A 53,710-nucleotide genomic window follows, 5' to 3' on the forward strand; every position below is an offset into this window, starting at 1 on the left:
TGATGGAACAGGGACCCAGGGACGGGAGCCACTCAGGAGCCACACCAGGCAACACGGGATCACAAGAGACGGAAGTGGGGGCACCGGGCTCAACGCTGCCTCCAGACGTGGCTCTGGGTAGACCTGGCAACCTCTCCGAGCCCCGAGGTCCTCCACTGCCTGCCAAAGGCTCCCGGAGGACCCAACACGATCGGGGGCACGAAGCACGTCTGCAGCGAGGCGTCAGGCTGCGCCGTGACCAGCCTGCAGCCCACGGTGCCGTGTCTTCGCCCAGCGTTTCAGCACGGGCTCGACGTGGGGACACGTGAAGGTCACGGGGCAGGTGGCCGACGTCCTGCCAGCCCCACGGCGGGGCTGTGCCTTCCCACCCGCTCTCCGCAGGCCCAGACTCCAGGAGAGAAGGGAAAATGAAAGCAGGAATTCTAAGCCATTAGGGAAAGGGTTCGGCAGAGAACTGTCAGCATTTCCCTCCCGCCGGCTCTTTCCAGGGGGAAAGGCCGCGCTATCTCCGCCGCTCTGATCTCTCTCGTTTCAGGAGGCTGTGAGTAAGGAAAGAGAAACACCTGAGAGAAAGAGCAGTGATGTTCCAAATCCATCCCACAGCCCGGTCGGAATCTGCAAGAGCCACGATTCAGACTCAGAAGCACCACCGGAAAGGGTCCTCTCTCCTCCCTCCCCAGCCAGGCTCCCCACGGCAGGCAGTGGTCAGGGGGGCAGTCCCTGGTCCCCAGACCCAGAGAACAAACGGGTCCACACTGCACGGCTGATGGTCTCCAAGCTGAGGGTCAAGTCTGCAAAGCCCTGATGGGCCCCCGAGGCTGCCCGACTGCTGCCCCCTGCCGTCTCCCATGGGGCCCGTCGCCGCCTGGCTCCCAAGGCTTATCTGCTGCTTAACGCGGTTTTTATTTATGAGAATTTGGGGACCACCACCCGGAGAGAAAGGGGTGATGAGGAAGAATCCTTCAGAATTACAGCACCCACCCCTCCTACTGTGCTACAGACATTTGGGACTGGGGACACAGGGTTGCCTCCTAAAGCCACCCACAAACGTCCGGGTGACACAAACCCGCTGCCGAAAGAGGAAAGGCACATGTCTTTGAGCAAGGGAGTCCGAAGGCATTTACAGAAGTGTCCGCCGGCTTCGTCCACAGCGTCTCCCAACGCTCCGCGAAACCGGTTACGCAAGGCACGCGGAGAAACACTTCTTCACGGCGTCCCTAGGAGGAACGGCACAGAGGTCGATGGGAGACCGGCACCCCGGGCTCCTGCAGCCGGCAAGGTGCTCGTGGGGGTTTCCTGGCACCCAGACACGGCAGAGCACCCAGACCGCACGGTCGGACCGGCTGGGCAGGTCACTGTCTTGTTTGGGTGTCAAATGTCTCGTCCTACAAAGGGATGTCCCCACTCGCCCTCCAGAGCTGGGGTGGGACTGTGAGCACCGTGAACAGGCTCAGTACTAAATGACAGTATGCTCAACGGGAGACAGGGAGAAAGCAGAGACCACCAGAATCTGAGCGACGCGTCAGGACGGTGCACTTCCCAGTGGCCAGCATCAGGACTCCCGGTGCATTAAGTGAGACAACCCCTGGGGAGCCCTTCCCGCTAAGCGAGCAGGTGCATGCCCAGGGACGCCTGCCCAGAGCTCCCTAGCACAGGGACCTCGCTGCGTGCCCCTGGGAAGTCAGCGGGGGGCGGGCTCCATACACTCCGCTCCCCCCAGCCTGGGGACCAGGGCTCACCCAGCTCCGCGCCGGTCCCAGCTGCTCTAGGGCCCCGGCGCAGGGCGCCACAGGGAGGGAGCGTCCTCCCAGGAGCACACTCCGTGCTAACATCGAGATAATTCTAGAACAGCGTTTCCTAAGCTATGCTCTGTCTCGGGGTCCCAGGAGGTGCTCCGTGGGAGAAAGGTTTCATGGCCGAAGGAGAGCCCTCCTGAAGCTCACTCCACGCATAACGTATCAGGGGCCCTGGACAGCTAGAGCCCTTCCCAAAGCCGGCCGCTGCCCAGGGCCACCCTGCGAGCTAGGGAGTCCGGGCCCCGCTGCCGTTCCCTTCACAGGCTCCTCCCTCACGTTCCCGGTCAGCGAGATGCTGCAGGACAGGCGTGAGCTCGGACCTGCACCCGGCCCGCGCCATGAGTGGCACCGCCTCGGAGGAGGTCTCCGCGGACCTGCCAGGCACAGGATGGCGGTGTGCACACATTACACACCCCAGCAGGATGCTCAGGCCCGGGTCAGTGCCCCCCACTGGTTATAGACGGGGGCAGCCTTGGCTCACTAACCTATAGATACGTGTAGAACATCTATTTGTCTCAAAGGGTCTTAGTGAACATAAATAACACGCAATCCTGAAAGCACCCCTACTAGCAGGCCCTTGGCAACCGCCCCCCCCAAACAACAGGTATTAAGTCCTAACAGTCAGTCTTACCTTGCGAAAGGTATGTAGGAAAGGCTGTACCTGAAACACACAGAAGAGCAAATTAAATGAAGGGAGCAGATGATTCTTTCTATCACAGCAAACATCTTTTTTTTGTCTTTATCGAATTTTTTTAAGAGAGAGAGGAAGGGGAGATAGAAACATGGATGTGAGGGAGAAACATCAATCAGCTGCCCCCTGCTGGAGATCGAACCCGCAACCCGGGCACGTGCCCTGACCGGGAATCGAACTCAGACCTCTCAGTCCACGGGACGACAGTCAGTCCACTGAGACACCCCGCCCTCTTTGACATTGGACCAGTCGGAAAGGGCCACGAACCCACAGCTCCGTCCATGGTTTCAAGTCACCGTGTAGCCGGTAACCCTCTCACTACACCTGGCCCCCGGGTCACAGTCCCCTGGCCTGGCCAACGGGCCCCCAGCGTCCATGCTGATCCTGCCACCCACAGCCCCGCGGATCCCAGCCACCGCTCTCGTCCCCGGCTGACCACTCGCTCCTTGTCCTTCCGTCACTGGGGCATCCCACCCCAAATGTATTTTTCTTACTCCTCTCCTTTCTCTTTAATGTCTTTTTAACTCACATCCTCTTTTTACCAGCCCCTGTAGGACGTCATCCTCCTGGCCCTCACCCAAGGCCAGTGGTTCAGGAACATCAGTAACATCTCAGAATCGACCGCGGGCCCAGAGAAAATGAGGCGGAAGGCAGACGGCCTCCCAAGGCCGCTCACGCCCTCTGCTGGCAGTGGGTGGGGACACAGGCCTGCTCTGGGCGCAGCCCCCCTGCAGGCTGAGAATTCCTCCCCAGAGCAGGGTCCGCGCCCCCAGCCCTGCCGCAGTGGGGGAGGGTGCCACCTCCACTGCATGGGTCAGAGCGTGCGGGCAGGGCCTGGTAAGACGGTCACTCACCACGTCAGGGCCAGAGACTGCAGAACGCAGAAGATGAGGGCGAGGCCCTTGTTATGCCACTGAAAGAAAGCGACGCAGTCCGTGAACGCGGGCGACGGGCACGCACCCCGACACGATGACGGAAAGTGCAAATACAAACTTACCCAAAAGGCAGAGCACAGGGTGAGCGCAAAGCACAGCTAGGAGAGAAAGGAAACCGGTTAGCGCTGCGTGCGTGACGGCGTGGGAGAACCCGCGCAGGCACCGCGTCCTTGGCCCACCCACACCAGCACCTGCCCAGCGGCCAAAGGCGTCCTTCACGCCGACACGCCCCGCCCACCTGGGCACCCACGTCTGGCAGAAGAGTTAAAGTCGAAATGACATTAAACTGGCCAGTAGGATTTCCAGTAGATGGAAAAGAGAAGGATCTTCTTCTGCTTTCAAATTTTCCCAAAAAGCTCTGCCCAGCAAGCAAAGATCACGTCTCCGGGCCCCCACGCACCCATGCGTCCTTCTGTCTGAACACGCTAACGTGGGTTTCACGCGCCTCTGCCTCTGCACCCGCGAACACGTTCAGAGCGGAAAGAGCCAGCCAGGACGGTTAACATGAGACGCCGCTCTCACGGGGATCTGGGAGCCTGTCACCTAATACTTTCCCTGGGCCCTTTCTTAGAAAGTTCTTTCTACAACACTCCGGGCCACCTCCCTCCGCGACACGCCAAGGACAGGTGCTGGAGCGTCCGTCGTGCCGGAGGTCTCCACCTGCCGTCACAGTAACGTCACACGAAGTGCGTCCTTGTGTCCGGCACTGTGCCCAGTGCTGAAAGCACACGATGGACAGATGCGCACAGGGCCTTCGAGAGCGTGCCTGTCTGCACACTCAGAGGCACACAACCAAACTACACGTGAGAGCACGCTGTCCGAGCGCCACCTGTCCCCATCCTGATCCTCGTAACAGACGGAATGTGGCCGGGAAGAGATTTCGGCTTGTTGTTTGTTTTTGTTGCTGAAGGTTGGGATGGATTTGATGGGCACAGAGGACGGACAGGCATTCTGCGCTCACAGGACCGAGGCACTATCGTCACAGCAGGGAACAGGGCGACGGGCCATGAGGAAGACCGATGATAACGAACGTGATCCTGGTCACAGGACGATGAGAGAAAAGGAGCCCGCCCTATGAGACTGGAGCCCTCTAGAGGACGAACCCGGTGTTTCCAGGCTTTTCCTCCTGTTACGGCCTGTGTGGCTTCACCCATCACCAAGAGGGGGTCAGGGCTCACTTCCTACCCTATCACTTTGGCTAGTTTGACAAGCAGCGCCCTATGGAGGTGCTTTCTGGAACTGGCAGAACCTTAATACCAACAGAAACACCAGGTTGGGGGGAATTATCTGATGGAGCATGCTCCCTTCTGCCACAGTGGTTACGGGCATCGGGTACTAAGTCAAGGCGAAAGGGAAAAGGTTTGAGAAGAAGAAAATGCCACAGAGCAGAGATAAAACTCCCACCCAGAAGCCCAGCTGAGAAAGGCAGACCTTACCAGCACCATGATGGTTGCCACCAAACGCGTGGGCTCCACCATCCTCTGCAGCTGCTTCATCGGCCCCATGAGGAAGACAGTGCTGTGGGCAGACACGCACGAGCCATCAGACCAGGACAGCCACCCGGGCACTCTGCCTCCCCCCCAGGACGCCTGTGGCAATGATGGCGGTGATACGGCCGACGCTGGACCGGCTCTCACTCTGCACCAGGTGCTGTGCTCCGGGGCCTTGCGCACTGTCCTCATTCAGTCCCCAAGGAACACGTATCACACGTATGTTACAGATGAAACTGCAGCCCAGACGGGTGGGTTCCTGCCCAAGGCCACCGACTGGTCCAGGGCGGAGCCAGGCTGCAGGTACGTGTGGGTCTGGCTCTGGACCACACTCATCACCAGTGGGTGGGAAGGCCCCTCTCTGAAAGGTGCCACCTCGCTTCCTTCAGAACCTACCCATGGAAACCAACCAACCAAAAGGACTCAGGGAATTTAAAACAGAAAATCCACACCTTAGGGGCTTAGGCAGTTCATGTTACAAAGCATCTCACTTTCCTCCCTCCTCTCCAGTGCACACAGTCGATGACGGGAATATCGCCTCTGAACCGCCGGGTGGTTGCTGGGCGCCAGCCATCACACACGACTCCGGCTCACCCCTCAACAGCTCGGAGTCGGCTGTTATTACACGTATTGTAGAGATGAGGAAATGAAGCCCAGAAAGGTCGGCTGACTTAGCCAAGACCACAGAGCTGGGAGTTTAAGGAGCGGGCCTTCAAATCCACACCTCGAGGCTCCAAAGCTCCGAGACACCCCTGGGTGCCTTCCGTGTGGATGGCACCTGAGAGGTGACAGGTGAGAGAGAGCAGAGCCGCAGGCCAACCACACCAGGGCGGGGCCAGCCTTCCACCACTTCCTGACTCCTCACCGAAGCATCACCCGAGGGGCAGCCTGTCATGACCAGGGTTTAGTACAAGCCAACCGGCAGATAACATCAGCTGCTGAGTGTTCAAGAAAAACAACAACGTTCCAAGTATGTCCACCTCTCCCAGGGCCCTTTCGTTTCAACTGGAATTCAAGGCTGTGTCCTCGGGTCAAACATTCGACCTGAGTCAACATCGAACAAGAAGGAGTAGCCAAGGCTGGTCTCAGAAATTAAATGCAGCAAACATAACGAGCACATAAGATTCAAGGTGAAGCCAGACTCCTAGACCCGCCCTGGAAAGTTTCAGTCCGCCCCCTTGTTGACCTCCCTGGGCGACGCTGCACAGCTGGTACCAGTGGGATTTCTGTAAGTTCTTTTGGACTAAACAACAAGCCCATCTATTTGTCGTGCTCAGTCTAGACTCCCCATTATAGCCTACACTTTCTACCCAAAGCAGAGCCCCCAAAAGTTAGCCCGTGGGAGCCTCGGAGGCACCCACGGACCCGGGCGGGGGGGGGGGGGAGGACAGCAGCCTGGCTGTCATCAGCTTCACCAAACGGAACCTGAGGAGGTGGCCAGCGCCGGGCACTCAATCATTTGTTAACACTTCCAGCCAGACACAGAGCTGCTCTGGGGACAGTTAGGAACGAGTAAGTTAGGACAGATGCGTAGCCAAGTGGCTCACGGCCTTGGAACAAGGCAGCTCACAAAACGCTGTGCGCGGCGTCACACCATCATGTAAATACACGTGGGGCAGGCAGAGCCCGCGTGAAGCAGGAGGTCATTGATTCCGCAGGGGAGCAGGTGACCAGCAGGCGACTCAGAGAAGAGGTCACTTCTGAGCCAGGTCTGGCAGGTATCCACCAGACGGGGGTGCACGTGGGGCAGCTTTCCACGCGGAAAATGCGGCCTGAGCACCAAGATGTTTGGAAGAGGCAGGAGGCACGGCCTGGCTGGGTACACGGGGTGGGGGTGGGGAGCGTGACCAGTGGATCTCGAGGGCCTCGGACTCTCCCAGCAGAGGGAGCGGGAGCCACCGAGGAGCTCGGCAGGGCCGTAAGTGAGTGGCCAGTGGGGTGATGAAGGGACAGAGGACGGGCGGTGGACCCCTGCAGCAGTTCAGGAGAGTGACATGACCCAGCTCCGAGCAGCTCGCATGCCACCTGCTCCACGGAATCCCTCCCTGGCCCCAAGTCGGGTCAGACCAGGTCAGCTGCCCCTGGAGCCTCTCTCTCCACATCCCACTGTTACCGGTTTACGTCTGTCTGCCTGGCCAACCGGTGAGCCCCACTGTGGCAGGAACCAACCACACTGGTCTGAGTGCCTGGAGCCCAGCAAGGTATGATCAAGGCTCCTCATGTAAGGGACACGGAGGAAGGAGCCAGCAACACTGTCCACACTAAGCCTCAGTGAGCAACGATGGGCTCTGGGGACGGGGAGGAAAGATGACGGAGGTCAGGGCCGGCGGGCAGGAGTGGGGCCAGTGCCCCCTGGCTGGAGGCAGAGCCGGAGTTTTCAGCACACGGCGCAGTTGAAGCGTCCGAGTGAATGAGCTTGACCCGGGGTCCGGGCGCCCGCAGCACGAGGCTGGGCTGATGCTCTGCCCTCACAGCTGGTCTGACGTGGTCACACCCTGCACAGTAACAGCTCCTCCTGCGGGGAAACCGTGGCCTCGGCCTCCGGCAGCAGTGAGCCGGGACCATGCAGAGGGCTGTGCTGTGACCCTGACCCGCATCCTCCAATTACTCGGTGCCAGGCTCCCTCCCGGGCAAAATCGCAACAGTAACAAATTCCTGCTTCCTCCCGGGTATTTCACAGATACACTGGGCAGGGACAGGACATGGATGGGATGTATTTTGACTCCCTCTTTTCTCCCCAAATCCTTAGAACACTGAGGCACCCTTCTGCACCCCACCCTTCAGGCACAATCCACATCCAATTTCCCACCGAGTAACTGCTACAGTGAGATTAAAAACTGTTACCTCCCAATCGATGCGATGTTACCAAAGGTGTAAAACACTGCAAAGAGGTACAGGCCCTTTCTCGGCACCCAGAGCAGAAGAGTACCCTGGAAGACAAAGCAAAGGGCGTCTGCCGGAAGCACCCCTCCCAGGGCCACACAACCAGGGACACACAGAGAACCCAGTTCCCCACCCTCCTTACCTCCCGCTCCACCCACTCTCCTTACCCTGCATCTCGGTGAGGAGCACAGAGAACAGGAGGTAGGGAGGAGGGGAGGGGAGGGCAGGGCAAAGCCTGGGGGGCGGACCTTACCAGCAGCGAGAAGAGAATCCCGGTAACAAAGCACGCAACGAAGCCTTTGATCCTGGTACTCCAGCTTAACGAAGAGGCGTCGGCCACCTGCGATTGTAAGGACCAGGTTACACACGTCACCCAAGACCCACCGGGTTCCGAAGCAGAGAGTGAATGTGTCCTGAGGGAGGCAGGGGTGCGGACTCCTCCATGCGCGTAGCTACAAGAGCCCTCCCGGGTCACAGACCCCAGCTCCTTCTCCATCCGTGCGTCTCCTGTCCTGCAGCCAGTCAGAGGCTGGACACCTTCAAAAGTGGAGACTGCACAACCCATGTCACAAACTGGAAGGCAAGACAGCCGCCCCGGCAGGACCAGGCCCACACAGGAGAGGCATGAGGTCTGCCAGGCGGAGGCCCAGGAGATGGGAAAAGCCAGGGGATGGCACCCAGGCGGCTGTGTCCCCTGGGCATCGACTCCTACACCCACCAGCAGCCACAGCTGCTCCTGCCGCACCTCTGAGCCCTCGGGGGCCAAGACTCACCCTTCCCGGGACGCATCGAGTCCTTCTGTTGTTCTCAGGGCTAGTATCAGCCAAGTCACCAGATCCGAGGCAGAGCCTGGTTAATTCATTACCACCCTACCCATCCTGACTCTGCCACCAAGATTAATCCCCTCCCCAAAGCAAAGTTCAGAAGAGGCCAAGATTTCCAGAAAACCACTAAAACAGGAGCGGGTGAGTAGCTCCCAAGGGTTCTCTCCCCGCGTCAAAGACGACAGCCACATCGGTACCAGAGACCTTCCCAGTCTGTCCACCTGAGGAGTGGCCACGGCAGCTCCAAGCTGGGCACAGGCAGCTGCTGCGGAGCCCAAAGGCCTCGCCTGCCCAGCTAAGGCAGGGCGGCCAGGCCCGGGGTCTCTCCACCCAGGACCATGCGTGTGACCAGCACAGTGTCCACCCGGCAACGTGTTCCCGCAGGCTGGTGGAGGAAGACAGGTGGCAGCAGAGGCTGCCAGGGTCACTGGCCTGGCCACTCCCTCAGCCTTGAGTGTGCCCAACACGGGACCCTTTGCCAGCCTGTCTCCAAACTTCCTGTCAAAGTGAAGCTGAGAGAGGCCAGTGGCTCCCCAGGTGCGCCAGGCACTGTTCCAGGATGGCTGCATCTCCACCCGGGACAAAGGCAGTGAAGGCGGGTTACCATAAGGGGTTCTCCTCCTCCCCATGGAGTCACACGTACAGAAAGGGGGCTCAGGACACTGCAATAGCCCCACCGACACACACACACACACACAGGCCTGCGAGAACATGTGGCAACATACGACCCGGCACAAAAAGGCATGCTCAGAGCTGGTGACATGCAGTGGGAGCAGGGTGTTAGGACCAGAGACATGGGCCACCTGCTGCCACGACAGGAAAACCTCTCCTCCCAAATGAGCCAGGCGATGCTCTGCTGTCCGGCTGCACCGGCGCCCCGACAACCAGGTCAGACCCCCTCTGACAAACTGTTCAACCTCCCAGTAAGAACAGAGGACAATCAGACGCCGCGACGCCTCCTACTCGTGCGAGAACCAGAGAACCTACCCTGCCGAGGTGGAAAGAAACACCAGGCTGCGTGCAGGGGGAGAAGCAGGGTGCAGGACCGGATGAGCTGTCACCTGAGTGCTGTTTGGCACCAGCAGGGATATTTTAAAAGACTCCAGCCCCTGCAAATATCAAAATCCCTGGCAACAGGGCGCAGCCTGCTCTGTGCCTTCAGAAGGGAGGTGACATGTTGGCTCCACAGGACTCAGAAGCTGAATTCCACCCACACGTCACCCTGTTTCTCGACACGGGGAGATGCCTTTCCACTGCCGTCCTCCACGCTCTGCGGTGGCCAGTTCTTGGGCACAGACAGGAAGAGGCCGCCATCCCACTTCCTCTCACTGGACTCAGGGGAAACGAAACACTCCTTTCTGCCAGTTTACGAAAACAAACTCGGAGGCCGTGAACTGTCGCCCTGAGTTCACAGCTGTGGGAAGCTGCCACCTCCCGTTCAGGAAGTCAGGGTCGCTGCAACAGGACCTGGGAATAGTCGGTCTGCTCACACGCCGTCTGACGGGCAGACGTGCACAAAGGCCCCTTTGACTCGGGTGTGGACAGAAGAGGAGCTCTTGACAAAAGGAAGGACAGCTAAGAGCTGTCCGGGAAGCAGGGCAGGCGACGAGAAGCGGGTGAGAAAGGACACGGCCTCATTCCTGTGCTGTCCGGCCGGGGCCCCCTCAAACCTCCCGTGTATGTCCCTGCCATCCTCTGCAGGGACATAAAACCTATACTTTCAGGAAGAAGTGCACCGACACCAGCGGCGGACGGTGTAGTTATGAAGACGGAGCATCTGAAAGTTCATCGTGAGCGCCTGTGATGAGTCTTCACAATGATCACCTAGTCTCCTACGCTGCACACAGAACGAGTCATCTTTGTACAGGCTGCGTCAGAAGGAGCAGTTTGTAAAAGCATCTCTCCTAACGCCTGCCGACAGGGTGTGCTGGGACGGCAGGGACTGAGGCCGCCTGTCCCCACTTCAGACAGAACCCACGGCAGAATCGGCGGCTCCGCCAGCCCTAAAGCCCCGGGAAACGTGAGACACTCCAGCCAGGACGACACTGTAAAGGAGGCCTGACCGGACCGGTAAAAACAAAGCTGAAAATAACCCTGAACATGGATTCAGCCGGTTCTGAACTGTTTCCCAGGGGGCTGGACTCGGGACGTGCCATTTGCTGGTGACATAAACAGGAATCTCCACTCACACAAAGGAAACTGACAGCGGCATTTCAGAACAAGAGCGGCGCAGCCCCCCTTTTTAATCCGGGTTTGACACGTGCCTGAGTTTCCGTGGCTTTCAAGCCCTTGGCTGCGTCCAACACAGGAGTCACCACTTCAGGGGACAAGCCCAGCCTTCAGCTTGCACGCTGCCCTGCCTCCTCCACTCTCCAGGGTCCGTCCACTGCTTCCTGATTATTTCCTAAATACATAACGTTGGCACCGCCCCACGGTCAACACTCCTCCCCTCAGGAGTCTTCCGGAAGAGAAGATGCTTCGGCCTAGATGCCGGCCACTCAAAAAAGCTTCCTGCAGCCCTGGCCAGTTTGGCTCAGCGGTTAGAGCGTCGGTCTGCAGTCCAGAGAGACCCGGGTTCGGTTCCCGCTAAGGGCACGTACCTCGGTTGCAGTTTGTCCCCGGCCCTGGTTGGTCATGCGGGTGGCAGCCACTCGATGTGTCCCTTCACGTCGATGTTTCTCTCTCTCTTTCCCTTCCTCTCTCTCTCCCTCCCACTCTATCTGTACAAAAAAATGGAAAATATCCTCAGGTGAGGATAAAAAAAAAAAAAAAAGCTTGCTGCCAGCCCACGGGCACGGAGCTCCGCACAGGGGGCACCGCCAGCCCCCTGCGTTTTCTTCAGCCCCACCTGAGGTCGGAGGTTGGGGATGGGAGCCAGAAATCCGCAACAGAGAACTCGCAAAACTACTCCTGAGCCTTGACCGATTAGTGAAGGCAACAAATTGAAAAGAACTCACAGAGCTGTTGTGAAATGACCAAAAAAAAAGTTAAATCTCAATTCCTACAACACTGGACGCCTCTGTCACTTCAAGGCGAAGTCTGCCCTTCCGAGGTTTGGCAGAGGCCTGGAGGTACCAGCATTATAACACACAGTAGCATCAGCATCAGCAGGCGGAGGAGCGTGGGAGGAAAGCAGGGAGACACTGGCTAACCAGGGAGGAAAAACAGGTTCCGCGATTAAAGATGGGGAAACTGAGGCCCGTGAAATACACGCCAAGAAGTAAAGACATGTTCTTTTGTCGCCCAGAAGCAAAAACCAAAACCGAAGAGGCACCCAGGGGAGGAAATAGCCGCTCTGCGGGCTCTCGAACCCAGTGCCCGTGCCCAGCTCCCAGCTCCACCAGGACCTCGGCCAGAACACAGGCGGCCGGCCCCGGGGTCCGCGGAGCGCGCGCAGACAGCGTGGGCACAGCGATGCGGTCCCCGCCCTCGGGAGGCCAAGGCTTCGCGGGGCGGTGTACACGACACGCAGATGTGCACACAGCTGGGTGGGAGTGTCACGGCCACACCCCGGGCGCGAGTAGGCAGAGCCCCGACGACCCGGGAGGCGCCCAGCCTGGCCCGGCCCCAACGCCCCTGCCTGGGTCTCCGAGGCCCGAGGCCCGGGCCGACCCACCCCGGAGGCCGCGTCCCTTCCCCGGTTTCGCTCCAGCGCCGCCCTCCCTGCGCGGGGAGGGGGCGCAGGACCCGAGTAAACAGGCGCGACAGCGGGGGCGCAGCGCCGGGCCGCCCTGGGGCGCGGGGGGACGCGGGTCGGGAGAGGGCGGCGGGCTGGGAGGGGGCCGGGCGCAGAGCTGCTCTCCAGGAAACCCCGGAGGCCGGCTCCCTCGCAGCGCCAGCAGCCGCGCCCCGCGCCCCGCGAGCCTGCCCGGGCGGGCGGGGCGCACTCACCTCGGCCAGGCCGCCCCGGTCCTCGGTGTCCTGCCCGCTCAGCACCTTCTTCAGCTTGTCCATCCCGCCGGTCCGCGCCGCCGCAGCCCCCGGCCGCCGCCTGTTGCGCCGCTGGCCGAGGCTCTTCCGGGTGCGCGCCCCGCCCCGGGCCCGCCCGCTCAGGTGCCCGCCCACCTGGCCGCCGCCCGCGCAGGCGCCCCGAGCCCGCCCCACCTGCGCCCCGCCCGCCTCCACGAGCGCGAGCGGGTCGAGGGCGCGGGCACGGGGGAAGCGAGGGAGTTGAGGGCCCCCGGCCTCCCGCCTCGCTGGCCCCGCGCCGAGCGCCCACGTGCGGCCGCGCACGCGGGTGGGTGCGGGCTTGTGCGCGCGGTGCTCAGGCCGCACAGTCTGCTCCAAGGCCCGTGGGGCCACCTGCGGCGAGTTGTCTCCGACGAGTTGGTGGAAACGTTGAAAGAAAAACGCAAATCCCAAGGGAAATGCACCCGGAGTGTGATTTGGGCAGAATCCCGAGGGCCAGGTAGCACCGGGTGAGGGCAGGGGAAGGAGTGTTGGTGGTGGCCCCTTTCGCGGACCTCAGACTGGAGCGCAGGCTCCTCCCTGTCCCGAGCCGGGACGGGCCGCTGGGACGTCGCTGCGAAGCTAACTTCCAGATGAAGTCGCTCAGAAAAACAAATGCAGACATTTCCTGGAGCGGCCACTGGTCTCCCCCGCCGCCCTCACACGCGGACAGTCTGAACGGGCAGAATACGATACCACTGCCAACAAAAGGTTGCTGCCGCCGATCCAGTGCCAACAGGAGTCCCGGCTCTCAGGTGGGGTCGGAAAGAGCTGTGCTTCCTAAGAGGAGCAGCCTGGGTGCCCGTCTCCCCACTCTGGGTCCAATGTACTTCGCCTGGCAACCTCAGGTTTCTCATACGCTTTTTAAAAAGCTGTAATTCTGTAGCTTACCCAGACTTTTCTCCTTGTTAAATTAGGAATGTAATGAGGCTTTCTATATTCTCCTGAGAAGCAGAACATCTACTAAAAGTGATTTTGTTCTTCCCTAAAATGTGTCATTTCCATCATACACTTATTAAAATTTATCATTATTTTTACTTTGTGTCTCCCATTAGACTTTAACCCCAGGAAGACATAAAACTCTCTCTCTGCATTACTGCAATCCCTTCCGATCTATACAGGACACACAGTACTCAGAACTAAATGGAATGACACATACAACAGGGATTTACATTTTCAAGAACAGAAAGCATTAACCAGTACACAGAAATCACTGGCTGCCTGCAGTGTCCACAGGGCACTGAGGGCGCGAGGGGAGAGAACCCTAAAGCTGAACTGGGATTAGATTCGGAACATCTGCTAGATTTTCATTTACAATCTCTGGACATTCTGGCCACAATGTGGACCAAATTCAAAACATAAAGCACAAACGAGGAAGGTAGAGCAAATCTTTCTTTAATTAAGCTTCAAGAAAAACTGAAGTAAATGAAAAAGCAAAACAGATCAATAATTCCTTATTGTTTATTCTCATCTTACAAAAAGACACTTGGGACAAATGAATATAGTATGGATATGTCTTTGAGCAATGGGCAAATAAGGTTTTCTTGGAATTCTCCACAGGAATAAACTTATGAATTTTCACAAGTACATCATCCTATGCACCACTCACCTTCTATTACAAGAGGTCAATTCTTTTAATTTCCCACAGTTTTTAACAATGAAGCAAAATAAGCAATCTAAGACTGACTCAAGGACTAAGACATCTGAAACGAGTTTAAATATATATATATGATGTTGCCCATAAACTTCGACTAATGAATATTCTTACAAGTTTTTCATTTCTTATCATTTGTATGAACAAAGAGTCCGTTCTGTTCAGATCTGCATGGCAAATAAAACAGAAAGCTGAGTGTGTGATATACAGTGAACATGCCATATGTTTTTGTAAAGTCAACAAAATCTTGATTTCCTATATATTACAGATGATGCAACAGACAGCAAACAAATACCAAAAGCATTTGAGACCCAAGTTAGCTAATACAGTTAGCTAAACAATACACACAACAGTGTACCGGAGTTCAAGCAATGAATTAAGATCCAACTGCACTGTTCACTAAAATCTATCCTCAGGCTAATATCTGAGGAGCTTTGCTAATACTGTATTTATATATTCTTATTTAATGATCTATCCATCAAGTGGAAATATGTACAATAGTTATTTCAAACCAGGAAAAAAGGGGGTGATATTTTCCCCCTGCCCTATAAAAATTTAGTTTTAAAAACCCATTTCAAGGAATTCCTTGCTTGGCGCTTTATAACCACTTTCCACTCTATGAAGATCACTTAGAAAGGCAGAAATAATAGAAAATGTTTAAAGGGTCATCATCAAAATAAGCAATTGAATTTTAAATTTACTTCTGAGTACTTTCTGGATGGCCCAGGTCTTGTACTAATTACATTTTACTGGATCCCTGTAAGGTTAACAACATGAATCTTTAAGTCGAAAAACTGGCTTTGACATTTCAAAACAAGCCCCTCCTCCTCCACAGCCACCTCTCAAATATCTTAAGCAGAAAATTAATCTGGTTGTTCAGGGGCTGGTGTAATCCATGCTAAAACAATCCACATGAACTCCAGACTCTTTAGGGCCAATACAGCGCCCGCGCTCAGCGAACAGGCTCGCTCTGGGCCACGCGGGACGGACGTGAAATGTCAGTCCTTGAGGAGCACAGAAGAGACGGCACCGAGGTGGGGAGCCGGCGCGGCATCTGGCCATCAATGCAAACCGGGCTCATGTCTCCACCGGCACAATAGCTTAAGTTCTCAAAACAACTCTGTTATTTGGTTCTATGTCTAGCGCTTTCTTTACACTTCAAAAGCCAGTTTAAACTCAGGGGGAGATATATATTTATGTAATTTGGGGGGAAGATTATTAAAATATAAAGTCAGTTTCCTGAGAGGCAAGTCTCGACCCCAGCGCGTGAAGATGCTCGCAGGGCCCAGGCTGGGCGGCCAGTCCGTCAGGCGCACGACCAGCAAGCCCACGAGTCAGGTTTAACCCAGGGGCTTCAACTGGCCTCCTCACGGGAGAAGACAGTGCTTCTCAGTGGATACAGACCATGCCCACTGCTCGTGAGACACACACGCTGCTGTGACGGCCATGCTACGACATTCAGACATCCAAACGGAACTCCAGGAAACAGAATCTGGACTATGAACTTGAAGACAGACAGTACATCAGTTGAGTGGAATCTGAAACGATCTTTTTTTCCTATAAGGCTACAGAAAATCTGCATATAGACAAGGCAATTAATTTTCATAATAAAAATACCCCCGTCACATAGCCAGGGTCTCCGTCAGACTCCACGGTGAGCACGCGGTGCGTCACGTCTACTCCACGGGCGCATCTGCTTGCAAGTTGGCGGTGTTCTGGTCCATCCTCTCTGGGAACAGCAGCTTCTCACAGACCGCCTCCTTGATGGGTAGGTGCTGCGATATCTCATTGGGCTCCGTGAAGAGGGAGGGCGGGACTTGCTGGAAACATGTAAATCACATCGGCACAGATTCAGACACTGCACGGCCCCTCAGAAACGCTCCGAAGCCAAGTGCGTGGCACGAGGCACAGGGCAGCACATGCCTGGCGACAGCAGGGCTCTCGCGCTGGCCCCCGCGGTGACTGGGTGGCTGCCACCGCAGTCACAGGCATGCGGTATTCACAGTGCTCCCACAGACGTCCTGAGAACGTAATACCTTTTCTTCTAACTGAAATCTTTTTTAGTCCTCTTTTCATTTACTACCTCTTACCCCAGTCCCCTTTCCTGGGGCCACTGCCCCGAGAGAGCAGTAGCCTGCGCCTAGAGCCCAGCGCATCGGGTGACGTTTCTAACCCGCGTGCACTCTGGGCCCAGACAGAAGCAAGCACGAAGGGTGAGAAAAGAATGAAAGTCTGCAGGAAGGTATGATGCTTTAACACTGCTGACTGCTCACGAGCTAACTCGTGTTTTCGTGCCCAAACGTTGCTGACCGCACACGAGCTGCGCTTACTCAATGCATTCAAAATGTACTGCAGTTACGACAGACAAAATAAAACAAGACACAAATACTTCTACTTGAAGTAGCCAGGGAAGGGATATCCGCTGGTGCACATGAGTGCGGCTCAGGACCTAACACTTCTCCTGGTCCTTCTAACAGAGCTCCTCCCCCGGCTCCACCTTGTGGGCTTCCAGCGCAGCTAAAAGACCACGTTTTAGGAAAAACAGTCACTGGTATGAAAAAATCCAACCAGAAAGTGTAAAGTGTGTGTTTCAAAAGGAAAGGGCAGCGAAACCAGATATATTTGCAAAGCACGCTGCGTACCATCACACGTAGGTGATTGCTATGCAGTGTACCATACCAAAAAAATTACTAAAGTATATATGTATAAAATATAATATGTAGCAGGTATGTACGAAGTTTCATTTAACGTCACTACGTATAATAAAGTTTACTGAATTTAGATTGTTTCACCTTCACACTCAATTACCGAAACAGAGCCGGTGACGAGCTAACTTCTGCGTAAAATTGCCGGTCAGCATTAAGCGACGTGTCATAGAACCGTAATTACAGGAAGCCTTTTATAAGTCCCAGGAGAGCAAAAAACATAAAGACATTATGGCAAAACCAACAACCATGGTGCTGAATGCCCAACAGGGAAAGAGAGTGGGTGGGGAGCAGTCCCAGGGTGGCCAATGGAAAGAAATCCAGCTGGTGCCAGGCAACCAGGTGTGACTCAGGTAGTTCCCACCTGAGGGTCTCAGCTCTCCCGGAACAAAATGCGGACATCAGACTGGATGATGGCTACAGGACCTACCCATGTGAGCTGTCCTTGTAGCTGAGGAAAGCTCACGGTCATGGCGAGTTGGACTCATCCTCTCAAGCCCTTTAGGTGAGTGAATGGGTTTAGGGATGCAGATTTGGGTAGGTGGGTGGGATGCATATTTAAAATGAAACATAAAAAGTCAACATCTAAAAGCTGATATTAAAATACTGTACCATTAAATTAGCAATTCTGCTTTCTCGCGATGTATATTCTCGTAACATATAGGTCTTGTCAGCCTGTTTAAAGATAAAAAAGTTGCAACAAGTTCACTTACATTTATTTTATAATCTTTCTATTAAACAGAACTGCTTACATTTTATTGCAGGTTGAGAGAGTGGCATGAACCCTAATGAGACCATTATTTCTCCAGGGAGGTAACTGCTATTCACCTCCTGCCAAGAACTCTGAGTTGTTCATTCCAATCTCTCTAAACCACAGTAACTTCGGGTACATATATGTAAGCAGACTTAATAATCACCATGTCAGTGAAGCACAAGCAAAGGTTTCACCTTGAAATAAATATGTATGTAAGTGAGCTATGCAGGAGATTTTCACATTACTCGAGTTCAGAACCACAGCTTTTCCTTAAGCTGTACCATCATCTACCTACATAACTGAGGCTACTTCTATGTTCCAGAAAAAAATGGAAACTTTTATTCTCACCCTGGCCAGTGTGGCTCAACAGTTAAGGGTGTTGGCCCGCACACCAAAGAGTCACCGGTTCGATTCCAATCAAGGGCACATACCTGGGTTGCAGGTTCAATCCCCAACCCTGGTTGGGGGCACGTGCAAGAGACAACTAATTGATGTGTCTCTCTCACATCGATGTTTCTCGCCCCCCCCCCCTCCTCCCTCCCATTCTATCTAAAAATATAATGGAAAAAATATCCTTGGGTGAGGATTAAGAAAAAGAAAAAAATTATTCTCTCCCATTTTTACAAAAGTCTTGACAAATTGCTAATTTAAAGTCACTTTTTTTGTATTTTAATTTTTCCCATGTAAGAGGTTTTTTTTTGCCCTGGCCAGGTAGCTCAGTTGTTGGAGAGTTGTCCTGATATGCCAAGGTTGGGTGTTCAATCTCCAGTCAGGGCACATACAAGAATCAGCCAATAAATGCATAAATAAGTGGAACAGCAAATCAATGTTTCTTTCTTGCTCTCTCCCTCCCTCCCTCTCTCAAATCAACAAATTTTTTAAAAAATTTTAAGAGCTTTCATAAGTTGCATTTTAAAACAGCAATTTATTGTAAAATGTTTTTTGAGTCAATTTCAACAAAAGAAAATCGTAAGATTAAATTCCCATGGTTTCGATTTTTTATATCAATAAAGACAGATTAAGTGCTCACTGTAAAAAAAAATGTCCAATAACTAAGTATATAAAGTATAAATCATCAGCATCACAGCTTCTATAGGTAACTATCCTTAACATTTAGACATCTCTACACAAAATCTTTTTTTTTTTTTTTTGCTTTTTAAATTTTTTTTTTCTTTATTGATTTTAAGAGAGAGGAAAGGAGAGGGAGAGAATCAGAAACACCAGTGAGCGAGAACATCAATTGGCCGCCTCCTGCATGCTACCCACTGGGGACTTGGCCCACAACCTGGGCATGTACCCTGACTGGGAATCGAACCGGCGACCTCTTGGTGCACGGGTCGATGCTCAACCACTGAGCCACACCAGCCGGACTCTACAAAAAATCTTATATAATCTTATGTACATCTTCCCAAATCAGTTAAATATGACTTTCTGTCATTAATTTCAATGGCCATATATTTTTCTACTCTATGGATATAAAGGAAACAATTTAATCAATGCCCATTCAATAGGCAGTAAGCTTCCTCCTTCCCTCCCACTTGGATTATAAACAACACTGCCATGGACACCCATATACATTCAACTCTAGGCAACGGCCTTATTCGTATTTGTGGATTATTGTATATTAGAATCTTTTTTAGGGTGATTCCATAAAAACTCAATATGGTTGAGTGAAAACATAAGCATTTTTAAAATTTAGATTTCACTTTTTCTAAAGGAAAAAAGATAGCTTATTTTTAGTATTTTGTTACCACTTTTTAAAAAAAAAAAGGTCCCTCACAGCCACCACATTATTTCAAGGAAAAAAAAAACCCACCCCCAAGTGCAGGCTTTGGGAACTAGCCAATCCAGTCCTATCCTATGGGGCTCAGATCCCGGTTCTGCCACCTCTCAGCTGTAGGATGTGGATGAGACTAAAAGCCATTCAGTTTCCCTCCCTCGGCTGCGCCCGCTACAAGAGACCCTGGCAGCACCGACTCCCTCGGGCCGCTCGGAGAGGTGACCAGCGCTCCACTGCCCTAACTGACACTGGGGTCTCTTCTCCGGTACACTGCTCCACATGGTCACAAACCTGAAGTCACACGTTCACTCAGAGAGGACAGGCCCCTAGGAAGCTACTAGAAGAATGTTTATGGCACAGTGTAAGCCTCCTCCTCCTTTATAAAACACTTCGTTGTTATTGTTTGTAAACCCTGTTTGCCGACAATTCCTTCAGATGGAGCACAGAGCTTTCTCACTTAAGGAGAACTTCCTAAACAATGATGAGCACCGATTTCAGGGGGCCAGAAATTGGTGCTTCCAGTATCAGGACACTATGTCAACAATACATCAATATATAAACAAAGGTAAGAGTTAAGAGGCGGTTTTCCTAAACACAGATGAAGTACATACACAATTTTTTAGATGCACCAGACCCCCCAGTAGGGAGTGTCTTATACAAACTTCCAGCTCCTGGAACCTTAGGGAAAGAATTTGGGTTGTTTCAGTAACTGCAGTCAGCAGTGACCGTGAACATGCCATAGACTAGGAAGCATTATTTAATCTCAAGTTCTCACAGTGACACAGAAACAGCATGAACACGCCCAGTATCAACTAGTACACTCATCGGCCGAGAACAGCTACCTCGTGGTAAAGTCTCGTGTCATTCATTCTGATAAGTACTCCATCTATTCTCAAGAAAAAACGCAACAGCAGGAAAAAGCTGGAAGGCATTACTCTCTGAAAGAAAAAGAAAAAGTACATTAATATTTCAATGGAAATTGAATATTGTTACTGTGCGAAAAGAAAATGTTCACAGCGTCGGAAGGGGGCTGAGCTGGCACTGCACAGAGTCTGAGCCAGAGGCCCTTGGTCCTGGCACAAACTAGGCCCAAACCCTGGGCGTGTCCTAGTATTCAACAGCCTGGTTTCAGTTCCCTGCAACAGAAATATACTTTTTCCTCGGACACAAGATATTTATATTAAAAAGACAACACATACCTAAGTAATGAGAGAATTATAATCTTCACTTTAAATAACGGTAGTACTTACAGTAAATGGCAACACCAGTAATACCAAAATGAAAAACAACCAAGTTCTTTGTTGCTACTTATCTTTTATGCACTTTACATAAAACAAAGACAAGAGACCTTAGTGGAATGCTCCACTTCGGAGCAGCCGAAGCCTGTTCATCAGGTCAGAGACCGACCCCAACATTTCCCCTCTGTGGCACATCTGCAACTTCCTGTCTCCCATGTGTATCCAGGGAAGCCAGTTAGCAGAGAGTGAAAAGGTGGGTTCTGGTGATAAGAAGGGAGGGGTGTGGGGTCTTCAGGTCTTTAAAAACAGTATGTTTGACCTTTTACTGAACAAATACTTACTGCCTACTAAGTGTCAGATTCCTACTACGGCAGGCCTTGGAGTCCTATAAATGCAACGATACAATCCCAGTGTTGAAGAACGTTACCAAACAGGCGAACAGGCAGATGGAGGGGCTGCTGGCCAGGCACAGGTCCAGTGAGCCTCAGAGGAAGTGCCTGCGTCCACCGACAGCGGTCAGAGGAAGGGACCCCTGGGCTGACGTGGCAGGGGCTGGGGGTGGGCACTCAGAAGAACCGGGGCAGGACACAGGAAGCTGTATTCAGGGACCCGCCTGCAACTCCACAGAAGCACAGGGCCCATTCCCCAAGAATAAAGCAGTAACAAGATAACCCAGTAATGACAGTCGCTTCACTGCAGACAGAGTCCCCGACCACAGGCCAAGCTCTTTCCTGCCCTTGACCTGTCCATACCCTGGTCCCTGACCTGGAGTGTCTCCTGGCCAACGTCACCACCCTCCAGCCCTCAACAGAAACGTCACCTCTGCAGGTCCTTTCCTGCCATCGCACGTCATCGCACAGGTGTGCGCCTCATCCGTGCACGTGCCTGCTTGCTCAAAGCCTCCATTGTCTACCGGCGGAGAGCCGCTCGTCCGCAGGGCCCCTCTCGCCGAGGAAAGGAGCCAGCCAGCAGGTGGCCGTCAGCCAGGCCGAAGGAGAGGCTGGGCGCTCTCTTTGCTAGAGAAAGGCTGGGTCCCACAGCACTGGGGTGGGCTGAGCCCCGACAGACCGAGACTCCCAGTGACACGGAGCAGGAAGCACTGATATGAGAACTTGATCTGTCACGACCAGTCGATTTGAAAACACATCACCACCTGACAGAGTGCTGGTTAAAATGTAAGGACAAGGCTGATCTGTAGTCTTCTTCACACTCAGAATGAGTTATCAGCAGTGCCTGACGGCACAAGGAAGCTGGAGCATCTCTGCCCGGCACGGGGAGACCAGGAGCTGGAGGCCCGGCCTCTAGCCCCAGTCCCGCCCCAGTCCGTGACAGTGCAAGACCTTGGTTCCCTCCTCGGGCCTCTGGGAATCTGCGGCAGCGAGTGGTGAGCAGCCCACACCAGCATTTAGCATGAGGGACCAGAGATGGTCACTGTTCCGCAGTGCACAGGACCGTCCTGCACAACAAAGTCCAACCCTGTACCCCACAGAACTTCCACGTACCACACCTGGTATCCCTGCAGGATTTGTTCACTCAATTATTCATAAAGACAATGACCTTATAAATCAAGGAGAAACTGGACTTTTTACTTGGAATTTTACTATTTCACCACTTTGAAAAATACATCACCAGTGGCCATGCTGGACTGTGTTATGTGAGTCACTGACAGTTGGTGGCATTGCTGTTGGCCTCCATCTGTAACTGTCACCCCTACAGGGATTACCATGAAGTACAAGCATCTGTCTGCACTTACACACTGAATGCATCTCGTCTCACTCCAGCTCCATTTCCTTCTATTGTGCAATTAGAACACTATGTTGATTTAGTGGGAAGTGGTACATTATCTATCAATTTCATTTCGTAGTAGTAAAAGGGAGGGGTTACTTCAAGTATTTGGTTAAAAAAATGGAGCGACGCGTCTGATAAGACAGAGAACCAGTCACTTAGACTAGTCACGGCAGCACCCAGAGCTCCTCCCATAGAAGCGGACGTGAAGGCAAAACCCGCCAGGCCCTGCTCTGTGACACCTGACAGTCCTCAGGACTGCGCCTCTAACAAAGCGCCCTGCGTGGCAGGCCCTGCTCTGTGACACCTGACAGTCCTCAGGACTGCGCCTCTAACAAAGCGCCCTGCATGGCAGACCCTGCTCTGTGACACCTGACAGTCCTCAGGACTGCGCCTCTAACAAAGCGCCCTGCGTGGCAGGCCCTGCTCTGTGACACCTGACAGTCCTCAGGACTGCGCCTCTAACAAAGCGCCCTGCGTGGCAGGCCCTGCTGTGACACCTGACAGTCCTCAGGACCACGCCTCTAACAAAGCGCCCTGCGTGGCAGGCCCTGCTCTGTGACACCTGACAGTCCTCAGGACTGCGCCTCTAACAAAGCGCCCTGCGTGGCAGGCCCTGCTGTGACACCTGACAGTCCTCAGGACTGCGCCTCTAACAAAGCGCCCTGCATGGCAGGCCCTGCTGTGACACCTGACAGTCCTCAGGACCACGCCTCTAACAAAGCGCTCTGCGTGGCAGGCCCTGCTGTGACACCTGACAGTCCTCAGGACCACGCCTCTAACAAAGCGCCCTGCATGGCAGGCCCTGCTGTGACACCTGACAGTCCTCAGGACTGCGCCTCTAACAAAGCGCCCTGCGTGGCAGGCCCTGCTGTGACACCTGACAGTCCTCAGGACCACGCCTCTAACAAAGCGCTCTGCGTGGCAGGCCCTGCTGTGACACCTGACAGTCCTCAGGACCACGCCTCTAACAAAGCGCCCTGCGTGGCAGGCGCTGCGGAGTCCTCGGGGCCTCCTCCAGGAGAAGCTTCCTACTGGCAGCCTCCAGATGCCACATTCCTGGATGGTCGCCTGCACTCCTACTTCTCAGGCTAGGCTCTCTTCCACACAGGGAACTTCACTTGTCATACTCATCACCTCTAAGCCAGAAACCATGGCAATTAATTTATTTAGACCAATATCTGTACATGGTTAGAAACCAACCCGAAGACACTATTTGATGAAATCGGTCCAGGCATTCCCACCTCGTGAACTTACAGCAGGTGAGCAGAAAGCATCTCACGACAATGACAACGCTACTCTTCGGTGTGAGACGTATTGTTTACTCTGGGACACACTTATTACATGTATGCCCATACCTTCTCCAACACCTCATCCACACAACACGTGTGCTCCCCACATACCACCCCCCTGCACACATCAGAGACGTGCCCGCCCCCCTGCACACATCAGAGACGTGCCCGCCCCCCTGCACACATCGGAGACGTGCCCGCCCCCCTGCACACATCGGAGACGTGCCCGCCCCCCTGCACACATCGGAGACGTGCCCGCCCCCCTGCACACATCGGAGACGTGCCCGCCCCCCTGCACACATCGGAGACGTGCCCGCCCCCCTGCACACATCGGAGACGTGCCCGCCCCCCTGTACACATCGGAGACGTGCCCGCCCCCCTGCACACATCGGAGACGTGCCCGCCCCCCTGTACACATCAGAGACGTGCCCGCCCCCCTGCACACATCAGAGACGTGCCCGCCCCCCTGTACACATCAGAGACGTGCCCGCCCCCCTGCACACATCAGAGACGTGCCCGCCCCCCTGCACACATCGGAGACGTGCCCGCCCCCCTGCACACATCGGAGACGTGCCCGCCCCCCTGCACACATCAGAGATGTGCCCGCCCACTTGGATACAGTGCACATGCAGATATGCACACTCATAATGAACATTCAACACCGTCAGTTCTGCAGGAGGTGGACAAGTGGAAAGGCACGTGAATACATGAGTCGGAGTGAACAAATCTAAGTGACAAAAGATAAACTGGAGCAGTTACAGGTGACCAGGGAGCGGAGTGCTAAGAAGACAGTGATCTAATGCTAGAATAGATATACTGGTTCAAACAGCACTGTCGCTAATTAGTTACACAAACTTAGATAAACTAGTCTTTTGGGGCTTCATCTATAAAATATGGAGGCTAAATGATTCCCCAAAATTCATTACCATTCCAAAATCCTAGGATTCTACAGAAAAACTTGACTTTAAAACAAATTTACTGCTGCTTTTGATTTACTGTTTTCATTCTTAATTACTGTTTAAAACACAACACCCACCATCATTATGCTTCATGAATGACGTCTGATGCTGGGGCCCTTCCTCGACAGCCCTTATGATAAGTACTATAATGGGGGGGGGGGTTAAAATAAAGAACTTTTGGAGTATGGACAAGGGATGTTTAACCCTGCTCTGGGGGCCCCACAGTGGGTGACATCTTAGCTGGGTCTTAAAGGACAAGGCATTTAATATAAAGTTGCAGTTGACGTTTTTCTGGAAAAATGTTAAGAAAAAGGAAAAACATCTGTAACAAAAATAAATAAAATAAAATAAAAATAAGAAATAGTTAAAAAAAAAAAGAAAGAAAGAAAGAAAGAAACCCAAGTACAACCTAATAGTAAACAAATGCCAGGAACTCTTATTTTGAAGCATGCTCTGCCGACAGCACTGTTAATGGAAGTGGTCCGTCCTCCCCAAGGACTGGTGCTGGTCACGTCTGCTGCCAGACTGATGCTGGAGGCTGCAGTTAGTTCCGTGGGCACCGAGCCCTGGCACAGTCACCTCTTTAAAGAGATCCACCTTGCTATCTGGACAGCCTTTCCACATTGTTTTCGATTCAAAATGTGAAATTAGGTCCTAGTTTTCATTCAAACGGAACACTAGCAAACACAGCACGGAGTGGCCAGGCGGCCTTCTGAAATGCTTTGCTAAGGTCTTCACAGTGCGCTGGGATTCTGTGAACTGGATCATGGATATTAGTAAGATGTACTCTAGACCCAGATTAAACTTTACATGACATCGTGTTAAGATAGTATGATTCAAAGTGAGTCTTATATTTTCGACCAACGGTAGAAACAGAAGAAAGAAATTTTAACAAAAATCATAATACTCACAATTTTCACACTTAGGCTGGAAACTCCGTGATCATGAAGCTCATCCTCAAACAGGCAAACTTCTTCAAAGAACTTGATCTGCTCTCTGGCTTTCAGCTTCTCTGTGTCTATGTGGTCTGCTGTGGGCACAACCTGAAGGAGCGAGGTCAGAGGGGCACATCACAGTCTCTTTGAGGAGCTGCAGACAGAAACGTGGCTAGCGCGACTCCACAACCTCCCAGGGGCTTTACTTAAGTCAGCCCACATTCGTCACCATCATCATTGCACCAGGTTAGAACGAGTTCCCAAAATGTCCCCGTCCTAGCAATGATGCGGCAGATGGCCTCCCCAGTTTTCCGATCAGGACTGAGGAGACATCACCTGTGAAGCATTGCAAGGGTGTGATGAGCGCTCCTCCCCGTCAGACCCCAGGGATCTTTGTCTGTTCTCTGCTGCACCCAGGGCTCCTAAGATTACTGCCTGGCACATAGTAAGAGCTCAAGAATGAATGAATGGATACATGTTCCCTCAATGAATACATGTTGTCTTGGAAGCAGCACAGAAAACGAGTTCAAGCCTGTCACACAGGAGTGCAGCAGCCGGAGACGAGAGCTGAGTTCCTGCCATGGACTCCCAGCTGCCCGAGATCCCCATCTCCGCGGGGCAAGGAGCCCATCCACACGCGCCCTCCACACTGCTGCAGAAGCACCAACAGGTGATCAGGAGTCTCCAGTAACTACTTTTAATGTACATGGTTACAGTGAAATACATTTTGTGCTGTGGAACAGAATGTGATATTTGGAGTGACCTGAGCCAGACTCCCTCCTTTCAGTCACGCAATAAGATTTCAAGATGCAGTCAAGCTCCCCGTGGAGACCTGCACTTCCAAGTCCTGGCATTTGCCATGAGTGACCCCTCCTTCAGCAGGGCGTACACAGATGCAACCTGACACTCACCCAGAGCTGTCCGACCCCTGACCTCATATCAGAACTCTGCTGTGAGGTGGATATTTCTGTTTACCCAGTTTACTGATAAAACTGAGACTCAGATAAACAGATTAAGTAACCCCCTGAGGTCACGCCAGTTCGCACACAGTACAGGCAGGACAGAACCCTATCTGCCCGCATATCTGTTCAGCAGTCCGACTGGAAGCTACTGCTAGCAGGTTCTGTCTGAAGCACCTGACCTTACACGGGGACAGATGGCATCTGAACACCTCTGGACAGTGACCACATGAAGGCAGCTGGTGCTCCATTGCTCCCACCACACTCAACCCAAGCTGCTCCGCTATGGCCTGCCCTTTTTTCCTGCTGAGAATCGAGAGCAGAGTCCCTACCATGAAGTGCTGAGGCCTCCCACACAGGAATAAGTAGATGAAAGTAGTAACAAAAAATAAGCCATGACTAGAAAGTTCTAATGCCAAGACTGTCCAAGGCAACTGATGGCTCATAAATGCAAAAAATAACACTTACCTTTAACTTGAGTGATTCTCCAAGTAATGTTCCCTTATAGTCTGTTGTAAAGGTCCAATCGTACGGTTTAATAACCTCCTTGGAGTGTTCACCCTCCGTCCTACAAGACCAAAATGAGATTTAGTGATGCAGTACAGACCATCTATATTCATATATCACACCAAATCACATTCCACGAATAATGTCAAATATCCTACTAAATACTTATACTTGTCATAATTCACGAATGCAAGGTCTTTCTTTTTCCTGCACATTTATTATGATTTAACTTGTCACGTGTTGGTGTAGTCTTTCCAATTAGTCTGTACACTGCCTGAGGACGTTTTAAAGGCTCCTACTTCTTTGCACCCTCCAAGGTACCTAGTATATAACAGGTGTGAAGTCAGTAACTGCTGATTCGACTATCAAAGAAAATATATTTTTCTTAATTTCAAAGGTCCTCAAATTTTCAATGCAAATCACAAACATTTTTCTCGAAAAACAGGAACATGCAAGTAAGTGCACGGTGTGCGACCTCTTCGCTGAAGAACACAGTAAGCTCAGAGAAGGAAAGCCCACGTAGGTGAGCTCAAATGTTGCTCACTTAACTCGACAAGTATTCAAGAGGTGGGATGACTAATCTCCATTTTATAGGTGAGAAAAATTAATTTTAGAATAACCCAGCTGCCAAGTTTGATAACGAGGCTAGCCCCGCACTCTGGGGAAAGACGCATCGTGCCGCGTCTCTCGCCAGGCCTGCCTTCCCGGGCCGTGCTCACCTGCTCCCCTGCCACTCGTCCGCGCAGGCCACTTTCAGCACGCCTTGGTAGTTGTTCACACACCTCAAGGCATCGGTGGCATTGAACTCGATCCCAAAGCCGGAACCATGCTGGATTCTTAAAACGTTGTCTCCGAACATCATTTCAGGCAGAGACGGCATGTGCAATTCATCAGCTAACCTACGAATCACCAAGCCAGGGAGGGTTATTTGGTATCACTGCTGTTATGCGAGTTTCCTTTTCCTCCCTACACCACTGAGTGAATTAATTAACATGATATTTGTACAGTCTATGAATGCTTTCATCATCCATTCTATGTATATCTTTTTTGTAAATCAATGTGAGAGAGAAACATCGATCAGTTGCCTCCCGTATATGCCCCATCTGGAGGATTGAGCCTGCAACCTAGGTATGTGCCCCGACTGGGAATTGAACCCAAAACCTTGTGGTGTACAGGACAGTGCTCCAACCAACTGAGCTACCTGGCCAGGGCTATGTATATTTTTATGGCACTGTACTAGGTAGTGGGCTAAAAAAGACAGATAATACGCAAATAGAGAAATAAGCATATAACACAGTATCAGCTAGTGATAGTGGTATAAAAACTGCAGGTAAAGAGCAGGGGCCTATTTTAGGTAGGAGAACCAGCGATCGCTTCTGAGATAGTAGAATTCGAGCACCAAAGCGACCATATGAGCTGAGGAAGGTTCTGAGTTCAGGTAGCAACAGACGACAGAGCCAGGAAGGGGTACCACAGGCCTCTCCCCATCATGGCAGCCCGCTCGAGACCCCTGCACCTCATGGACAGCCTCAGTGGGGAAGGAAGCTATATCTGACATGCTATAAAGACAGGCCACAAGTCATTAACCCACAGATGTGTTTTGATGAGCCTAAGCAATGTCTGAGATAGTCACCAACAATTATTGAGAGTCACCAACAATTACTGAGAGACAGTTGCCAACAAAAATTGAGAGAAGTCTGAGAAATCTGGATTTCTGGTTTCTCTTTTTTGGAAAAAAAAGGAAGACCTTTCTGGCAGCACTAGAGCTAACAACCCACATGGCATGGGTGGGCGGGGCTGGGGAGAGGGTGCCCCTTAACTGGGGCACGGGTGGTTCACCAGTCCTCTCGGCCCTTCAGAAAGTGGAGTTGGTAGCCCCTGTTATAAAGTTCTTTTGAATGGAAGCTACTCACCTCTGGAAAATGTAGTTGTATGTATCCATTACCATGCCCATGACCCATCACCGCAGTCAAACCAGGATTTCAATTTAGGGATGTCTAAGTTCGGCTTCTCAACCAAAGGCAACCATCTAAGGGCTGGCAGGAACCCCTAAACGTTAGCCTGAGAACTCTGCCCAGTGGACTCACACTGAATTGAACCCTGGCCAGTGAGCATACTCCGCTGCCCTTCCCCTAAGCCTGATGGAGCTGGAGGCAGCACAGCCAAGGGGGGCAGGAGTGAGCAGAGCGGCGAGGCAGAGAGGAGCGAGAGCAGGAATGGTGAGCAGCAGGGAAGCAGAGAGGCAGAGGGGAGCGAGAGCAGGAGTGGTGAGCAGCAGGGAAGCAGAGAGGCAGAGGGGAGCGAGAGCAGGAGTGGTGAGCAGCAGAGAGGCAGAGAGGAGAGAGAGCAGGAGTGGTGAGCAGCAGGGAAGCAGAGAGGCAGAGGGGAGCGAGAGCAGGAGTGGTGAGCAGCAGGGAAGCAGAGAGGCAGAGGGGAGCGAGAGCAGGAGTGGTGAGCAGCAGAGAGGCAGAGAGGAGAGAGAGCAGGAGTGGTGAGCAGCAGAGAGGCAGAGAGGCAGAGAGGAGCGAGAGCAGGAGTGGTGAGCAGCAGAGAGGCAGAGAGGAGAGAGAGCAGGAGTGGTGAGCAGCAGAGAGGCAGAGAGGCAGAGGGGAGCGAGAGCAGGAGTGGTGAGCAGCAGAGAGGCAGAGAGGCAGAGGGGAGCGAGAGCAGGAGTGGTGAGCAGCAGAGAGGCAGAGAGGCAGAGAGGAGCGGAGGCAGGAGTGTGAGCAGCAGAGGGCAGAGAGGAGAGAGAGCAGGAGTGGTGAGCAGCAGAGAGGCAGAGAGGCAGAGAGGAGCGAGAGCAGGAGTGGTGAGCAGCAGAGAGGCAGAGAGGAGAGAGAGCAGGAGTGGTGAGCAGCAGAGAGGCAGAGAGGAGCGAGAGCAGGAGTGGTGAGCAGCAGAGAGGCAGAGAGGCAGAGAGGAGCGAGAGCAGGAGTGGTGAGCAGCAGAGAGGCAGAGAGGAGAGAGAGCAGGAGTGGTGAGCAGCAGAGAGGCAGAGAGGAGAGAGAGCAGGAGTGGTGAGCAGCAGAGAGGCAGAGAGGCAGAGAGGAGCGAGAGCAGGAGTGGTGAGCAGCAGGGAAGCAGAGAGGCAGAGGGGAGCGAGAGCAGGAGTGGTGAGCAGCAGAGAGGCAGAGAGGAGCGAGAGCAGGAATGGTGAGCAGCAGAGAGGCAGAGAGGCAGAGGGGAGCGAGAGCAGGAGTGGTGAGCAGCAGGGAAGCAGAGAGGCAGAGGGGAGAGAGAGCAGGAGTGGTGAGCAGCAGGGAAGCAGAGAGGCAGAGGGGAGCGAGAGCAGGAGTGGTGAGCAGCAGAGAGGCAGAGAGGCAGAGAGGAGCGAGAGCAGGAATGGTGAGCAGCAGAGAGGCAGAGAGGCAGAGGGGAGCGAGAGCAGGAGTGGTGAGCAGCAGGGAAGCAGAGAGGAGCGAGAGCAGGAATGGTGAGCAGCAGGGAAGCAGAGAGGCAGAGGGGAGAGAGAGCAGGAGTGGTGAGCAGCAGGGAAGCAGAGAGGCAGAGGGGAGAGAGAGCAGGAGTGGTGAGCAGCAGGGAAGCAGAGGGGAGCGAGAGCAGGAGTGGTGAGCAGCAGGGAAGCAGAGGGGAGCGAGAGCAGGAGTGGTGAGCAGCAGGGAAGCAGAGGGGAGCGAGAGCAGGAGTGGTGAGCAGCAGGGAAGCAGAGGGGAGCGAGAGCAGGAGTGGTGAGCAGCAGGGAAGCAGAGAGGCAGAGGGGAGCGAGAGCAGGAGTGGTGAGCAGCAGGGAAGCAGAGAGGCAGAGGGGAGAGAGAGCAGGAGTGGTGAGCAGCAGGGAAGCAGAGAGGCAGAGGGGAGAGAGAGCAGGAGTGGTGAGCAGCAGGGAAGCAGAGAAAGGAATGCAGGATGGAGAAATAACAGTAACAAGAGTAGAGACTTATAAAAAGTTGTTGTTGAGGCCACAAGAACTGCGTTCATTTGCTGAGATAATCCCGTGTTTAACTACTGCCTCGCACACTATTAAACTCCCATTCCTTAAGGCAACCTGGGTCTCCCTCCTGGTAACCTAACAGCAGAAGTTCCATGCAGTGAATTTTCCATTTGCCTTATGGATCCAATTTATTTTATTCATTTTGGAAAATGTTCAAAATGTATTATAGACTTTCTATGTTCTTAAACAGAAAATATAAAATATTATCCAGCCTTTTCTTGATTATCAGAGATCATCACATTTAATATTCTCGTAAGACAACATGCTCAAGTTCAACTGAGTGTGTACACCTGGTAGTCCTATGAAACATTCCAGTTCTATATGTAGAAGAACCGCCGTCACTACCTTGTACTGCTTCACATGTTCTCAATTCAGACTATCTTAAACACTGGCCAACCCAGAGTACCCTAAGACCATTTCCAATGCCAAGCTCTGCTCTTACCAAGTGGTTAATGCCATTCATAAGGGAGGAGAGACAAGACGCCTCTGTAGGATTAGATGCCTTATTCGTTAAAGAAAGTACCCTTAATCCAGTATTTCCCCTAATCCACCGGGGTAATGCAGCTCAGAAAAAGTAGGATGGGTGAGGGTAGGCCTTTCCTTTGTCCTAAGGAAGAAGAATTAAGAAGTATACTCTTGGCAGATCTGTTTAAGAAATAACAAATAGGCTGGCCGGTGTGGCTCAGTGGTTGAGCATCGACCCATGCACCAAGAGGTCACCAGTTTGATTCCTGGTCAGGCTTCATGCCCATTTGGGGGCCAAATCCCCAGTGGGGGACATGCAGGAGGCGGCCCATCAATGTTCTCTCTCATCGATGTTTCTATCTCCCTCTCCTTCTCCCTTCCTCTCTAAAATCAATAAAGAAAAAAAAAATTTTTTTTAAGAAATAACAAATAAAAAGATTGAAGATCTGGAGTTTGATTCCCTTTAAAACTTCCCGCGCGTCCAGCATCTCTGAGTGTGAGGTAAACCACACAGGAGGCACCGCTGGCAGGGACTGCTTCACACACGGCAGTGACACACGGTGCAGTATGTAACAGAGGAGGTTATGTCCAGAGGAAACCCAGACTGTGACTCAAGCTGTGGAGGGATAAAGGGAATTTTCTTTCCTTTCTTTTCTGCATTTTCTTTATTTTTCTTAGTGAATCTGCAAAAATGTTACCTTTTTAATTTATTTATTAATCTTTTTTAACTAGGCAGTTAAACATCCTTTCATGACTCCCCCTCCTCCCTCTGCCTAAATCTTAAAATGCCACTGCTCCCTCGGATGCCGTCTCTTCTGAAGACTTTCGGATGATTTTCACTCATTCCCAAGGCTCCAGGTATCAGGGATAAGGTGAGGGTTCCCAAACCTAAAGCCACCGACAAATCTTTTTTTAACTCCAAGGTAAACATATCCAAGGCCTAGGACATGTCCACTTTAGGACCCCCACACAACTCACATTTCAAGGAACTAAACTCACCCTGTACCTGACACCTGCCCCTGCTCCCGTTTTTCACCTCATCGGATGGCAAGATTTCCATGCTCTCCTCCGGCCAGAAATGCTGCCCTCACACAGATCCCTCCTTTCTTCCCCCTCCTGTCAACTGGGCCATCAAATCCAGGGACTTCACATTCTAAACCTGCTAGCTGGTCTCCAATCCATCCTCCCCATCACCTCCGGAGAAATCTTTCAGAGAAGCCGTTTTCATCAGTCTTCAGCTCAGGGCGCACATAAACTAGTTCCTAAAATTCTGCAGCACCCCAAAACATATATCTCCTGCCACTTTGACAGTAATAAAAAAAAAAAATAGGTATAATTTTGACTCAGTCACACCGCGGGGCTATCGTGCTGCCTGTGGGCATTGTTTCACTGGACGGTCTAGCAGTGGTTCTCAACCTTCCTGGTGCCGCGGCCCTTCAACACAGGTCCTCGGGTTGTGGTGACCCCAACCATAAAAATACTTTCGTGGCTACTTCATAACTGTAATTTTGCTCCTGTGATGTCTGAGGCCACCCCTGTGAAAGGGTCGCTGGACCCCCAAAGGGGTCGGGACCCACAGGCTGAGAACCGCTGGCGAAGGGGAAAAGCGGTCGGGGTCCCTGGGTGAGTCGGTTGAAAATCGCTGTTTCGGGGTTCCCATCACTCCGTCTATAGAATCGCCCCCGGTGGCGGCCGCATAAAATTCAAAACTCCTTGGCCGGTGGCTCCGTTTTCGGGTGACTTTATCTCCACCGCCCCGGGGCGCCTCTCCCTTCTCACGGCTGCTCCTCGGGTACCCCACCCTCCGTCCACACGGAAGCGGTTCTTCCGACAAATCGGGGCTCCCGCCCCCTGGCCCCCGCTTTCTCAAGCAAGATCGAGCTCTGCCATCAGAGCTGTCGGCCTCCTGTGACCCCGGCTTTACAGGAGCCCCCGCCCCACCCCGCCCGCCGGACCACGATGCGGTTCGTGCGCCCCAGCCTCCGGGGCGCCTCGGGGCCCTGCACGACCTCACCAGCCCGGGGAGGCACCGCTCGGAACAGCCACCCACGCGCCACCACGACCGTCCGCACGGAGACCGCATCGGGCCCCGGGGGCAGCCCCGGCGCGCACCTGCCGCGCTCACACCGGCCCGCGTCCCGCCGGCTGCCCCGCGGCGGCACCTGGGCCAGGTGGCAGCCCTCCGACCAGCCCCGCGCACGCCAGCCCGGGTGACAGTTTCACGCAGGCGGCGCCTGGCGAACCCCAACCGAGGGACGGCCGTGGGGCTGCGACGCCCGCCGACACCGAGGCCGTCGTTCCGGGGCCCCGGCCTCGGGACTCGCCTCCGCCCCGGGAAAGGTGCGGGCTGCGCGGAGCCGCCCGGCCCGCGCCCCGACGCGGCCCCGACCCGGCCCGACGCGGCCCCGCAGCCTCACTTCTCCACGTCCGCCGACTTCATGATGTGGGTCTTGGTCGCCGTCAGCTTCCAGGGCCCGAAGGAGAAGTCCCGGTGGCTGCTCTGGAAGCCGTGGATCATCATGGCCGAGGCGGGGCGCGCGGAGCAGGCTGGAGCGGCGGCGGCAGCGGACGCCGATTCCCCGCCTCGCTGCGGCCCAGCCCCCGCGGCTTCCGAGCCGTTACCATGCCCCGCCCCGCCCGCCCGGCCGCACACCGCCCCTTCCGCCTGCGTCTCCGCCCCTCCGCCTTCTGCTTCCGGGGCCAGTCGCCAACGTGCGTGACCCACGTCGTACGTCACGACGCACCGGAAAGAGGGAGGAGGGGCAACAGGGGAGGGGCTGGGCTGCGGCCGCAAGGGGCGTGGCTCTAGACGCACCGCCCCCTGGCCTCGTTGGGTGACGTCAGCTCGGGGATTTCGCAGAACAGGTGATCTGGGGCGCGGTGGAAGGTAGGAAGGGCCAGACGCAGACGGGACGGACCCGCGGGATGGAGGCAGGGGTTGGGAGGACCCCAGAGACGCTTGGTGGGAGGAGGCCCAGAGAGACAGGTGGACCCCTCGGAGAACAGTGGGCAAGCACGACGCCCCTGCTCAGACGGGAAGCACACCCTGGAAGAGGAAAGGAGCTATCCAGGCTGAAGATCCAGCCACAGATCGGAAGACCAAGAGCAGGACTCCAGCCACAGAAAATTACTGTGGCGGCAGGGAATGGTGTCCAAGCATCCTGCCCAGAGGGAGGGAAGAGGGGTCCATTACTCAGGCCGAAGGCTGTCGTGGAGAAACAAGGGGAAAACTTAGTCCCTGAGCTGGGGGTGCTCTTTCCTTTATCTCGTGTGCATGGTTAGGTCAAGCCCCCCACCCCTACCCCAGCTTGTAGGGGGCCCTGGAAGAGCAGCTCAGTTGGTTAGAGCGTCCTCCCAATACACCAAGGTTTCAAGTTCAATGCCTGGTCAGGGCACATTCAGCAATGAACCAATGAAAGCATTAATAAGTGGAACAACAAATGGATGTTTTTCTCTCTCTTTCTCTCTCTCTCTCTCCCTTTCTCTCTCGAAAACCAATAAATTAAAAAAAGAAAAAAGATGCCCAGCCAGTGTGGCTCAGTGGCCTGAGTGACGTCCCATGGACTGAGAGGTCCCAGCTTGATTCCCAGTCAGAGCACATGCCCTGGTCGTGAGCTCTATCCCTGGTAGGGGGCTGCAGGAGGCAGCCTATGGATGGTTCTCTCTCACATCCATGTCTCTATCTCTCTCTCTCCCTTCCTCTCTCTAAAAATCAATAAAAACATATTTTTTAAAAAGAAGAAAGAAAACCTTGGGGAGTCTCTGTTCCATACAACCAAAGAGCTCATTGGAAACAAGGAGCTATTTTCAACATCTCCTACAGTTGCCCTGTCCACAACCCTTCATCCCCCAAATATACACATAAAAGATAGAAGGGAGGCCAGGTTCTGTGGAGGGGAGGGGAGAGAGAATAAGAGAATTCAGACTTCTGGGAATTTAAAAGATGGGGGAGGGGCATGCCAGGGACGAGACTATAAATATTTCAGCAGTGTAATGGGGTAGGGAGGGAGGGGGTAGAAGACCCATAGGATTTGAGGAGCTGAGAGAAGAGCAGAATTGATTGCATCCAAATTTATTTTTAAAAAAGAAACAGTGCCTACTCTCAACTTGTGGCATGGCTTGGAAATAAAAGCAACCCATTAGTAAAGGAGATAAAAGCCAGCCATTGCAAATTATCAGAGACTTTCAGAGAAATATATTAGCTGACTTAAGTTCCTGAACAAATATACTCTTTACAGTATTATACACTTCCCAAACATGTATTTTTACTCATTGGTATATTTTCTTAACAATATACATGGTGAAAAATCAATTCCAGATCAATTGATATCACTTTAACTCTTTCTTATTTAATAATGTAATCCATAGTATGGCTATTCTAGTTTATTCAACTTTCCTCTGTGAATGGGTGTTTACTTTGTTTATACTTTTTGCCACAACAGATAATTTTCCAAGAAACTTTCTTGCATATGTATATTCTGTATTGGTGTTTTTATTTCCATGGGATAGAGTCCCAGGAGTAGGATTTCTGGGTCAAAGGGCACAGATTTATTTTAATTTAATAGATATTTTCAGATTGCTTTTTCAAATGACTATATAAATACAGGGTGGGGCAAAGTAGATTTACAGTTGTTTGTGTGGGAAATAATACAATAAGTAATAAATACCAATGCAAGAATAAACTGTAAACCTACGTTTGCCCCAACCTGTGTCCACTTCCCAGCACTGGGTGAGGGTTCAGGGCTCTAGTGCCAAGTGCTAGTGTGAAGCCAGTCCACCTCCAGGAACATCCAGTTAGTAGGTGTTGGGAGGGACTCAGGAATCTGAATTTTTCTCTCCATGTAACTTGATAGGAAGCAGGATTTAGGAGTCACAGGTTGACCCTGAGGCAGGATTTACCAAGAGGGAGAAATAAGGGGCAGGGACATTTGAATGGACTCCTTTCTACAAATGGCCTCGAATGTAAACTTATCACATCATTGCCAAATAACATTATAACATTATAAGTAACTGAGACACCCCAACATGACTGAATAAAGAAAATATTAGTAATTCAACCTTAAATGTATGCCTCATTATCTATCCACCCCACTGGTAATATTTATCCTTCGATAAATTTTTGTTGTTAGCACAGTTTCATGATAGAACACTTCCATCTGTGATGGAACACTTTAAATTCAATTAAGTCTATAGCTTATGCATAACATATGGCTATTATTCAAACAGTAATTGGAACAATACTTTCAGCAGTATTATTTTCCTGTAAAAATTCTATTTTTTATATCAATCAAAATACTTCAATGTTCTAATTCTTCTGGGTAGAGAGACAAATTATTGCATTGTATTGGATAAAATGAAGTATTTATTTGCTCAGAGTAACTATTGAATATACTATATGTTTTATAATCTTGTGTTGGCATTTCTTCATTCTTGTCTTTCCTATTCTTCCCTCCCTCTCTCCTAATCTCTCCCAATCCCCTTTCCCTCCTGATCTCCTTCTCCGTCTCTCTCCTCGACTCCCTCCCTCTCTCCCCTGGCCCATGTCCCCTTCCTCTGCCCTCTCTCCAACCAGGTCCACCTCCCAGCCCCACCAGGTCAGCCTCTGGAACTGCTGCAGCCCCAGCACTGGCCACTAGGGGCCCTCTGCTCCCCTGGCCTGAGAGGAGAGAAAAAGTATTTTATCCAACTTTCTCAACAGAAATACTGTTAATTCTCATGGATATTTTCCAAAGAATATCCCCAAGTAAACCAAGGGAAAATAAGAAGAAATGAAGAAAAGGTGCTCCCAACAGCAAACAGTGGCCTCCAAGTTTAAGACGGCTGGAAGCACCCAGGGCCTCCCTCATGAAGCTCCCAGCGGGCTGACATTATTTCCTCCTGCGTCTTCAGCCCTGGGGGAGCTCAGGACATTCTGATGCCACTTGTCCCCGCGAGCGAGAGCGAGCGAGTCACAGCTCTGGCTTGTTCCCCTAACTCTGCCCTCAGCTGGGGTCATCTCTTTATTTGAGCCATTTGGGAACACATTCCTTTGGGACACACTGCAAATATTCTTTCTCGGTTTGTTTATTTACTTATTTATTTGGGACTTTGCTTAGGATGATTTTTCATGAAATTATGTTTTTAATTACATAGTCAAATTTATCTTTTCTACTATTATTACTTCTGGGTATGGCGTCTCGTTAGGAAAGTTTTCCTGCTTCCAGGTTATAAAAGAATTAATCTTTATTTTCTTCTAGAATTTATTTGGGTTTCATTTTTGACATTTAGATCTCTGACACATTTGGGATTTGCCTTTACACGAACTCTTAAATCACCCCCTGGGCACAACTTTCACTGGTTTGGGGTATGCTATTTTCTGGGAAGAGTCATCATAATGACTGACCATAACTGCTTATATTCCCATTCAGTACATTGCAGTTTAAGACAGATGCCAATAATAGTAATAATAATAAAATCTATGCTATTAGCTAACTTTAATTAACTAGAGCTTGCTCAATTCTAAGCATTTGACAAGCATTATGTCATTAGAATGGACTCCATAAATACTGTTAAAAAATACAAAATTCAACTGAGTGAATTTGAAGATCTAATTGGCTTTGTAAAGTGACTAGGGGACCAGGCAGCTACCAGAAGGGGGCTCAGAGGGGCTGTGCCCAGTGGAAGGTTTTTATAGGAAGAGGGTGGGACAAGGGAGCTTTAACAAAGGGAAAAAAAGGATTGTTTGGGGGCCAAGACGTCTTTTCTTTGGAGGAAGAGAATGGGGAACGATTTTATCATTCAGATGGCCTCTTTCTAAGGGGGACAGAGAGGGCCATGTGACGGATTGCCTTGCTGGTGGTTGGCCAGAGAATTCTAGACTGGGTGATTATGACTGTTTTTCTGGGAGAATGTGACAGAGTCCCCCCTAACTTGGTAAATCTGACACCATGAGTGACACTGATCATGGTGATAAGATTTTCCAAAATGATGAACAATTCCTGCTGAGGTTTGAACAAATCAAAGCACACTTTCCCTCCATTTACACAGTAATGTCATTCCTGGACAAGTTGGTTATATAACAAAACCATGCCGAAGAATTTCAGTTTTGGGAGTGATGTGTGAGTGGGATTGCTTTTAGTCTTGGGACTGCCCCAGGCAGTGTCCTTACCCCCAACCCACGAAATGCCGGGAATGTCCTCTAATCATTATGACAACCCCAAAGCACCGCTCAGTTTCCAATGTGTCATATTAAATGAGAAACACTGAGTTGGATGCTTTCTGTTCCAAATAACAGGAACAAATCCATACACACTTAACAGGCAAATATTTATCATCAGTCCAGGGTACAACTTCAGGAAAGGCTTCATCCAGGACCACACAGTTCGGCCAGCACCTAATTTCTCCTATTTCTCCCCTGCCCCTCTTTTCTGTACTCTGTTTCCTAAATGTTGGTTCTACCCAGTATTCTCAGCAAAATGTCCCTGAGGCTTCATTCTGACCCTGTCCCCGCTCCTGAACCAACCATGTAGCTGACAATCGGAGCCCACCCCTGGAACTGGGGGGAGGTCAGTGCTACGCAGTTTTTCCCAAAGGAAATCTGAAGGTGCGCCCCCTGCAGGAGAGGGATGGGTGCTGAGCAAACAGCAGCAGCCACATTTCTGTGGTCAGTGTGTCTGAGGATGGGTCCTGAAACTCAGCATTTTCACACACTTCCCAGGAGATTCTTTTCAGTGTAACACAGCTTTTATGGAGACATAATTTCATGCCAACAAGGATTCTCATTTCGCCACATCTTCCACAGGGCTTGTCATTGCCCTCATTATGGCCATCTTCGAGGGTGTGCAGTGAAATTGTTTTTTTTTTGATTGATTGATTGATTGATTTGTAGAGAGAGAGGGAGAGAGAGAAACATTGATTTGTTGTTCTAATTATTTACGCATTCATCGGTTGCTTCTTCTTCTTCTTCTTCTTCTTTTTTTTCCTTTATTGATTCTACAGAGAGAGAAAGTAAGAGGGAGAGAGAGAGAAACATTGACAAGAGAGAACATCACTGGCCACCTCCTGCATGACCCCCCCCCCTGGGGATCGGGCCCACGACCTGGGCATGTGTCCTGACCGGGAATCAAACTGGTGACCTCTTGGTGCATGGGTCGACGCTCGACCACAGAGCCACACCAACTGAACATTGGTTGCTGTTTGTATGTGCCCTGACCGGGGCTCAAACCTGCAATCTTGGCTTATCAGGACGAAGTTCTAACCAAATGACCTACCCGGCCAGGGCTGAAGTTGTTTTTTTGTTTTGTTTTTTATCCTCACCTGAGGACATTTTTTTGTTTTTTATTCAGATAGAGTGGGAGGGAGAGAGAGAGAGAAACATCGAGTGGCTGCCACCCGCACGACCCAACCAGGGCCGGGGAAAAACTGCAACCGAGGTACATGCCCTTAGCGGGAACCGAACCCGGGTCTCTCTGGACTGCAGGCCAATGCTCTAACCACTGAGCCAAACCGGCCAGGGCTGAAGTTGTTTTGATATGCATTTCCCTAAGGACCAGTGATGCCCAGCAGCTTGTCCTGTGCTTACTGGCCATTTGTACTTCCTTGGAGAAATGTCTGTTCAGATCATTTGCCCATTTTTTAAAGTGGGTTGTTTATCTTTTTATTATTGAGTTGTAGGAGTTCTTTATATATTTTGGATGCAAGTCCTTTATCAGATATGTGATGCGAATATCTTATTCCATTTTGTGAGTTGTCTTTTCATTTTCTTCATGGTGTCCTTGGATGCATTAGAGCTTTTAATTTCAATAAAAATCCAGCACATCAAATTTCTCTTTAATCATTTGTGCATTTGGTGTAGCACCTAAGAAATTGCAAGAGATCCTTCCATATCCCAAAGTTTGAGAGCCAGAGGTCTTTGAAAACATACTTTTATTTTTTCCTTAATTTATTTTAAAAGTTTCATTGGGCCCTGGCCAGTTTGGGTCAGTGGTTAGAGTGTCAGTCCTCGGACCAAAGAATTGTGGGTTTGATTACTGGTTGAGGGCATGTACCTGAGTTGCAGGTTTGAACCCTGGCCCCAGTTGGGGTCGTGCAGGAGGCAACTAATTGATGTGTCTCTGTCACATTGATGTTTCTCTCCCTCTCCCTCTTTTCCACTCTATCTAAAAATCAGTGAAGTCCGGCTGGTGTGGCTCAGGGGTTGGATGTTGACCCATGCGCCAAGAGGTCGCCAGTTTGATTCCTGGTCAGGGCACATGCCCAGGTTGTGGGCCTGATTCCCAGTGGGGGGCATGCAGGAGGCGGCCAGTCGATGTTCTCTCTCACTGATATTTCTATCTCTCTCTCCCTCTCCCTTCCTCTCTCTCTCAAATCAATAAAGAAAAAAAATATATATATAAAATAAAAATCAATGGAAAAATATCCTCATGTGAGGATTAAAAAAAAATAAAAATAAAAGTTGTATTGGGTTAGGCCCTGGTCCTATAGTGGTGCATACACCAGACAGAGTTCCTGTCCTCATGGAGTTTATGTCTGTCTCTGGAGGCATACTAAAAACAGATAAACAGAAAAAAAAATAGGTATCATAACCCGGGGTACGTTTCCGTAGAAGAGAGAGCTCTGAGAGAGAGAGGTTAGACTCTCAGATCGGCGGGGAGGACATCCGGAGGTGACATCGAAGCTCAGATGCGGAGGGTCGGAAGGACTCAGCCTGTGAAGGGTGGGGGAAGCAGTCCTCCCGGCACAGACGGCACACTTCATGACTTCGCTCGGACTAGTTTTGTGTGGGCTGCTGACTTGAAAAGATCTTTTACATCAAAGGTGCCTCATCACATGTCCACTCTTCACTAGCATTTAGGGTTCGCTTGCATGAGGCCTCTCATTATTTCCTTATTTGGTTTCAGAAGTCTTTGTGGCTTATGAAATTGATCCGGGAAAGGAGAATTATTATATATCTTTCTCTTACTTTTTTGAAAACATAATAATTCTTGCTCAAATGAATGTTGTTTTTCATACGCCTGTCACCTATACAGCGATATATAGTGAAATCATTACTTTAAAAAAATATGTCTTTATTAATTTTAGAGAGAGAGGGAGATAGAAACATTGATGTGAGAGAAACATCAATTGGCTGCCTCCTGCACGCCCCCTACTGGGGATCCAGCCCACCACCTGGGCACCTGCCCTGACTGGGAATCAAACCTGTGACTTCTTGGTGCCTGGGCCAACGCTCGACTAGGAGCCACACTGCCCGGGCATGAAATCATTACTTAAATAATTTTTCTGTTTTCTCTGCGTTCGACTGAGTACTGTTGACAGCTCAATATCAGCTCCAGAGGGAAGAAAAACCAATCTTCAGAGCGAGTGAAAAGATGCTTTGTGGGCAGTCATTTCCACCCTAGAACGCACAGTAAGTTCTGGGCTCCTGCGCGATGGGAAGAAAAACCTTTGTGATAAATAATAGATCTGATAATGAGCAGCAGGAGAAACAAATGTTTTCAGCTGAAGCCTTCACCGTGGGTTAGGGTAAGTACAGGCTGGGCAGTTTTTGCGTCACGGGTGGAGAGAGAGCCCAAGAGCAATAATTGTTGATCTCCATTCCTGCCGTGCCAGTCACGGCCTCTATTTTCAGACCTCGCTTGAAAGTCAACTTGAAAAGAGGCTTGGCCCTCAGGTTCTGTGGCACTAGGTGGTTTACTTACACTGTGCATTTCTCGACAGAGAGGCAGGTATGAGTCCGCTCATATTTTTTAAGACGAAGCTGAGGTTCAGAAAGGTTGAAGAACTCCCCCAGGGTGGCAAAGCTCAGCCAGTGTCAGAGTCAATGCAAATTAAAATAATAATAATAATAATAATAATACTAACTCGGGATTTCAGAACTGAAGTATAAAAGACTCTGGCAAGCCGACCGCTTGCAGCTCCTTCCGCACCGGGCTTGCTGTTGACCAAGACTCAGAGGAGTTTCAGCTTCCAGTTTTTGACCAAATAAAACACCTGTCCTCCAGGAATATTAAGCCATCCATTTACTCTTTTCTTCCCATTATCCCATGTGTCCCTGAAGACAAGCTGGGTGCTTGGCAGGTGCTAGGCAATTATCCTTCTAAATGCTGCCTGGACGGCCTAATAACCACAGGAAAGCATCCCCACAGAGCCCAGTCTGCAGACAAGGGAATGAGCGATGCACTTACGAAGATGGAGTTCTGGGGAATGGGAATCTGCTCTGGGGACAGCACCAATTTCTGCTGGAGTTTGGTGAACTTACCTTCTTACTTGATTCTTCGCTGTCCTGTTTCTTTCTCCCTCCCTCCTCCCTTCCCTTTTTAAAGCAGTTTGACTGTTTGCTTCGACTTTTCGTCCCCTGGGTAAGTTCGCTGCGTGGAAAAGGCAGGAGAGGGGAAATCAGCCTTAGGAGCAGGCTCCCTTCTGTCCTGGGACCTGCAGCGCCCTTCTGTGTGTGTCCTGCCCATCGCTCTGGCCTTTGGGATCGGAGGGAGGGGAGGGCAGCCCCGTAAAGGTCTGTTTACATCCACCCGCCGCCCACAAGGGTCGTGGGGTCCGCTCAGGCGAGCTTCGCGGTGGCTCCCCGGTGATACTCCCGGGGCCCGGGACAGTGCCTGGCACCAGGCAGACGCTCACACGTTGGCCGGATGAATGGAAAGGTGAGCAGGGAAGGATGCTAGGAGTCCAGGCGAGACGGGGGGAGGAGATGGGGCTGTGCGGAGCCTCCGGGAAGAATCCGAAAGTATCAGGGTGATGCAGAGAGGAACGGAGAGGGGACGTCCCAGCGGCTGGAAGGGGGACGGAGGGATGGGACCGGGAAGGCCCGGGCAGAGACCACGGGGTTTGCAGGAGCCAAGAGGGGCGAGCCGAGAGGGTAAGGGCGAGACAAAGAGCCGCGGCGAAGCCGATCGTGGGAAGAAATGGAAAAGGGGCGGCGGGGGGCGGGCGGACGCGCAGGAAGGGGCGTGAGGACCGAGAGGGGCAGCGCCGGGCGGGGCGCGGGCGGCGCGAAGTTCCCGGCCTGCGCCCGGCGGTCCGCGTGCAGGCGGCCGGGCGGGAGGAGCGAGCGGGCTCGGGGCTGAAACCCGAAACCTCCGGTCCCCGCGCGGCCGGGAGGAAGGAAGCGGCGGGCGGCCAGGCGGGCGGTGGCCGGTCGGGCCCTGCGCTGCCCAGGCGGCCACCCCTCGGTGAGTAGGAGGGGCGCGGGCGGGATGGAGCGCGGCGGAGCTGGGGGTGCAGAGCGGGGGCGGGGCACGGGCCGGGGGTCTCCTCGCCCCTCTCCCCCGCCTCTCCGTGCCGCCGAGGTCGGGGCTGCCCCTCGGCCGCACCCCGCCTGGCTTTGGGAGCCCGAGGTCTTTGTGGATGGTCTTGGGGCGCGCCCCTCCCCGGCGGCTGGGGGCTTCGGAGTAGCCCCGCTCGCAGCCACGCCCCGTTTCCCCGGCGCCCCGAAGCCCCTGCCTGGACCGGAGGAGGGAGGACGGCGGTGCGTGCGGGGGCCGGCCGGTGGGGGTCGCGCCCCAGGGGCGGAGGGGCTTCAGGCCCCGCTCCCGGACAGGTGTGTGGGGCAGAGCGGCCTCCCCCTGGGCCGGAACCCGTGAGGACCAGGTGAGCAGCATCTTACCCGCGGGGTTCAGGGCGCTGTTTCTCCACACCGGGCGGGGGGCGCGCCCAGAAGTCTCCGGGCTACCTTGGTGCCGCGGGGTGGCGCCTCTGCCCCTCAGATCTGCGAGAGGGAGATCCGGTTAACTTTGGGGGACTTGGCCAGCCTCGGGCGCTTAACCCCGTGCAGCCTTTGACAAAGGCCTGCGGGACGAGAATGTCTGCGGACGGGCCAGGATGCCTGGGTGACTTCTGAGAGGTCCGCTCGCCAGCACCCGCGCAGCTGGGCACGGGCTTCCCTTCAGTCACATCTTTGAGGCTATTTTTGTGCCATAGTGAACCTTTGATCAGGTTTTGCGAGGTGGTTTCTAGAGCAGGTCGCTTGAAGTCAGAAGGTGGTTGGCTTGGGAGGGAAAGGACTTGGCTCTCCGCTGTGTTCAGTGGGGATAATGGGACGGATCGTGGGCCCGCCTGTGCGGCTGCTGGAGGCTGGGGGCGGACGGGGCGCCGGGGGCCTCCTCCCATTCAGCCGGCCCCTTTCTCTGTGACCAGGACCTGGGCAATCCAGAGCAGGTGACTTTCCTTTAGAATCATCTGACGCAGCCTCTGGGTGAGACAGGGCAGGAGAGGCCTCTCCCAGGTGGAAGAGCAGAAGGAGGAGGTGGAAGGGACCCCAGGTCACACAGCCCGGGGCTCCATCTAACTCTCTTTAACTGGGAATTCATGCCACCCGTTTGGGCACTTCCTCCAGAGCACCCCCCTTTTCCTGTCCTAGGCCACCCATCTTATCTTACACTTGTAAGATGCTTACAAGCACTTTCATATGCTTGTTTCTTTCACGTAACCCCTTGTGAAGCGCTGTACCCCCATTGTACAGGTGAGGACGCTGATGCTCAAGAGAGGGCAAGTTCTCTGTCCGGCAAATTGGAAGCCAGCGTGGAGCTCGGGGCTTTTGGCCTATCACTGGCCCTGAACACAGGACATGGCCCTGCCCAGCTGCCCCACAGCACCCCAGTGAGATTAGGGGCCCCTCACAAGGAGACCTGCTTGGCATTTTAGAAATCCCAGGCCCCCTGGTACTCAGCTGGTCCTCTTGCTGCAGCCCCACGCAGTGGGGTCAGAGATAAGAAGGGCCGTGTGGTCAGAGGGGCTAAGCTCTTCGTTGGGGTTGGTGGAAGGCAGAAATGGGCTGAACTGTAACTGACCTAAATGTCAGCCAAAGGAGGTTCAGATCTGTGTAGTGTAAACCCTGTGCTGGCCGAGGCCGGTCAGGAGGCCTCCCTGCAGGAGGACTGGGTCAGGGCTGTGTAGGACATGCCTCCCAGTAAGAGACAGGTGCAGGAGCGAAAGGCTGTGGCGCTGTGTTGCCTGGTCCGGATTTGGAGGGGAGCTAGACATTTTTATGGGGAAAAAACTCTACATTTTTAAGGTTGGCAACCAGTCCTGGCCAGTGTGGCTCAATTGATTGGGTGTTGTCCCATGCCCAGGAATTGAATATTCCTGGTCACATGCCTGGGTGGTGGGCTCCATCTCCAGCAGGGGGCGTGCAGGAGGCAGCTGATCCATGTTTCTCTCTCTTCCTGTCCCTTCCTCTCTCTCTCTCTCTCTTTCTCTCTCTCTCTAAAATAAATAAATAAATAAAAACATATTTTAAAAAATAAGTAAAGTTGGCAACTATTTCAAAACAGTTTCAAAGTGCGCAGGCTGGTTGCGGCCTGCTGCCTTGGCCCTTGGGAAGCATCCGCCAGTGTGAGCTGCAGTCAGGCCGCCGGCGGGGAGGAGGCGCTGTTCTTCCCTGAGAACAACAAAGACACCAGGACACTGGAGCTCGCTTAGTGCCACCTGGAACTGGAGGAAGGACTGACTTATGACCCAACTGCACCGAGTTTTTCCTCCTGGTTTTTCATTGAATCTGTGATTCCATCAATTTGTGAAGCTCTTACTACGTTTAGGGTTTAATCCTTTCCTTGTTAGTAAGTCCCATATCTTGCCATCAGTGTTTTCTCCATCTTTGCTTATTGTACCTTTGTGCAGAAGTATTTAATTTTCACATGGTTAAGTCACGTTGATGTGTGTGTGTGTGTGGCTTCAAGTTTTCTTGCTTAGGAAGTCCTCCCCATCTCAACATTAAATTTTCCCTTCTCCATTTTTTTTTTTTTTTTTTTGCTATTTTGTATTTAAAAACATTTTAAAGTGGCTGTTTCTCCTACCTTTTGGCAGTTTCTCTCCTCTCTGGTACCGGGGAGATCAGGTCTGCATTGGTCAATACGCCCCTTTCGTCAAAGTGGCTTCTATAATTTCTTTCATTTTCATAGTGACTTTTTTCACCAAGTGTTTTTGTTTTGTTTTACATTCTTTCTTCAATTTAATGTTTTAAGAAATGGCAGAGTGTCTGGTCAGTGTGACTCAATTGGTTGGGTGTTGTCCAACCAATTGGTTGGCTCAGTGGTTGAGCATCAACCCACGCACCAAGAGGTCACTGGTTCAACTCCCGGTCAGGACACATGCCCAGGTTGTGGGCCCGATCCCAAGTGGGGGGCGTGCAGGAGGCGGCCAGTCGATGTTCTTTCTCATCGATGTGTCTATCTCTCTCTTCCTCTTCCTCTCTCTGTAAAATGAATAAAGAAAATAAAATTTTTTTTAAAAAAAGAAAAAGAAATGGCAGGGCCCTAGCTGGTTTGGCTCAGCTGTTAGAGCATCGGCCCATGGACCAAAGAGTTGGGGGTTCGATTCTGGTCAAGGGCACATACCTCAGTTGCGGTTCGTCCTGGCCCTGGTCGGGGTCATGTGGGAGGCAGCTAATCGATGTGTCTCTCTCACATCAGTGTTTCTCTCCCTCTCTCTCTCTCTCTTTCCCTCTCCAACTCTATCTAAAGATAAATGGGAAAATATCCTTGGGTGAGGATTTAAAAAATGAAAAAGAAATGGTAGAGATATTATCTGATACATAAATAACTAAAATGAGGAAAGCATCTACCCGAGTCGCCAAGGAAATCCATAGGAACCTTTTGATAACAGGAGTCAGGCCGGGTCCGGGGGAAATGCAGAGCACACTCTCACCTGGTTCCGATTCTGGTCTGATTCACCACGTGTCAAGGATGAGCGCGCGTCTGCAGGTGAGGGGAGCAGAAGGGCGTCGGGACGATGGCAGCATCGTCAGGGGCAGAGCCGGGCACTCGGAGAAGAGCATGAGTGACTGGAGAACTGTGGGCGATCGGGGCCCCGAAGTGGAGCGTACTGCAAAGGAGCACATCCTGCTGGGGCCAGACAATGACATGGCACGACCAGGCTTGCAGAGGGGACCGCCAGCCTGGCAGACGGCTGGAGTGGGGGCGAGAGCAAAGATAAGATGAGACAGAAACATCTGGTTGTCCTCGGGGGAGGGTGGTGAGGCTCTGCGCGGGGACAGTGGCCGTGAGGATGGAGCTGTGAGTGGGAATTTAGGGGTGCCCTCAGTGTCTGTGATAGGAATGAACCAACCAACACGGACGGCTTTGCAGACGTGACCGTGTTGAGAAAGTCGGTATAGAAACCCAAGGCTCAGATACGCTCATTTGTCAGATCACACAGAAACTGCCCGCGCTGTCGGGATCACCTGGCAAGTTGGTCGAGGGAGGCCAAGTTTCTGATGTGAGCGATTGGGTGGGTGGTGGCGTTTTTGCCAGGGTAGAGAAAACCACGGAGAACAGCGTGTTGCGATGGTAGGAAAGAGATGTCGGATTCCGCTCTGCAGACGTCAGATCCCAGGTGCCTGGGTGAGACGGAGGCGAGAAGCATCCACCAGGCGGGCGGCTATGAGCCTGGAGCCCCAAAGAGGTGTCTCGGCCATAGACGGAGATTTTGGAATCATCCTAGTTTAGCGGGAACCGAACCCGGGTCTCTCTGTACCGCAGGCCGACGCTCTAACCGCGGAGCCAAACCGGCCAGGGCATAATCATCCTAGTTTAAGTGGGTTCAGAGAAGGAGCTTAAAGAGAGATGAGATCTCAAACGTGGTTATTTTCCATTGCAGTTTACATTTTATATCATTCTGCATTCATTCAGGTGTGCAGCACGGTGCTTAGACAATCGTGTACTTTACAAAGGGGAAATGGGACTCTTTTCTTTTTTTTTTTGCAAGGGGCACAAAATCCAGCTGAAACTGACTTAGGTTATCGACTCATGCCAATGAAGAGCTCAGGAGTGTATCTGGATTGGGCCCAGGGTTGAAACCATTTTATAAGGTCTTCTTTTCTTTTTTTTTTTAATCTTCCCCTGAGGACATTTTTCCATTTTTTGTTCAGATAGAGTGGGAGGAAGAGAGAGAGAGAAACATCGATGTGAAAGGGACACATCGAGTGGCTGCCACCCGCACAACCCAACCAGGGCCAGGGACAAACTGCAGCCAAGGTACGTGCCCTTAGCGGGAACCGAACCCGGGTCTCTCTGGACTGCAGGCCGACGCTCTAACCGCTGAGCCAAACCAGCCAGGGTGAAGTCTCCTTTTCTTACCTCCCCTGTCTCAGGCTGTCCCCTTGTGATGGCTTGGGAAGCTGCACCTCAAGTCCGATGGGGGCCGGAGCTGCTTATTCCCAGCCCTCCCTGCAGCGGCCCCGCTATGTCTCAGCAGCTGATTGGGTGGACGGAGTTGGGATGTGATTGACAAGGCATAAGTTGTGTGTCACATCCATGAAGGCACATGAGCTCAGACTATGGAAAGGGTGACTCTCCAGAGTAAGCTCGGGGGCAGCCGCCAGAGCAAGGGGAAGGGACTTGGAGGGGGCAGACGGATAATTCCTGCGGGGATGAGAAAGGAAGGCGTCCCTGGGAGGCGTCTTGGGAGACTAACACTTCCAGGGCAGGATGGTTAAGGTAAACGGGACTGGAAAGGAACAAAGTAGGGAGAGGCGGGGAGAACAGGGTCTAGGGAGCCAAGGAGGAAGGGAGCCTCGGGCACAAGCAGGAGCAGTCAGAGGTCCCCGTGCTGCAGGGAGCTCAAGCAAGGGCCACAGGATTCGGCCAGGAGGCCCCTGGCCACCCAGCCCGAAGCAGGGATGGTCACTTACGGTACACTTGATTGAGACGACCTTGTCGAGGGGTCGTGTTCCTGCCCGAGTGTGCGTTCCCACCAGCCCTGGGTGGCCAGGGGAGGGCAGCGGTGTGGGTGGCACTGGGAAAGGTGGGCTTGGTCAGCAATTAGCTGTGACTGCGGTAACCCCTCCCCTCCTGGGCTCCAGTGTCATCTGTAAGATAACGTGACTGGAATGAGTTCCTTACCCGGTTTCTCTTAGGTGTCAAACGTCGGAGAGTGATGAATCTGATCCCTTCCCACAATTTCAAAAAAAAATGTGTTCTCTACCGATCAAAGTAGACATTAATGAATGGGGAGGGAGTGCGGGGGATAGAAAATATTTGTTTTCTCCCACATAGAAAGTGCTGTAGGGAGATCAAAGGAGAAACTGAGGGAGAGTTTCTAAGCACCCTCACCGAAATTAAAAACGTGTGCTAGGCCCGGCTGGTGAGGCTCAGTGGATTCAGCATCATCCCACGGACTGAGAGGTCCCGGTTCAATTCCTGCTCAGGGCACGTGCCCGGGTTGTGGGCTCGATCCCCAGCAGGGGGCGTGCAGGAGGCAGCCCATCAATGTTTCTCTCTCTCTCTCCTTTCCCCTCTCTCTAAAAAATCAACAAAAACATACTTAAAAACAAAAACTTGTGCTAGGTTGTCTGAAAGGATAACTAAAATAGGAAAGAAACTGTAGCTAGTGAATGAGGGGCCATCATGGGGATGGAAGGTTCCAGAAAGATGTCTTCAGACTTTTGCCCTTAAGCTGGACCTCGGACTAGATGTTATTCACATAAGCGACCCCGGAGGAGGAAGAGGCTTGAGCACGGCTGGCGCAGGTGGTGGTCAAGCTTTCTTGGGCTGCGTGACTCTCCTGCCTTGTTGGCATCCCTTCAACCGGAGAAAGCGCGGAATTACAACAAGCAAAGAAAATGATGGTGATGCCCTGGCCGGTCTGGCTGAGCGGTTAGTGCGTCGGCCTGCAGACCAGAGACACCCGGGTTCGGTTCCCACTAAGGGCACGGACCTCGGTTGCAGTTTGCCCCCAGCCCGGGTTGGGGTTGTGTGGGTGGCAGCCAGCCGATGTGTCTCTCTCACGTCGATGTTTCTCTCTCCCTCCGCTCTATCTGAAGATGAATGCAAAAATGTCCTCGGGTGAGGATAAAAAAAGAAAAGAAAAAAGGAAAGAATAGTGATGAAGCTGAACACGCAATCCAGAGGAGACGCCACGTGTGGCCGGGGCCAGAGCGGTGGTCGTGGAGACAGTGAGACACAGCTGAGTTTAGATACATTTCAGCGGCAGAGGACCAGGCGATGGAGCAGGCAGAGGACGTGGGGGAAAGCAAGGAGTCAGGACACCCCAACGCCGAGGGTCTGAGCAGTGCGAAGGATGGGCGCAGTGTGAGAGAGAGAGCAGGGCCGAGAGGCGGAGGAGCGGCAGTCTGGCTGGGGACGTGGGTGGCTTGGCTCCGGTGACATAGCAGCAGCTGGAAGGGCCGCCCGCCCCGAGCTCCAGGAGTGGCCTTGGCTTCCAGGCCCGAGCAGGGGCTCCTGGCCACACCCCTGGTTCAGCTGCCTGGTGAATCACCCGGGGACTCTGGCAGTGGCTGCAGGTAGACTTGGAAGAGCCTGGGGCAGCAGTGACCTGGTCTGACCCAGCTCCACCTTCGGGACTTGCTGGGACCCCACAACCAGGCAGCGTGGCCCGGGGCCTGCATCCGGACGCTCTGATGAGCCTGCTCTTGGCATTTCTGGCTTTTCTCACCCAGGACAATAGCTGGTCCCGGCGGGGTGTCCAGTGTCCATCGGCTTCTACAGCAAGGTCTTGCTCCACCTTCGATGGCTAAAGCCTCCCCCTCGAGCTGTGGTCACCCCACGGCTGTTTTTCCTCCCCTTTCCCTGAAGCTCTCATCTCGGGGCGGACTCGCCCCTGCATGACTTGTCTTCATCATGACTTCAGCTGTTGTTTGTAAATCTGCTGGGAGGCGGCCGCGGACCCTCCCGTCCGTGTTGACCGGGACACAGGAGGGTGATGATGGCAGCGCTCCGTGCTGCTGGTCGAGGCCCGGGACCGAGGCCAGTTGCCCTTTGAAGAAACTCAGCGGACAGTCGTCCATGGCCCAGAGTCCAGCTTGGCTTAGACCGGTGTCCGTCTCTTGTTCGCCAACACGCACAGGGAAACTTCAGCAGGGGCGTCTGATGAGCACAGAGTTGAGCTCTGGTTCGCATGAGATCCGGGGAGGCTGCATCCCCGTTAGGAGCTGCACTCAGCGGGTCAGCCGTGGACCAGCGCCCCGTGAGGAATGATCCGCGAGGGGGTTGGGGGTGGGGAGCCTTTTCTCTGCCGAGGGCCATTGGGATATTTATGACATCATTTGTGGGCCACACAAAATTACCAACTTAATAATTAGCCTGCTCTGTTTGGTCAAGATGATTTGGTGAGGCTGTGATGCTCCCCGGAACTGAGGGCCTCCTCTGGCCCTCGGGCCGGACGGTCCCACCCCCGAAAGCTGGGCGCTTCCTACGGTTCACCTCTGTTGGTGGCTGAGAAGCCGAGCCGATCCTCCCGCCTTCATCTCGTGACACCCCGAGCCCTGTGGGGGAGAGGCGTCAAAGAGCAGGTTCCCTGGGACCTTTATTTTCCAACATTTTTTCTTACGGTGAAATTCACAGGACATGAAGTTGACCATGGGAGCCGGTTTTGTGGGCACAGTTCAGGGGTACCTGGCACGTTCACAGTGCAGCCGTCCCCACCGTCCACATCCAGAACTTTCTTCATCTTGCAAAACTGACACTGCAGCCGGTAGACAGCACCCCGCCCCCTCGGTCCCCAGCCTCTGACGCCCGTCCTCCTGTGTCTGTGATACTGGCTGTTCTAAGTGCCCCATAGCAGCCGGATCGGCCGTGTTTGCATTGTAGTGCCCGGCTCATTTCACTCAGCGTCACGTTCTCGAGACTCATCCACGTGGTAGCTGGTGTCAGGATCGTGTCCCTTTATAAGGCTGAGCAATCCATGACCACGCTGTGCTCGTCCAGTCATTTGGCTGATGGACACTTGGGTTGCTTCCACATGTTAGCCCTTGTGAATAATGCTGCTACGAGCGTGGGTGTGCAAATAGTCCTCCAAGGCCTTGCTTCCAGGTATTCGGGTATATAACCAGAAATGGAACTGCCGGGTCAGATGATGATTTTGTTTAACTTTTTGAGGAATAACCATACTGTTTCCTACATCGGCGGTCCCGTGTTAGGCTCCCGCCGATAGTGCACACGGGTTCCGTTTCCCCACCTCCTCTGTTCTGTTTTTCTTCCTTTCTTTTTCCTGATAGTTGCCATCCTATGGCTTGAGGGGGTGTCTTGTACTTCTGATTTGCTTTTCCTAACGGTTCGTGATGTTGAGCCGCTTTGCGCGGGCTCACCCGCCATGGGCTGTTTTTTGGTTAAGATTTAGTTGTCAGTATGTTCTGAATACTGATTCCCAGTTGGGATTTGATTTGCAAATAATTTCTCCCCTTCTGTAGGTTGCCTTTTTACTCTGCTGAGAGTATCTTTTCAAGCGCAACATTTTTAAAGTGTCACAAAGTCCCATTTGTCTACTTTGTTCGTTTGTTTGTTTGCCTTTGGTGTCATATCCAAGGACTCGTCCCCAACTCCAGTGTCGTGACTTGGTATATTTTTTGTGTTATTCTCAAGCCTCCATCTCCCCTCCCCCGTTTGTGGGTTTGTTTCTTTCTCTCCTTCAATTAAGTTATGAGACCAACAGATCAAGAAGATAGTTAGACTTAAGACGCCTTCATTCATTCTGCAAGTAGGGAGAGTATCCCAGGGGAGGATGGGCAGGAGCAGGCACATGGGAAATGGGGCCATACCACAGCCTGCTGGAGCAGAGGTGTGGCGTGGAGGGGGGCCACGGCGTGTGGAATCCACCTGCTCTGGGGAACGGATGGTTGGAGGCAGGTGGCAGCCTACAGCCAGAGGACTAAGTTATGGAACTACTACTTACTGTTCCCTCGAACCGGGCACCCAGCCTTTCTGAGCCTCAGTTTCCCCCGTTTATTTAACGAGCACTCGTGCAAATATGAACTCATCGATCCCTCCCACCAGCCTCACGAGGCAGGTACTTCTGAGCAGGAACAGTCTCCCCATTTACAAGTGTGTCGAGGTCCAGAGCCTGTCAGTACTGGAGCCAGGATGTGAACCCAGGCTCTGTGGCTCCCGCGTTCGCGCTCTCCCTGCAGCGTGGAGAGGAGTCACGCCTGCCTCTAAGTGTCACACACGGGGTCAGACGACGTGGTGTCTGCAGAGGCTGGCTCTGTGTGGCACAGTGTGCTGCAAAGACGGGTTATTCGTTAAGGGTAATCACCCTGTGGAAGTGGGTGCGATCGCAAGGGTGTGTGTGGGGGGCGGGGGGGCAAGGCCTGAGCTTCGGGGCGTGTCTGCGGAGGAGCGTGTATTAGAAAGACAGTCAGGGACAGAACCTGGAGCCGGGCCTCAGACCCCCAGCCCCTGCAGGACGAGGGGCAGCCAGGTGCTCACGCAGAGGGGA

General features: G+C 52.7%; 2 protein-coding genes across 4 annotated transcripts; both read right to left on the reverse strand.

Annotated features, from left to right (window-relative positions):
- Nucleotides 1–884: 884 nt before the first annotated feature.
- SFT2D2 (SFT2 domain containing 2) lies at nucleotides 885–12,610 on the reverse strand. The gene is made up of 8 exons (XM_036272863.1): nucleotides 12,511–12,610; nucleotides 8,049–8,135; nucleotides 7,757–7,842; nucleotides 4,859–4,940; nucleotides 3,485–3,520; nucleotides 3,342–3,400; nucleotides 2,428–2,457; nucleotides 885–1,217 (listed from the first exon to the last, which is right to left on the reverse strand). Exons 1-8 carry the CDS (start codon nucleotides 12,571–12,573, stop codon nucleotides 1,178–1,180), a joined length of 483 nt encoding a protein of 160 aa, XP_036128756.1. The 5' UTR covers nucleotides 12,574–12,610; the 3' UTR covers nucleotides 885–1,177.
- A 3,159-nt stretch (nucleotides 12,611–15,769) lies between these two features.
- TIPRL (TOR signaling pathway regulator) lies at nucleotides 15,770–34,194 on the reverse strand. 3 transcript variants are annotated; one of them, XM_036273176.1, is made up of 7 exons: nucleotides 33,970–34,194; nucleotides 27,855–28,034; nucleotides 27,097–27,196; nucleotides 25,646–25,777; nucleotides 20,303–20,398; nucleotides 17,539–17,601; nucleotides 15,770–16,041 (listed from the first exon to the last, which is right to left on the reverse strand). In XM_036273176.1, the coding sequence occupies exons 1-7, from the start codon at nucleotides 34,071–34,073 to the stop codon at nucleotides 15,898–15,900; spliced, it is 819 nt and encodes a 272-aa protein (XP_036129069.1). In that variant the 5' UTR covers nucleotides 34,074–34,194; the 3' UTR covers nucleotides 15,770–15,897. The 3 variants fall into 3 exon arrangements, with proteins under 3 accessions (XP_036129069.1, XP_036129070.1, XP_036129071.1); XM_036273177.1 differs by lacking the exon at nucleotides 33,970–34,194 and adding an exon at nucleotides 31,530–31,546; XM_036273178.1 differs by lacking the exon at nucleotides 20,303–20,398 and having other exon boundaries at nucleotides 33,970–34,171.
- Nucleotides 34,195–53,710: the final 19,516 nt, after the last annotated feature.

This window comes from Molossus molossus, unplaced genomic scaffold (genome assembly GCF_014108415.1).
Source record: "Molossus molossus isolate mMolMol1 unplaced genomic scaffold, mMolMol1.p scaffold_m16_p_20, whole genome shotgun sequence".
NCBI classification, from domain to species: Eukaryota; Metazoa; Chordata; class Mammalia; order Chiroptera; family Molossidae; genus Molossus; species Molossus molossus.

Bases quoted from the DNA above. Each gene is read 5' to 3' on its own strand.
- SFT2D2 (XM_036272863.1), bottom strand. From the start codon at position 12,573: ATGGACAAGCTGAAGAAGGTGCTGAGCGGGCAGGACACCGAGGACCGG. The intron at 4,941-7,756 runs GTAACAGTTTTT...GTCTGCCCACAG, and splicing joins AACATCGCATCGATTGGGAG to CACTGTCTTCCTCATGGGGC. The intron at 3,521-4,858 runs GTAAGGTCTGCC...TTTCTCTCCTAG, and splicing joins TGGCAACCATCATGGTGCTG to CTGTGCTTTGCGCTCACCCT.
- TIPRL (XM_036273176.1), bottom strand. From the start codon at position 34,073: ATGATGATCCACGGCTTCCAGAGCAGCCACCGGGACTTCTCCTTCGGG. The intron at 28,035-33,969 runs GTGAGGCTGCGG...GGTGATTCGTAG, and splicing joins AAGTCGGCGGACGTGGAGAA to GTTAGCTGATGAATTGCACA. The intron at 20,399-25,645 runs GTGAGTATTATG...TTTTTCTTTCAG, and splicing joins CCAGCCTAAGTGTGAAAATT to AGAGTAATGCCTTCCAGCTT.